Genomic DNA, 72,089 nt, shown 5'->3' with positions numbered 1-72,089 from the left:
TGGCCATGTGGTGCCACAATGCAGCCCCTCAGCAGACTCTTGTACTGATTTTTAATGTCTAGATAAGGCATTAAAGACCATATAGATAATTCTTATCCTGTATTAATATGTTCCACCTCTATCCTCCAAGAAATTTTGAGCATGATTGAACACTTTTCCCTGAAACCATTTGTCATTCTATTCTGARGCATCTAACTCTCTTTCTATCAGGGTTAACAGTTCTATTGAACAGAGTTACTGAAAGTTCAGAAGATAAGCTAGCCTGGAAACATTTCATTTCTGTTCTTAAGAAAATTCCACCTTAATTTTGCAAGTCCAAGGAATGTTGGGAGTTTATCTATGTTAAGAATTATTGAAGGTTGTTAGGATTTTACTTAGAAAAGATCTGAATTGCTGGGAAAAAATATTTCTCTAGTTTTGGGAAGTGTTGCCAAAAAAAAAAAGAATATTCAGTAAATTTTAAGTTTTAGGTGAATCATCTTATACCATTCTCCTGCCAGTTCCAGAAGGAGTTTCAGAAGGAGCCTTGGTTCTGGTTGCAATACTCCAAATATATATATATATATATGTTAAATACACACAGGCTGCCTGCTGCCATCACACATCATGTGGTTTATCCAAATCTAAAACTGACAAGCAGCAGAACGCACCTTCGTATTGCATTCCATCTGATGGGCGCCAGTGAACTGGACACTGTTGTGTCTGTGTCTGCTGTGGCTTTAGCTCCCACAGATAGAAGTAAACAATACCCAAGGCAAAGTCTGCAGAGACTGAGCTTCCACCCAGCCTTCTTTAATCTTCAGCCAGTTGGACGGCTTGGGAGCACTTCAAGAACTCATACTGTATGTGAAAGGGAATCCCATATCCTCGGGATGTTTTTTTTTTTCTTTTCGCAACCGTCCCGCTCCAGTCTTTGGGACATCATCCCCTTTTACTTTTGGTGTTTGTGTATCTCTAGGTTTCATCAATCATTGGCACTTACACGTTTCCACATTGGAAGAATATGTGCTGAGAATTTGACATTCAGTACAAACGCATTTYGAGTAATTTGTGAATAGTACAGAAGGCAAAGTTTCAGCCCCCTCTGATTACTACAGGGCTGCKTAGTGAGCTGTCATCCCGTCTTTATTTCCACCTCAGCTGCATCCCACTGGTTGAGCGCAGGATCTGCTCACACACTCCAAGCTTGCCAGAGGCAAAACCTCTCTCAGTACAGGGAGTCTTTTGTACTCTGTGCTTAAGTTCTTGCAATGTCTTGTCTCTCAACAATGACCAAAACTCAGCATCAATACTCATTCAGTCAAAAGTTTTTAGGTCTTTTTTTTTTTTGTTAAGGTTTCATAAAATAAAAGATTCTATGTAATTGATGTTACATACCTACAAAATATGGACAGCACATATGTGAGTAAAATGTCTTCTCAGACCAAAATATAGGTTAATATTTAGGCTTGCCAAAGTGTGTGAGTGTATCTTTGATCTGTGGGTGGCATTCTGTATCCAAATGTGCAGTACAAATATTATTTATCCTTTCAGTCAAGTCATTTATGACTATCTGGCTTTAAAGAAAAGCCAACAAGATTCCAGTTTAAAAACATAATATTCATAACTTCCCTCTCCCCGCCTCCAATCCTATTTCATGTTGCCAGACTCTCATTCAAATAGATTGTTTTGCAAGTTCTAAACACCTAACAGTTAATTTGTAATACAAAACAATACATATACAAGGAATTTTGTCTGGTCTCTGCCAAGCAACTGAAGAATTGGAACTTTTGATGAAGTTGAAGAGAAAAAAATTTGCAAATGCCTTGTTCTATTAACCCTTTATACATTGGTTGTTTAAACTGTGTAGGCTAATGGCTCATATAGGTTCCTCTATAAGGTAAGGTAAGCATCTTTTGTCCTAAAGTTTGGTGTCCTCAAATTATTCTGCATGTTATATCATGTTTAGGGTATTAGAGAGGCTATTTAAAGTTGTGAAGTGACTGACAGTCATCTACCTACTGAAGAACAAACCTGCATTTTGTAGGGAAGGCAGTGGCCGGCAGCCAGAGCAGCTGGGGAACGGGGTGGAGCAGCCGGGTCAGAGCATGGCTGGAGGCTGCAGGGAAGGTACTGGAGGAAGCCCTGTCTGGTGACTCAGCCTTTGGCATTCACCTCCCAGAGAACCAGTGCCAGAGTGGCATTAGGGAACCCAGGGCTGGGGACTCATGCTCACAGTGTGGAAAAGTGGATCCTGATCAGCGACCATTCATACCTACCCCTTGCTTGTTTTCAGGAAAATAAGTGGCCTGGCTGCGCTGCATTTCATGTGTTTACATTTGTCTATCTAAAATTAGCCTGTCCAAACCCGCTTCTTTGGGCTGAGAAGCAACATTCAGTGTTTCAGGGATAGAGGTGTCTAAGAAGCCAGTGGATTTTCACATTTTTGCTTGACCTCTTTGTCTAGACCTTTCCTGAGACCTGACAGACCTGAGCTCAGCACTGCAGTTGCACAGCCACAATTGCTTTTGCAAACCATTTCTTCACCATGACCGTGGCTATGGTAATGTACTCATAGATATATGTAGATTAGATATAGATACAGATGAGATAGATAGATAGATAGATAGATAGATAGATAGATAGATAGATAGATAGATAGATAGATAGAGAGATATAAAGTTGACAGAGGTAGAGTAAGAGGCAGAAGGAGACCCATGCACTGGCACAGTAGCATGGTCACAATTCAGACCTGGCTTTCCAGGGTCATTGCCCCTGGCACTGTGGCAGACACACAGACATGTCTTGTGTCTGCCTAATACCACAGCTGTTACAGCAATGACTATCATACCTTCGGGTTTATTAAAAACATTTACAAAATTGTACAAATAATATCTAAAAGTCTGCAGCCAATTAATAAAGCTGCGGCTCTGCAGGGGCTGTTAATACTGCACTGTACACAAGAGACGTTTCACAGTAATAGAAGCAACAAAATTTGAATTCTTCTGCTCAAAAATATGAAGGGGCTAACTGGGAACTTTCAGGAACCTCTGACATTATGGGCCTCACAGCACACTGTGGAGCTTTCCTGGCTGTGTCCTGCAGAGTGGAGCTGGTGCATAATATATCCCTTGCTGGAACTTCATAATTCACTCTTCGGAGGTTTTTTCTTCTAGAGTAATAAAAGTTTTCAAATTTAATTATTTTTAGCACAAATTTTTCAATAAACACATCAGGTACATTCCTTCATTTAAGAATGTCTGAAAGAGTTATGTTAAGGTGACCTCTCTTTGTTAGAATTAGACTTTGGCCCAGCGTTGGTTGCCTCCAGGGAAACCCATTCTCCTCAGCCCAGAAGAATTTCCGGTGTGAATAGGTGTGCTTTTGAAAGTTTTCCAAGTGAGGAATTTCCAGCAGTTCACAGAGTTTTCATAATTTGTGGCAGGCCTTTTTTTTTTTTTTTTTTTTTTTTTTTTTTTTTTTAAGAAAAAGAAGCTGAAGCGGGGTTAAAATGTTCTTGGGACAAACACAGGACAAATCCTGTAGATTACCATGAACAAGTTTATGTTCATCTCCTTGGTAAAGTCAGCAAACCTCAGACAGCAGGTAAGTATTGGTTAAGAAAGAAAGACTTTATGGGTATAAATTAAAGTTGTCATTGTATCTGAACAGTGAAATTGGCTGATTGATGCCAAATACACTTGTTAATGGGCATCTAACTTTAACTGATTTGTGTGTGCATGATTGACTGCCTCACACAATTATTTTTTGTTACATAAGTCATTCTGCTTTATCTGATTGTCTGGCAGCCGTAATAATTTATTTCCTGAGGTACTGGAACRGGGCATAGACTGTTCTTGTATGAACTCATGTGTAAAATACACCCCCCCATCAATCCTGGCTTGCAAGCACAGCCATGAGGGGCGACGCAGAGCCTGTGATTGGGAACTCATCACCCACAAGTGTTCTCCTCACACCATGATTACCCTGTGGCAATCAGGATCCACTTCAAGAGGCTTTTTCCTCTTCTTACAGGGGCTAATTCCCTGTTATCTCAGTGACTAATTCCTACCTGCATTTGCTAAACTTGGAAGGATTCCAGCTGACAGATCCCCGCTCTCACTGGTGACAGGGAGGGGGCCACCACGTCTACATGTTATGTCTGTACTTAGAATGCCTTTTTCTTCCCATGCTAGCCAAGCCTGAAGCAGGTAGCATGCAGTCCCTGAGTCAGAATCACTGCAGTGTGAATAGGCTTGGCAGAAGAAAACCAAGACGGAAGCAGAAGATTGAAGGGACTTGCCCCGCAGACAAGCTGCAGCTCACATCCATGCTCCTTGGCAGGTAAAGGAACGTGATCTTTGGATTGCTATTCTTTAGATTCAGGATGGTGCAATGCTCCTGAAGGACTTCCCAAAAGCAGCAAACTCACCAGGTGATGTTGTCGTGCACCTCGGAAAGGGGCCGCTGCCAAGAGTGGCACCACGGTGGAGCCTGTCCAAGAACACAGGGTTGCACTGAATCAGTGTGATTCTCTGTGTGTGTTTCCCTCAAATTCTGCTGCTTCTGCACGTGAGGAGAGGCATGGACAGGGGTGGGGGCCAGCAGGAGCTGCTGCAATAGAACAGGGAGGGTGACTTGGCTCTTTTATCCCCACTGGCTGAGCTACCATGGGGCTGCTGCTGCCTTGTTCCCTTTATCTTTTTCTCTGTACCCACACTCCTTCACCTTTCTCCCATCTAAACGGTGTTCAGTCCGTTTCCCATCTCCCTCTTTGCCCTGGGGGCTGGAAAGCAGCCCAGGCAGAAGGTAACACACAGCAAGGGACAGTGTGGCAAGGATAGTGGGAGGCCACAAGATAAGGAAGGGGCTATGCAGAGCAGAAGGCTGAGACTGAAAGGCTTGTGCTCCAGATTGAAGGGGAAAAAAGAGGAAATCTGAGAAAAAGAGACCTCTCCCACAGCCCCCATCCACATGTGCCTCCGTGAGCAACAGGTCTCTCCTCAGCGTCCTCTCTCCCTCCCATCTCTTCCCTGCACCATCACGGATACCTGAATGTCTTCAGCCACTGAGAAGCTTCCAGCTTTCCCTACTGATCTTGTAATTTGTATTTGATAGGTGTAAATTTAAAGAATGTCTTGTGAAAAGGACTTCATAATTTTTATCCTGCTCCTTCACTTCTAAGCTAATTTTCTTTGCTATGACTTGTGGCCAAGAGGTTTATATTTTCCCCATAGTCCCACTTTCCATAAAGTCTGGTACAAACTGTAAAAGCATATAGGAACTGGCATTATCCTTGAAATGGTCTTCAAGTCCTTTAGCTACCCTTGTCTTTGTCTGTAACTAAGAAATTAATTACTGTAATTAAGAAATTAATTAAGAAATTACTAATTTCCAGAACAATTCCAGGGAACCAGTGAAATATTGCACATTGCCGCTGCTGAGGGTAGTGCTGCTCCATCTTTTTGTCATTGTGTAGAGAGTAAGTAACACAAAATGCTTACAGAAATTACCACTGATGGCTTCCCGGACTTGTTAAAAACACAGACTTGCAAAGCCATTTGGTTTCAGCAGTATTTTAGAAAATTTGCTGTAGTTTTGTATGCAACATTTCTGAAACATGCAACCTCAATTTTCTTCACCCAGAGTCAGCAAGAAATGCAATCCCCTGTCCCACCTGGAAGTGATCTCTCCTTCTGGTCCAACAATTGTACTATGTCCAGCTAAGCTGGTAATTACAATTGCTAGTGTTGTCACGATTTCTTAAGATCTTATTTTAATAGAAGGCAATCACAAAACAATATTAAACATGCCAGTGTTAATTATGCTTATTCTTTAGACAACTGTGCTGTCACTGAACTGATGTGTTTGAAAAAATTTGAGGACCTTTGACAAGCACAGTGTCATACTCAAACATATGTGGGCACTCAGTACTGGAAGAAATAATGCCAGATGTGTGTTTGCACAATCGTATGATTCATGATTACTGAAATCTGTGTGATGGAAAAAATTTAGTGCTTTTAAAACCATTTTGATATTATTTTCCATTGAAACACTGCCCTTCATTCATGACTCTGACAGAGAAGACCTTTCTATTTCCCCTTTCGTAATTCTTTCTTTTCTTTCAGGTAGAAAGCATCACGTCATGAATGCCACCTCTCCAGCTGGAAGATATTGTTCAAGCGTAATGGTATCCTGGGATTCCGCTTAAATGTCAACTGCTGGCCTCTACAATTGGAAAGGCAATAATTTTATTGACTTTAATCAATAAAAGTATTTAGGTATCTAGTCAGCTCACATTTTTACAGTCAAATGTCACAAACTATTCACTCACATGACTCAGGATCTGTTCTTGTGATACTTTGTGTGTCCTCATGCAGACTTTGCTCTCAAAAGAATTGCTTCCATGAAGTTATCTGTAACATTATATCATATTTCTGCAGAAATGTGAAATCATGTACTTTTAGATTATTTATATTCTAGTAAAATATAAGAAGGATTTTCTCCCAAGAAAATGCCCTTCACAGAGAATTACTTCTAAAAGGTCTTAGCACTCAGATTATAAAAAAAAACCAGGAAGGGGTTTGTTTGAAGGATCTCCTCGGGGTACAGTGGGATTTCTGTGACTGCTGCTTGCAAAGGGCATTGCATGGATGCACATTTCCAGAGCCAGACTGCTACACAGCCAAATCCATTTCCACGCAGAAACAGATGCGGTTCGCAGGCACTTGACTGCCCTTATCCTTATAGACAACAATAGGATTCGTGTTTTTTCTGCTCGAGTTGCTTTTCCCTCTTGTGTTAGCTCACCCTATTTCCTGCCAGGTGTCTTGCTTTCCCTGGTCTAGGCTTGTTTTATTTCACGGCTGAGCCTGTTTAAATGAACAGCTCCATGGAGATGCTCCAAACGCGAGCGGACATGCGCCTGGGCCACCTGTCCCGCTGACCCTGCTGGAGCTGGGGATGAGTTAGATGACCTCGGAGGTTTCTCCCAGCCCCAGCCATTCCGTGGATCTGTGAAACAGAAGCCAACACAAATTTTCCTACCCTACATAAATGAGATTTATATTTCCCACACTTTGGAGAATACTTATAACTGACTTAGAGGAAAATAGAAAACAGCATTTAGCACTTGCCTGAAGATTTGCAATCTCCCACAAGCACTTAATGACACAGATGATGATGACGTATTTTAGATCATATATGTTGAAGAGTATTAAAGTTTTTCTTGGCGTACAGCTGTGCTTCTTCATTTTCCCCCTCACTTCTGCTCTGTGACTGACTAAAACAGAAACTGTCTCACTAACATCCTTAACACCACAGAATGGTACGAGCAACATTTCTTGAGGTTGTTAGACACTCTCCTCATCTTTTCATGCTGGCATAAAAATAAGTGACCTGGTTCAGGAATCAGCACAGTTCTTAGATAAAACAACTTTTCTCTGGGCTGAGGAGATCCAATACCCAATAAATATTGACACTCTAAGCCTTACTATGTTATCAAGGAACAAAGTATCTTTGGGCAAGGTTTGGTGCACACACCTAATAAAACAGACATCGTGCAGCCTCAGGCACCCTCTGCTTTGAGGCTGAGGATGTACATTCCCTGTTTTACAGGGAGATCTCATTAAGAGTTTCTCAACCTCCTTGGTAAATCTCCTTGTGCCCACCTCAAAATCTCCTGTCCCAAGCTACCACCTGAGTAGAAAGGAAATCTTAGGATTCCAGGGGATATGTTTTTGCCTGCTCAGAAAGGGTTTGTTTTACTGGGTAGCCGATCCAGACACCTGCTATTTCTCACCTCTGCATCGCTGGCATGAACACCTGAGTGTTAATACATTGACTTTCAGGAAAAGGGAGCCTGGGGTTGTATATGGTTCTGCCTGGCATTCAAACTGTATGTAATGCATCCTTTGGAATGTTTTGCTTAAATACACACAGCTATCTGGGGACTTGAAGCCTAGGGCCCTATTGTCCAAGCATATGAAGTGTGCAATTAAATACCTCTTTGTTTAGCTGTTAGGTTCTATTAGCTTCTTCTCAGCTGCTGCAAGAACATCTGTTACTGTATGCAAGCCACTCCTGCACACAGAAATAGCCTTCCACTTCCCCATCTTCCCAGCTGTCCTTTTCACCTACTGCTGGAAAAAACAACCAGGTATTGATTATATACCTTACAGGAGTGAAAAAAGAAATGCTGTATGTGCTTTCAAAACACAGGAGAAGACAGTGCTACAGAGAATGTGTTGTCCTAGAAATGAACAGGACTGTGAGAAGAAAGCTTGTAACAGAGGGGTAAGAATAAGCAGATGACTTGTTAATTAGGGTATTATTTGTGGTTAATTGAGGAAATCTCATTAAGTTATTTTCCTGTTATGGAACAAACTTCAAGGTTCTGATTGGCTGTGTTATGGGAAAGAGATTGAAAAGGTGGTCTTGCAATAATTTACTCAGCACTGCTGTCCCCAGAAGACCAGAGGTCAGAGTGCAGAAATCAGAGAGCCAAACAAAAGAAGTAGACAATTTCATTTATGTAATTTCCTTAAAAGCAAAACAAAACCACAAAAAACCCACCAAAAACACACAACTAAAAAAACCCCACAAACAAAAACAAAACAAAACAAAATTAAAAAAAACAAACAGGAAAAGAAACCAAACAGAAAAGAAAATATGTTTAAAGCTGAATTTTTAGTAACAGTGCCCAATTATACTTGACAATTAGGTGCTAGAAACTTTAATGCCATGGCCGAAGACAGCTTCTGCCAAAAAATAGTAATTCTGTAACAAAATAGTAATAGGAAACAAAAAGAATGGTTACACTGCAGATGTGGATCTTGCTTAGGAAAGCACAGCATGTCTGACCAGACAGGGAGGTGACACACCTGCTGTTTGGGAGCCTGCCTACAGATGGGTGATGGAGAAGCCAAATCACTCCATCAATGCACTATTCTGATCAGGATTAACTCCCTTGCCCTTTGACCCACTGCCCTTCCTGCATTCATTCTGATGACTCTCAGTGCTGTTTCTCTTCCTCGGTTTTTGTACTGCAGCAAATACACCTCAACTTTCAGACAAGTTTTTACCAGCTATACAGAAAGCTATTATCCTAGGTAAGTACCATAAAACTGCCTGCGATAATAAAAGTTCTCAGTGTGCAGAATGAAACTCCCCTTCCAGTGTGAAGAATTAATCTTTTTTCATTCATTGTTAGCACTGTATTATATTAAACTTCTAAAAAGGTGTTAAGCTTTATATTGTGCTTCATTTGGATGGTGTCTGATGTGTTCTTGTTTTTCACCATATTCTGATACTGAAAGTTTCAAGCAAGTTTAATGTGCATAGAAATCTCCAAATGTTCTCTGCAACTGAACAAGATGCCTTCCATAGACTTCAGAATAAATTTTTCTTTGCTTATAAGTGATTTTTCCATTCTGTTTTTCCATTAGTCAACATAAAATTCCCTGGAAAGTTAACATGGTAATATCTGTGAAATCAGTGTTCAGCTTCTACGCTGACAATATTTACTTTGTCCTCTTGAAGAGTTAATGCAATTTCTTGAAAATCATTTAAGAAAAATGTGATAAAACATGGGAATGTCTGACCATAGAAATGTGAGATTTGTTCAAATACAAATCAAAATGTATCAGAAAACAGCCACTGAAACATTTTTCCAATTGTCTGTAAAAGGAGAACTCTAAAGACCTACAGCAGGAATATAGATGCATGCTCTGGGGACATTTCTGGCTTTCAGATTCCTGCTTTTTTGCTGCCAAAGACCAAAGCCAAACATATTGCTAAGGCTTTAAGACACATTTTCATCAGTAAAATATCTTATAAAATAGATCCCAAAAACGTTGAATGACTGCCAAAATGTCAATTTATTTTTTTATGTACTCATTGAACAATGAAATATTTATATTATTAAAGACATGCTATAATAAATTAATGTTATGGAAACCACTATTCACAGTTTTTAATTAGCAGTAGGCACTGCAATTAAAAATGAGCACATCCTATGTTCTTCCTGCTTTAAGTTCTCTTTTAAGATCACAGTGCTCTGCACAACAAATTTTGCAAAGATACATTGCTCCAGGAATGTCTGACACTTATTCTGACTTTGTTTTTTCTAAAATTATTCCTGAATAATCTGTGTTACCCTGGTGTGTGGTCAGAGCCCAGTCTGATGCTGTTAACACTGTATTTGCAACTCATCTCAGTTTAGGAGAGATGTAGAATTTTCACTTCCAGGCTTTAAAAGTGTCTTTTGCTGCACTAACTTAAGCAGCTCCTTCACACCCAAAAGTATTGCTGGTCTGTAGAAATGGCTTAAAGTCTAAATGCTGCTGTTGCTCAACTTCCTTGTATGCAAAAGCTGCAAGTTATCTCTCTAACATTAACAAGTACTCCTTTCCAGCATCAGTAGGTTGAACAGTGCAAGTTTAACACATGGAGAAGCTTTTATTCTGTAGCCCAGAGACCTGAGTGGTGTTGTGTTACCACTCCTGAGCTGGCAGCTGGGCTTGAGGCAAGGGCTGGCACTGAAGCTTGCTTTGAGAGCAAGCCGTGCTCCAGATTACTGTTTCCTATTTTGGACTTAAATCTCATCCACTTGCAGCTGATGTTGGATGTGACAGATCAATTCCTGGATGTCTAATTTATATTTGATTATTTCAGGTGAGATTTTCCAAATGGTCTCAGTGCTGGGGTAACCCCTCTCCCACTGAAGTCACTGCCAAAACTAGAAGAGGTTGAAAAAGCTCTCATCCTTATTAGCCATTGAAATATCTGGTGAAGAAACAGGGAACCAGACGTAATTTTTATGTTGGCTCCCCAGAAAGTGTACTGACTTGTAGAATTTTCTTTATGAGCTTGAACTCCTCACCTGGCTGCCTGTGGAAATCAGAGCACAATAGGAGGTGCAAAATACATACTTTCAGCTAAAATCTCTTGGGATTGTTGGTCTTACCCTCTTCCTCCTCTAGATACAGAGCATCTGGAATGGTGTCAGGCATCCCATAAATAAGGACGTCTGCTACTACAAAAAGAAATACAGTCTGATGAAAGTTGCCAGGCAAGTAGAAGGCATTGTGACAGAAAAAAGAAGCAGGGAAAAAGTGAAGAGGAGAGTTAATTTTCTAAGCACACCTCTCTACTGATACCTTTTCCCTGGAAAAGAAGGTTATTTTAATTTAGCCTAGCCCCCCTTTCACACGTTTTTCTCTCATGTGATGTCAGAAGCAATTTTGTTTTGATCTTTAAATGCTATAATTCAAGCTATTAAAAAAATAGGGGCCTCCTTGGAAAGGGCCAAAGAGCAATGCGTGCTGTAAAGACGAGGAGAGACAGATGTCACTGGTTGAGCACATGAATTGAGAAGAGTGAAAGGCAGATCTGAAAGCTCAGAGGAGCACCAGGGTATTCACTCCTCCAGCATGACACAGTCTGTCTTGTAAATAATTGCTATGTGTCCTCACACTCACACAGCTCATGGATTCCACAGGGGTGAGAGCATAAGACAGCCCTGCAGACACACTTTTGAGGTAACTCTAATTTGAACTAGGAAGAGATCCAGTTTTGATGTCAGGAATTTTTAGTAATACCCACAGCACTTGGATAATTGTTTCCCTTGATGAGCCGGCCTCACCAAGAAAAACAAGTGCCTTACATTGAGTCAAATAAGGCCAGCATACAGCACTGGTATCAGAATTTATTATTCTTTCTTTGCCAAACTTAAAACCTCAATGCAGTCAGGGCTGTGGGGCACAGGATCTCTCCTGCCACCTTCCAGTCATGAGGGGTAGCTGAAATCAGCACTGGGCATTGGACCCATCTCCTTAGGGACATCTGTTAAAGGGGTTATTTCTCACAACATCAGAACACATTCAGCAACAGGAATTCATGGTCGAGCTCTGCCCCTTCCTTGCCCCTGGTAGGAGAGAGCAGCGCCACTGCTTCTGGTGCCAGAGAAGAGTCCTGCTTGCTGATGCCAGTGCTGGCTCTTCCCTGACTCTTCACAGGGCTGGGGAAGCAGCAGTGATGCATCTGCCAGTTTTCTGGAAAAACAGAGCCTTCCTGGCAGGGACTGTGCCCTCCAGGCCGTTTCTGAGCAGATCACATTCTCATTGTGCTGCATGAGTGATGCAAGCTGGACCTGGCCCGAGGATCTCTCCCAGGGCATTTTAGGAGCAGCACATCAGAGGTCTCACTGTTACAGTCAAAACTGTGCTACTCCTCTGTGAGTACAGCACAGTGATTTACACCAAGCTGAGAGGCTGCTCTGTGGAGTTCATGTATTTAACTGGCACATGTAAACAATCTCATATGTGGACTCAAGTTCTCATCCATTTGCAAAGTTCAGGCCCTTTGTTCTGTTGTGAGCTAAGTGCTGCTCCCTGCAACACTAAATGTATCAGATACTCAAATGTGATAATGATGGGAACAGATGTGGAAATACATAGATAGCACTGGAACCTGGTCAGAGGGCTGCATCTCACAGTGCCATGCCAGCAAGGAGAAAAAAAAAATCAAAAGAAAGAGAAAATATCCTTCTTGCTTAAAAGAAACCACAACTTGTTCTAAATTTATTGTTCGTATTCTTATTCTCCATGCAGGCTTTTAAAATGAACAAATTCTTTAGGAACACAAAGCTCTCACTGTCTGCTGAAATGGCAAAGTTAGCTGCAGCCAAAGTAAAATTTCAAGATTTCCACTTTGAAGTGGAACTTGAGTTAATGGGCTGGGCATGCCCTGATACATAGCACACAGCAACATACCTTGGTTGAATCATAGAAGCTAGAGATGGAAAAGACCTATTAGGTCATCTTTTCCATCTCCCTGCCAATGTAGGATTATTCTCTGCCAATTCAGGATTATTCTCGAATGTTTTCTAGTCTAGCTTTAAATGACTCAGGCTGTGGGGCTTCCACCACTTCCCCTGGGAGGCTATTCCACAGACTAATAGACTTTGCTGTTAGGAAAATTTTCCTGATATGCAACCTGAATTTTACTTTTTGTTCCATTGCATTCTAGTTCTCCTTGTTAGAAGCGTATTACACTAGCCTAGGTAATTTTTCTCCCTCTGTTGGTGTTTACGACCTTCAAATACTTTGAGATGACTTCAAAATCCGCCTTAGGATGGATCTTAGGCAGCATTATACACTGTGGCTGTCATACATAATATACTTGTAGCATCAATTAGATGATGATACTTAAAACATATTCATATTTTCACCGTCCTGCTGTGAGATCCTCCAGCTTGGAACACATATTGCAGTGCTTAGTAAAACCAAACTGGCCTCCTGCTGTTTGACAGCAATCGTACCCGAAATGATTGAAAAACCCCTACAGCTTGAAAAGAGCCTGAAGCTACTTGATCCACAGTGCTGACTTCCACCTGGGGACCACAATGTGTGATGGGTTAAATCAGCACAAGTACCTCCGGTGTTGCCTTTTCCATGCATTTTCCACACGGACATTTCAGAGTGAGAAGCTGACAGGGAGGCAGAGGAGCTCTCTGGGAATGGGAAAAGAGAGGGTGAGGGCAAAGCACTCTGCAGGAGTGGCTGCTGAAAGGGCAGAGATGCTCTGGTTCGGATGAGTTTGGATTAAAGAAGCAACAGGCACAATTAAAGATTTAGGGCACAGTGTGGGACAGCAGCATCCTCGGGCCAAGGTGTGAGGACTGGGAAGCTTCCTATGGGTCAGGGTCTTGCAGCCAGGACTGTCCCACCACTCCCAGTGGGGGACCAGGGCAGGACAGGGCTGGAATGGTGTCATTTACCAGTAACTAATTGGAAACTTGTCCAGATGTTTTATTATACAGATGAGGATATTTTGAAGACCTCCCTGGCTGTGCAGACACCCATAGATGGACGATCCCTTAAACCCAGAGCTTTCTTGCACCCTCTGCCATGTGCACTTGTGTCCCAGAGACTCTGCACATCTCCATGTGCTGCCCAAAGGGTGGCCGTGTTACCTACAGGTGACTTCTTTCTCTGATTTTCTTTCTATTTCAATGTGACCATACAGAGAAAATCTTCACTCAAGAAAACACATAGATTTCTTATTCTGACCAAAATTTTCATTGTTCTTTTTTGACAAAATCTTGTTTTTTTATCTTTGTTGCTGTGGGGATTACTAGCATTCACAGGACCAAGATGCTGAGACCCCAGACACCATACATTTATACTTTACCTATCCCCCCATTTTAAATTTATTGCTTGATTCAGAGTCAAATATTTTGAGCAGAAAAACTTATTTAGTCACAAATTAATGACAGCATTTTGATATACGTAAACATCAGCAGGACTGGGAGACATATCTTACAAGGAACCTTCATAATATTCACCATGAAACCACAGTCTTTCAGCTTTCCTACACATACTCACACTCATAAACATGAAGAGTTTGGAAAATTTAAAACTTTTGAGAACAAAATTTTTACTAACAAGAAGTGGAAAGCCAAAGCAAATACATTTCCTTAGACTTCAAGCAGAAAATTGTCTGTAAGATATTGCTGCAGGAACAGTAAAAAAAACCCCACAAAACAAATCAGAACATTTGAGAGGTGTCATAGTTCAGCCTATGAACTTTCACACATGGAACATCTGCTTCTGTTCTGTGATTGCTCCTAGTTGCTCTACAGAGTTCAATAATTCACTGGCATCATCTCTTTACATTTAGCTCTATGTGTGATCAGGGTCCATAAAATACATGCACAGACCCTTATCATGCTTCCAGCACTTTTGGGCCATCTACCCCAAGACCCTCTGTCTCATCAAGAGCATTTGATGTATGGTAGAGTGACTTTGTAAACCATATTGCCTTTCCCATAGGTTTATACTGCAGCTTGCTAAGGAACAAAAAATAATTCCCTTTAAAACCACAGGGGTCTTAGTAAAATAATCTTCTGTTGGTTTTTGGGTCCAGCTCCAGCTGGTTCCCTTCCTCTTATCCCCAAATTCTAGCAGAGGGCAATTGTTTCAATTCAATTTAATTGAAGGGCAGGTAAGGAGAAGAGCCAGAGCCATGTCACACCCACCACCCTTCCCTTCTTCCCTGGCTTAACTTTATTCCTGATTCTGTAACTCCTGTCCCAAATTTCTTCTAAGTGAGTTGTTCCCATGGGCTGTAGTTCTTCATTCTGCTTCAGTGTGGGCTCTTAGGGGTGTCACAAGTCCTGCCAGAAACCTGCTCCAGCATGGGCTCCACTCTCAGTTGGCTGACAGGTCCCTGCCAGGCTTCCCATGGGGACACAGCCACCTTCCCCAGAGTGGGCTCCTGCAGGGGCTGCAGGTGGATCTCTGCTCCCTCTGTGGGCTGCAGGGTCACGGTTGCCTCACTGTCATCTTCATCACAGAAGTGATGCAGTTTCTCACTGTGGCCACCCCTCTGCCATAGTCTTGCCACCCAAACCCAGTGTGATGGTGTAATCCAGCAGAAAATACCTTTGGAAAGCATTGCCAGTTTAACACTGAAGCACTGACCTAGTCAGCAGCTGCCTTCATTCCCTAACACTTTTAGAAATAGACTTAAAAGAATATACTAAGGAACGAATTTATTGGCTGGACACCAATGCTTCATGGGAATGCATCTGTTTTGTGAGAGTCAAATTAAAAATGAGAACTGTTCTTTTCAGGGCTTTTATTAGTATATAAACACATTTAATTATTTTATTCCTTAAGCCAAACAATATGTACAGCACTGTTTTGAAATACAGAACAAAGGAACTGGAATAAATTATTTCAAGATAGTACATGGGTGTGATAGGGATAACAGTTAAGTTGTAAAGTTGCTCTGTGGACATAAGCTTTTCTGGTTCTTTCCATGTCTCTCTGACAAAAGTTTAAAGCACGTTGACATTTTATAAAGAAGGCTATACAGCTATGAAGACTTTGGAGGACCCCATTTTTTATTGAGACTAAATGCTTTAAGCACACCAGCATATATTCTTAATGATTAATGCACATATGGCAATGCAGCCAAACCACACAAAGCTGTGCAGTTCTAAGGGGAACCATCTGGCCCTTCCTTTCCCTGTGCCATCTCCCCTATGCAGGGCTGACACAGCTCCTGCAGAGCTCCATCACCTCCTGCACGAGGCATGAGAGTGAAAGGGGCTGTGAAGTTGGAACAACAGGTTGTGCTGCAGCAGCAGTGGTCATTTGGGGCAAGCAAAATGAGGCTATTCTCATCTCAGCAAACCTCCTTCCAAGAACAGCAGGTGGACCACAAGTGGTGCTTCTGTCTGTAGGGATGCTCCAGAGGCAGTGGAGAAACTCACTTTCTAGGGCTGAGCTGAGCGCTGCAGGTACAGGAGGAGAGCAGAACAAGTCAGAGATGAGAAAGTGGCCCAAACAGCCCAGAGCCAGACTCTWATACCCTTACTCACAGTCAGTAGCATTCTGCTTCATAAACTGTCCCTTGTGACACTCCTAATTCGGCTCTCTGAGGAAGGTTTTATTAAGCCAGAGTATCAGAGGATGATCTTAGCGTTGAAGACTTAAATTAGGCAATCACTGAAAACCCGAGGACCATTAAGGGGGAAAGGGCCAGATCTTGTGTTTCTGTTTTCTTTCCTGAAATGTGGTTTAAGGCCTTTAGGGACAGTTCATGCATTTTTACTGATTGGTGTGCAAAGCCAGCTGAACCAAGTCCCTCCCGCCCATGCAGCAGAGCTTAAAGAGCTGGAGAAGCAGAGCTGGGAAAACTTTGCAAATGTCTGTTTATTGAAAAAGACAGACATAAATAGGCACAATTAAAATGAAAATATCCAACATCAAACCAATTAAGCTTCTGTGCATCCCTGGTGATGGTGATAAAGGCATTAAGGTATTACTATCCAGTGCAAAACCAAACGGTCCCAGATTAAGTGCTGGGCACTCACATTTCAGATGATGCTAGCGATCTGAATTTCTCATTATAGAATTTATGCCAGACTAAGACTCTTGCCAAGGATGATTTAACTATTCACAGTGTCAAACTGACCTTGTAGTTCATAGAGAGATCATTAATTGCAATTTCAGTGAATTTCATGAACAAATTAAAAACTGGGCAGAGTTTAAAACTATAACCTCAAATTATAATGAAAATGTCCTCTATTGGCAGCTGTATTTAGAAGTATTATATCCCAGTTAATATAAACTAAGTGGGTAGTTTCTTCTTCCTTTGAAACCAAAGATATTTCTCTGATGATAAGGTAGGACTTGCTCAGAGAAAGGATGCCATTATCTTCCTGCTGCTTTCTGCAGTTCTGCTTTCCCAGCATCCAATTTCAATGTAAACATTTGCTTTTCTTATCAGCTCTGTGCTGGAGCAAACAAGGTCTTAAGAAGACGTTCAAAGTGACAGAAGGACATAAGAAGAAAAGAGCAATGAGGGCATAGCTGAAAGGAGAATAGGAAGATGTAACTGTTTGATTTTCCTTAATTTTATTATACACTATGCAAAAATAAACAAAAAAAAAGTTTAATTCATTCAAAAAGAAAATCAAGTGCAATAGACATGAGTAAGAAGTGCCTTAGACACAAAGGCATTCATTCAATTAAAAAAAATCAAAAAAATCCTTCTTTACCACAGCATTCATGCATGGCAACTCTACATCTTTTAAAATCAGCCTGAAAAAAATATGACAAATATTCTGGAGATGGTAATACAGAAGCCTGATATAATCTCACAGAGTGTTAAATAAATACAGCAAATATTTACTTCTTATTTGCAGTTTTCCTGCTACAGGCTGCTAGGCTGTGTGCTGTGATTCTTTGGAAAATCTTTGCAAAATGCAATGGAAAGGATTTGATATTTATAGCTTATGATTAATTCTTTATTTGCTGGTAAAGTTTGTTTGGCACCAAGTGTCCATCACTGGATTTAGCTCACTTTGCTTACATAGAGTTTAAACAACAAGGTACACCAACAACTATATTTAAGATTAACATCAAATTGAATATGAATGTACAATCCTGTAATTAATGAAGCACATTGCATGCTCCTATCAAAGGACATGTTAAAGGATTATGACCTTTTGCTATTTAAATGCAGTTTCTGATGATGATTTGGTGCAGATACCTGTTCCAAAATAGTGATTTCATCAGAAGAGAATATTTTAGAATATCTGAGGGATAAAATTGGTGATATTTGAAAAGCATGAGAGATTTTTGATGACTTTTTATGCAGGTAACTCCACTGCAAAGGCAAAAGGATTTCAGAATGGTGAGAAAACTGTAGATGTTTTTAAGACAAAACTCTCATGTCCCCATTGTCTGTGCAGGATTATCCTTTGCAGGAATAACAGCAATGCAGAAAGAACAGCAACAATAACTCAATTATCTCTACAGTGCTCAGAACATGAAAGTGCTTTGCAAGTAAATCATGACAGAGCCATGACTGAGTGCAGTTTGTGTCCCTGACATGGTCTGTCAACATTCTGTGCCATTCAAGATGACGCAAGTTTATTCTCCAGGGTTGTCTACCCTTTGCCAAATGTCCCCACAGCAAAGTGCAGAGAAGAAGGAGTTGTGTGAGAACAGTGTAGTGTTTGAACTCCAGCTACCCTCTGCTCTCCAGAGATATATCCTGCTTTCTGTCAGAGGCTCCTACACCCAGGACAGAGGACTGAGAACAAAATAAACTACTACAAATCCATGGGATAGTGCTGGTCCTGCCAGAGAAAGGAGACACACCACAAGGAAGGTGTGGATTTGAAGAGAATTTATTCCACCATGTACCATATTTGATCAATTGCTGCCTCTCCCCTCTACTCTGAATATCATTTAGCATGCCACGAAAGCCAAAGTTTTAGTGGTCAAATGCAGACAAGCGCATTCTTGGAAAAAGTGTGACTGAAAAGATGGACAAAATGTAACTCATGAGATGTGAAACAGAGTGAGGTGTGAAGGACTAGAAGATCCCAGAATGGGGAAGTAGCACTTACTGGATGATGAATACTTCCTGATTCTGAATTCAGTTCTGGCTTAAATAGCCTCAGAGTATGCCAAGGTGTACATATTACTTTTGCTGTTAGATTTTTCTTATTCTCACAGTGGAGCATCTCATTTCATCGCAGTTTCCATCAGCATGTCTGCAGATGTGATGGTGCTCAGAACAGCACCTTCATTCTTGGCTGGTGTCAGATTCTGCCCCCTTAGAATTTCTATTATTTCCTTCTAAACACACCAAACAGGGTGTGACAGACACAAAGACAAAGATAATATCTGATGCAGGAGGACCTGCAGTAAGTGAATCCTATTCCACTGTGAGCTTAAGGCATTGCAGTGCAGTACATGGGGGGCTCAGCAAGAGACAACTCAGAAAAACTCGGTACTGACTGCAAAAACCTGCTTCCAGAAGCTTTGTTCCCATTCTTTGCTGCTCCTCAGTGGCATTCTCATCTCTGTGAAAGTGTTTCGGTCTGCCTCATCCCTGGATTCACCTCCTCCTTTGCTGATTTGTACCTCTGGTATCATTATTTCCTTGGCAGCAAGTTCCTGAAACCAGACAATGTCAGGGACAAAGTAGTGCATTATAGTAAAAAATGTATTGATACAAGGCAAGTAGAGGGACAGTAGAAATGTTAATGCTCACTTTGTGAACTCATCTGAGATTAGAGGCTGACTGTTCTTGAATCACCCATTCAAGAAGGTCTCCACACGACCCTGCTTTCTATAAGTTTGATTCTTTCTTGACCCGTTTGTTTTAATGCTGGAAGTGTAGAGGAGGCTGATTTATTTTAAGCAAATAAAGTGGTATGGTAAGAGAGGTGGACAATTGGTGCAAGAAAATTCCAGAGCCAGCACTCTTCAATCAACCCTAGCAAATGTTTGCCCAATTTGTTTCATTTACAGTCTTCCCTTTTCAGGAACAGTTTGAAATATGTTCTCTGTTGCTCTCCCTGCAAGCAAGACAGGGGTGTACAGCAGTAAGGAAGGGGAGGTCACCAAGGTGACAAGGGGTCTGAACACAGGAGGCATGAGAAGAGACTGGGAATGACATTCATTCAGTCTTATCAGGAGAAGGGTGATTGATTATCTTTCTGTTCTCTTTAGCAATGGAATGGGAGGGTACAGACAAGGCAGACATGAACTTTTTTAGGAGGAGCACACTGACAGCTTGAGTCCATGTTTAGAAGCTGCAACAAGGGGAATTCTGACCAGATAGCTGTAGATGTCATCTCTAGTTACAGTAATTATCTGTGCAATTAATGGTAAAATGGACGTGACTAGATATTAAAATGATTTCATATTCTGATCATTAAACATTGTTGAAAGACAGTTTGGCCACAATGAACTCGTGCAAGTTACACTCACTTATTTTCATGTTTGTTTTCTTGACACCACTGTAGATGTGGTCTATGAATCCAGTAGAGAGGAAGAAAAATAACAACTGTTTTTTATTAAGAGCAAGAGATTAAATCAATTAATTGGACCTGAAACTGCATGAGTAGGTGAGGCAACATTCCAGTTCATCTTAGTTCCAAAATACGCCTTCTCACACTGAAGCTCCACAGCAGGATATGAAATCACAAACATCACATCATCAGAACAAATGCTCATTGCAAGATCATGAAGGCAGGACACTATAAATCAACAGCTCCTGAGAGCTGCTGGGTTTGGACTTTTCTAAAGACAAATGAAATTTTTTACTGCCTGTCATTTTAAAATGAACCAAAAATAAAGAAAATGAAAAAAAAAAAAAAAAAAAAAAAAAAAAAAAAAAAAAAAAAAAAAAAAAAAAAAAAAAAAAAAAGCAGAAACTGTAATTTAATAAGTAGATTTGGCTAAAAAGCAAAAAGGCCCCCCACAAATGCTCCTGCAAAAGGGCTATGATTCAATAAGATACTGAATCATATGTTTAGCTTAAAGTCTAATTCCACTTTGATTCTACAAAGAATTAAAGTACTTGGTTAAACTTAACTAAGAATGTATCTACTTTGTTGTTCTGGACACATTAATTTGCATTTTTAGTTAATTCATTTGAGACTGAGTCCTATCTCTTTGTGTTTGCTTGCAATACACGTGCATAAAAGTAAAACTCTAGCCTTTTGAGCTGTTCAAACAAAGGTTTCCAAAGGTATGCAGGTGGATATTGGCCTCAGCTAGCTTTTTAATATGCTTAATAACTCTGGATATGCTTATGCAGCACACTGTGTGAATTGGAAAATGCAATGTCTCCCGGTAGCCTAAGAGCAGCAGAGCTGAAATGTTAAGTAGGATTGATTAATAGAGATAGTGTTACAAAAATACACTCAGGCAGAAGAAGTGCTGGAGAAACCTGTGAGGAGCTGTGGGTATCCCTGCCACTGGAACACACACAAAAGAGCTCAATACAAGCAGAACGTGTTCTGCTGTGAAATATTCACTCAGCTCTTGCCATCAGTTATCTTGGCCAAGATCACCGGGTCCTTGGCATCCTTGCACGTTGTATAGATTCCCGGTGGAAGGTGCCAAACCCTTCTTATTTTAGCATGATCAGTGCTATTGCTGCTGTCCTTTTGTTGTGCAGGGCTTTGTTGTTGGTTTCCAAACACTTGATGCTGGGTGTGGCATGCAGAAGCCCTCACCCTGGGAAACAGAGAGCTCCTCATCCCTGCAGTTTCCAGAAGCGCTTGTTGTTTTTTCTCCCCTGGTTGCTGGAGGACCGTTCTGCTGCCTGAGCACTCACGATTTCTATGCACTGCACCAGGAGAGTATTCTGGACAATCCAATTCCTGCCTGGCTCTGCTTCTTTGCTTGTTGTTGTTTGTGTTGCTTAGGGTACCAAGTCATTTCGGCTGCAGCTTCTCCCTTCCTGTGCTTCTCTAAATTCTGCTACTCCCCCCTGCTGTAATCCTGTACTTGTAAACGAAATGAATTGCTGCTAGACGAGCCAAATGAGCCTGCTGGCGACATGCAGGGCACTATCTCCCTAGAAACACCCTCTGTAAACTGAAACCAGCCAGCCAGCACCAAGAAAACCCTTGCACCCATTCTGACACGTAGACTCGATTTTTAAGCAGAGACAAGCAAGCAAAGAAAAAATTTCCCCGGGATAATGGATTTTGGATTAAATAGACCAGTCTTCAGGGTGTCAGTTTTTCTCAGCTGGTAATGAATCCTCAAATCCCAAAGAGTTTATTTGAAAATGTACAGATGGAAAGGCAAACAGATGAGAACATATGCAAGCTTGCGTAGTTGTTTATTTCTAATTTACACAAACATTTTCATATGGGTAGGTGCTCCTGAAACTTAACATTGAATTTCAAATGCTCCGTTTAAACTTAAACATTCTGCGTCAAAAAAATAAATCACAGGCAAGAAATTGGCACTGATTTCAACAGAATCTGTCAATTTATACCAGGTGAAGGTCAGGTTTTAAATTTCTTAGACTCCACTGTTTCTTATAACCACAACTCTGAGTAGATGGTAGAGTAGTGCAGATCCCCAGGAACTTAGGAATGATGGATGGTGTTTCTATGGGATATACTCTCTCTCTGAGCCATAAAACATAGGAAAGGAGTGTTCCACCAGTTTTTTTAGGAATCTGGAGGGCTTCTCTTCTCCCTGGTGTTGTGCATATGGAGAAGGCATCAAATCAAATGTCTGTCATTCTTAATGGAAAATTTCTCACTTCAGTATTCAGCAGGTCACCTTTAAGACATCTGTGTAGTTTCATGAGACCACTCAAAAAAATCAAGGAGAAAAATTGGTTCTCTTTTGTTTCCATTTGAAAAGTGACAATAAAACTTCATTTTTCCAATAAGTTCACATTAAGTGAGAGTTAAATAAATAAACTGTGGCTTTTCAAAGCATTCTGTACAAATTATAATCTAACTGATTCACTGGGGTTTAGGCTATTCTAGCTCAAAAGATTCCTACAGCAGCACTCTAGGAAAAGCCTTAAGAAAGACATTTTTTCCTGACCGTAATCAGAGGGAAAAGCTATCAGCTAGAATGTCTAAATTTCAAGTGCTCTCCTTTTATCCTTGCGAATTGTTTCATTATTTCTTATTTTTGCTTTTTCAAGAGCACTCTCCATAGCTGAGAAGAAAGAACTACTAGAAAATTGTTAACTTCACGTGCTTGAAGATAACATGGCTCATTCCAGTTTTACAAGATATTCATGACTGAAAACAGATCATGATTTCTGAATGCTCCTCTGTTCTCTGTAAGTGCAAAAACCCTACGGTTTTGTTTGCACATTCCTTTTTCTGGGATCACTTTCTCTCCATCAGAATATTATATTTTCCTGTAAAGCTCTGCTCTAGGAGTTCTCAGGTTGATATTTCAGATAAAGTTTAGGTGATCCTGCCTGAATGTAAAGAAAATGGCTACACAAAACCAGCACATGGCTTCCTCTTTTTTTATGCAATTCTTTTTTTATACATAAGCCTGTACAAAACATGGTCAGAACTTCTGTGCCAGTCTATGAGAGGAATATGTATGCAGGGGACCTCCCTGGTTTAGGAGAAAAATATTCTTTTGAAATGAAATGTGAGTACAACACACCAAAAGTAATATAGGTTCTTTCCTTCCAAGAATTTCAACATTTTTTGGCTTTGAGATAAATGAATGCTTGTACAAAAATGATAAACAAAGTAAAAATAGGTTAATAATTTAATTTACAAGAAAAGTTTTCAGATGCTCTCCAGGATTTGTGTTCTGAGTAGACAAGAGTAGTGTGTTTTGGTTTTGCCTGATGTGACATCCTTGAGAGGAGCTGCCAAACAGCACAAATGAAAGTAAACCTACTGTTCCTCAAAGCCAATATAACCTCACTGAGCAGAAGGGGCAGGGAAACCTCTTAGAGGGAAATAACACAGCAGAGGGCAGCCAGAAGATGAAGAAAAAGAGAGACACTTGAAGGAGATTGACTTTTTTTTCTTACAAAGTCGTTTGGCCATTTGACAACACACACTGAGGCACAATATTTAGTTGTACAATGTCTTTTAGCTGTATATTATAAACACAGTTAAAGTTGTGTCATTCCATGCCATAGTCATTGGACCTGATGAGCTGGAAGAAACACTGCAGACTTTGGGCTCATCAGGCAACAGCAATTGCAAAAAATTCAAAACTCCTTCCTCCCTTTGTGCCTAAGTGTAGTCCATTCCCAGGCAATATTATTTTGGCAGAGTTAATTTCTTCTTCCTGTGCCACCCTTTATTCAAAGAGATTCAGGTGACATTGGGTTCGTAAAAATTATTTTCTTAAAGAATGAAATGAAAAGTGCTGAGACGTAAAAGACACAGGATCATAGGATAACTCAGGTTGGAGGGAGGTCATTTAGTTCCACCACCTGTAGGCAGCAGACTTATTGATTAGGTATTGTTGGGTTATTCATGGCTTTACTCAATGGGCTCTTCAAAACTCACTGAGATGGAGGCTGCACAATCTTTCTGGGCAGCTTGTTTCACTGCTTGTCCTCGTAGTGAAAAAATGTTCTTTATAACCAGGCTGAGCTGTCCTGTTTCAACCTTCCCACCATGGGAAGATGCCAAAAGCCCCACACTCTCTTCCTGGCACCTTCCCAACAGGTAATGGGAATGGCAATCAAGTCCCTCAAAACTGGCTCTCCTTCCAGCTGAACAGCCCCAGCTCCCTAGGGATGCACTGAACTGGGGGATTGATCAAACTGGGGGATTGATCTGTGAATAGGCCAGAGGTGCCCTTGGTGCCTTGCATGTCTCAGTCATGGCAGCAGATTTAGACATGCAACACATCTACAACTGGGTAAAAACAGGCTGGATGATGTGGAAAACACTGTTCCTTCCACTTTACAAACCGGGATGCTAGTCTCCAGCGAGCCAAGGACAAAATCCAGTTCTGCTGGAAAACTTGTGTTGTCTTGTCTACCTGAGTAAATGGAAAGATGAGCTATGATCTAGATTTTGTTCCAGTTTATGAGCTGTTTAATTTTGAAAGATTCATAGCTATGAAGTTTTTGAGAGGCCATTAGAAAGGCTAACACACTTTTCACGGAAAAGCTTAAAAATATTTGTAACTCATGAAAACCTAAAAGATACGACAGAAAATTCTCAGGGAACGCATTCACTACTCAGAGCAAATGATGTAATTTTGAGGGGGATCTGCTGTATGCTGCACTTTTATACTCCTTGAGAAGATTTAGTTCCTGCCATGACTGGAAATCTCAGTTCAGCCTTAACTGTGAAGTCTCTATTCACTGCCATTATAAAGATCAACCTTGAACTGCTCCCAATCCTTGAAGAGTTGAGAATTGGTGCAGTTACTTTGTCTTTTAATTTATGGAGTGATCATACTGAAATGTTTAAGCAAATAATAACATTGCCACAAAAACAAACTCCATTCCTGCTGTTACTATGCTGATTTCTAGAGACTCTTTTCTCCTTACTATTGCTAAACAACAGAAGATTTAAAGACTGTACATTTTTTCCCCCTGTGATTTGATGTATCCCACTTAATTCCATCACACTACCTTCAAAACTCAGTTTGGCTCCAAAGAAACATATCTCTATGTATAGGCCTTCATATATTGCTTTCTCATCCAATTCAGATTTCACTGTTTCCAGATACACATTAGTATTACTGTGCAACACAAAACACAGAAACAAAGAGTGGCATTTACTTTTGCCCTTCCTCCTTCTCTTCAGATGTCATCCTGAGGACGCAGCTGTTTAATACAAAGCAAATTGTTTAAAAGTAGATGTAGAAAAGCATCTTTAAGACAAAGCTCCATTGGAAATCAGGTGGAGAGTGAATGTGAAGGGCAGCAGGTGTAAGAAATTAAAAGCTTTAGAGTCACAGCAAGCTGTTAATTAATTAAAGGTACACACTGGATCACTGTGGCACAAATTGCTACAGATGCAGTGCAGTACTAGATGTAATATATTCCATATTACTGTGATTTGTCCATTTATACTAATCCATACTTCAGTTGCTTTTTCCAAAAAGAGACATGGCCACAAGAAAATGCAACTTCAGCAGGTGACTCTGGCCTGTAATGATTAAAACCCCCAGAAAGTGCCTCTCCCCATCCTTCCACTCTGCAAACAGCCCTCACTTCCTTCCTCCCCTAATGCAAGCCCAGACTGGCAATTCTCAGACTTCAGGTCTGCAAAGGTGAGTGGGCTCTGCAGTTTGTCCTGCAGAGACATCCCTCAGGTTACTCCAAAAAGACCAAAGAGCCCCAGAACATCAGCAGCTGCTTCACTGCCAGCCATGAGAGCAGCACCAGTGCTCAGGACCAAAATCCTGTGCCTTTTCTCAGGAGAACTCCCCAGGAAATGAGTTTGAGGACAGAGCCTTCAGAACAGTTCCCTGTTTTCCCAGTCTGTTTGTGCCAAGCATCCTTTCACCAGGACAAGGAGACAGCTACAAGTACTTATCTTTCAACTAGATTTACCACAGATGGAGGTGTAGACACAGAGAGGGACAGATCAGAAGGTGCATCTGTCGATGGATATACAGATAAATAGATAAATAAATGCAGACTATATGAAGATATATATAGATACAGTAAAGGAAGGAGAAAAGGCAAACATTTGCATGAGCTACAGCTTTTTCAGCCCCTAGACAGAACCATCTGTGAATGAGACAGCACTTGGGAGGGATAAGAACACAAGTCAGCCCCAAGGTGTTATTAGACTGTTATTATTGCTGCAAATGTTAATACATAATCTAAAGAGATTTCTTCAATCAGCTAGATGTAGATAAAAGATATTTTTGTACAGAAAATTTCTAAATAACTGAGATTCAGCCTTATACCTTGCTGAGCTAACTGTATTTCTTCTCTCCTCATTACAGGACACATCTGGTTTGCTCATTACTGTGCAAAGAGGAACTGTGTTATTGTACCAGACAGCAACCTGAGGCTATCTGCAATCATCATTTCCATTTTTCTCTTGCTTTAATGAATGCTTCTCCATTACTGCCCCTACTACAACAAGAGCATTAGCTTTCTTCACCATTGAATTATATTGCTTGTGATTGCATTAGGAAAGTGGCTTAGAACCTTCAGAAAATCTGGGTGAAAATATTTCAGTAGAAATTATTTCTGATGGCAAACACAAGTTGTTGTTTTGGTTTTAAAATTTTTTTAAGGAAATATGCAATATCAATGATGAGAAATCTAAGAATGTGTCATTTTGAATATTATAAAATTGTAGAATGGCCTAGGCTGGAAGTGACCTTAAAAATCATCCAGTTCCATCCCTACTGTCATGGGCAGGGACAGCTTCCACTAGACCAGGTTGCTCAGAGTTCCATCCAACCTGGCCTTGAACACTTCCGAGGAACATCGTATGGAAAGCTTTCATTTAGATAAGGAACAGTACTTTGATATTGTCTTCACTTCAAAATTGTATCAGGATTATAATTTTAATATTAAAAATATGCAGCGTCTTTACTGAGTTATATTCTATTACTTGCAATACCTGAGTTACTAAAGTATACTATAGTGTTTCAACATGGTTAATTTAAAAGGTATTAATGAGACAATTAATTTCACATGAACCTGATGCTGTCAAAATGAAACACTTCCATGAACTTGAAGCAAACTTCATGTGAAAACACAAATATTTTCAGTTTTATTTCTGATTCAAATGAAAACTAGTTTTGAAATACTGTGTTTTCCACTGGAGATAGGAATTCTGTTTCTCTGACCAGTTCTTGTCATCAAATAAATTTGTCCTTTGAGAATTTTTGTTACAGATGTTCACACCTATGTATATCTACTGATACAGAAAATAGATATTATCAGTCAGTGTATTACTAACATAGAATATAGAAAATATATTTATATTTATATGTGTGTGTATAGAAATCGTGAATGCCACAGCTGTGATTCTGCTTTCCTGTTCATCCACCACACAGGTCTCTATAAACTTATTAATTGTTCTGCTTAATTTCTCCCAAGTACAGCTGGGACAATACATCATATTTTAACTCACTGTCTGATGTGAAATTTAAATTTTTGCTGTGCTCTTTCAAGGAGTGAAATACTAAAGTCTGGAAAAGATTGCTGTAATAATTTAATTAGATGTCTTGCAAAGCACTGGGTTAAGTTGAACTAAAATACATGGGGGTTTAAAAATCTGTGCTAAAGGCAAAGGAATTCACAGCCCTTACTAAGCTGTTGTGTTAATTATTATATTTATTGTAAACAGGAAACCACCCCTGTACTGGCACTTTCAGTTTCCATATCCTGGTCCTCTAATGCTACACATTTAGAGGAATGCTATGGAAAGAAATAGAGAACCATGCAATTGTCTCCTTTAATCCAATATCCTCTCTTGTTTAATACCAGATATGTTAATTAACATGCAAGAGAAGAGTGCTTATTAAAAGGCATATAATAGCACAACTTTTTCCCTAATGCCCTTCACTTAAAATCTGGCTTACACAATGAGGCAGAAGAGTTTACATCCCTTGCAAATATTTTAATATAACAGTATCCAGAGTGACAGTGAACATTTTTATTATCTATAAAAATGACCCATCACTTCTTAAATCCTGTTAAGCTTTTTGCCTCAATAATATCCTGTGGTCATGTGCTACAGAAGTTAGGCTTTGTGAAAAAAATGTTTTCTTTTATTTGTTTCCATTATGCTATCTTTCAACTCCATCAAATATCTCTGGGTTTTTTAAAGTACAAAAAGATTTGATTCACCCCTTTATTTCAGTAGTGCTTTCAGTTCCTCTTCTGTGCTTTCTATTCCATACAGCATTTTGGGAAAAAAAAAATCTGAAAGCTTCCGAACCCTAAATTTTTTGAGGATGAAACCCAAGCAGCAGATTTCCAAACTTTGGAGATGTCTCATATATTCTCTCCCACCCCCACCAACCCCTCCTGGTTTCCATTTAGAAGAAGAATTGTTGAAATACCAGGAGGACAGCTGTTTTCCCTGCCATGACAGGAAGCAGGAGTGTTGGAAATGTCACGAGAAATTCTGTTCTTGCATGATTTCCATCCCAACAGAGCAGTCTCAAGAAGTTACTTTGTGTAGTTTAGATGTGGTTCAGATAAACATTCAAACTTCTGAGTTCTTACACAAGCTGAATCCGAACTCTGAAACTCCTCAGGTTTGTCTGCTGCAGACACTGACATGGCGTAAAATTACAACAAAACAAACCAATGCACCAGCTGGCATGGAAACATTGCTCCTCCYGCCTTCTAATCCTGCATTTATTCTTCCTTTATATCATCCTTTATCAGAAATAAGTCCAAAGACACCACAGGTGCTATTCTTAAGAGGCAGGCTTTCAGGCTTGCACTATCAGTGGCCTRAATGGTCTCATGTGGGAAAGCAGCTTTCCTCAGGAAACTCCTCCATTTCCATCTTTCTGCCTGCTCTCCCCTTCCTGAGCCCAAATTGCTGTTCACTGGACTGTGCAGGAGCCCTTTGCCTGAATCCCTGCAGTCCTAACAAACATGAGAAGGGCAGGAGAGGAAAGGAGTGAGGAATGAGWGGCTTTGCTGGCTCAACAGCCAGCAAGAGAAGTGCAATAACTTGGTCTTTCTCAGCAGGAAGGTGCTAAAACTTTTCAGTTTTTGGCCAGGTCTTGCAGCTGTAGAGCCACAGGCTGACCCTTATCTGGGACCCAGCAGGTGAYGATGTGTTAGTTATACATAATTTCCAGAGCACTATGCACATCCCCACTTCTCCTTTTCCTGGTTCTTCAGTACCAGTGATGGGCTCTTGGCACCAGAAGGAAATGTCCACTCAGAACACACCCAACAGAAAGTGATAATGTAACTCTTAACCAACTTTTTCCCTCCTGTATATTTAGTGGACATTTTTTCCTGGTGCTGAGGGACCACCCCTGATGTGGAAGCTGCAGTTAAAGCAATAATGGGGGAGTGCAGGAATGAAATTCTTGCATTGCTATCAAAGAAAGAACTAAACTATGAGAATCTTTTCAGCTGGGAATGTTGTCAAGCCAAAAYGCAGCGTTAAAACTCCAGAACAGCTGCTGTGAAGGCAAGGGAAGGCACACTGAGTTCTCATTCTGTTTGTGAAAAAGGGAGCACAAGGAGCATTCCTCTCCCTTCTCTCCACTCTCAGAGCTGCTTTAGTTTTTCTCTCCACTCTCAGAGCTGTCCAAGTTAAGGACACTGGGGCAAAGCTTCATCACCAGGGGTCCTCAATGTACTGGCAAATTTCCAGTGCATTTCCAATTTTTCCACTGGCTTGACTGGGTCCCCAGCAAAAATGGTGTATCTGCATAGAAGAATCTGTGTTTGAAGGGCTCTGTGGTTTCTCCAGACATGTCCTGACATTTCTATTTCCCACAGATGCAGACATCTGACTGTGAGACTGTATCTCCTTGGGATTCAGACCTTCGTAATGATGGACAAGCAAGTTTATATAAAAAGAGGTATCAGCACAGGCCCCCGCATAAAACTTGAACTGAACTATGTTTGGAGTTTAAAAAAAAAAGTTCTAACTTATTTTCTCTTTTCAGTTGTTTACATGTGGGTGNAAAAAAAAAAAAAAAAAAAAAAAAAAAAAAAAAAAAAAAAAAAAAGATACAATGATTTACCATGAGAAAAATTTGTAATTTTGCCATTTCTAGCTTAGATGAATTTAGGAAGTACTGAAGATCTCACAGGGGATGATCCTCTCAGGAGCTCCTAAATTACTTATGATTTACTTAAGCATTCTGTTTTTCCTGAACTCCACTAAAGTCAGTGGAACTGCAACAAAAGGAGAATAATTTTTAAAAGCCTTTTCAGCCCATCAGGGCTTCCATGTGTTACTCACCCATAACATATTTCYGATCTCAGAAAAAGGGGGTCCTTTTGTCATCACTTTGATGATACTAGGCATGGTTAGTCAGAGCTGCACAGAGTTAAAGCCTGAATGAATGGGTTTATGTAGAAAGGTTCTACAAAGCTCAGTGAGACAATCCCACAGATTCATGTTATGGTCCACAGATAGCCATCGAGAGCTAAAATGTAGCTGGAGACATGAAAGGTAAAGATATCTTTACTGACTTTCTTTTGTCTTTCACTGTCCATCTGATAGTAGGGAGAGAAAGTAACATAAATTAATATTTCAAACCAGGGAACTTAATTGTTGTTATATGAARAAGCCATACTTTTTCAGAGGCTGTGCATTTCAATTCTTATGAAAATTKAGCATTTAAAGTAGCTTTGTTTCTTCAGACTTAAAAATAGTCTGAATGGTAATAATGCATCCTATTTGACAGCTAAGCCTGATTTTTTTTAAATTTTTTTTTGTTTTGTTTTGTTTCATTGCATTAGAAGAATCAAGATGATGCAGTCCACATGGAATGCAAACCATGCCACTGAATCACAAATTATATGAAAATATGCCTTTCATCTTAATTATAGACTGGACAGGGGAATGTACTATATTCTCTCATACATGTGAGAYGAAGAAAACTTTCCCAGGGTGTTTTGCTTTTACATTTCTGACTCTTATTTGGTTGAAAACTTATCAACCCATGTGATCCTGAGCTGTCTGACTTTCCATGATAAGGCYGAAAGTATGTAGGAAATGTTTTCCCAGCACTGCCAGAAAAGGTCTAAAGGACTGGGATATTAAAGTCACAGACTGCWGTTTCTTCATAACCCTTTAAAATACTGCCCCTTTGCTGAAATGGTAACTTGATTTTCAGATAGCCAGGTAATTTTGGAAAATCTTTCCCCACACCARCTGCATGTTTTGTATCTCCAGTCTTGGTGTTCCTTCCCTCGGAGTTTAAACATTTTGCTAATTTTATCCTGGGTTGTTTTTTTGGGTTTTCTTTCTAAGTGGAAGCAAATCAGGGAATTTTAGCTTTTGAAAAAGGGCCAAATCCCACTCAAAAGCAGTGTACATGTAGTAATGAAACCAGGTGCCCAAGGAAATAGGGATCATCAAACAGGGGTCATCACTCTTTTATCTGGGAGTACTCCTGCTTTGACCCACTGTCATCCCTTTAGAGATGCCTCCTGATAAGATCTGATTTAAACCATTACAAGAAGTGGTAGGAACTGTCAAAAACATTCCGCTGGCATGCAAAAACATCTAAATAATGCTGTAGCTTTCAGAGTACTTAAAGGGACTGTTATAATTTCAAATACATTTGCACATTAGAAGTGAAGWGTGCATCGATTGCCTTTATGTACCAACATGTCCAGAATCATTTATTCCTAATGACTCGGACAAAGCAGATTCCCAGAGACACCACTAAGCAGCATTTTCTCAGGAGTCATTCACAGTTGCTCTCACTCATCTTATCTGGGTTCCAGCCCTTCTGAAAAGTGTGCCCTCTCCATTTTTAATATTTTGAAAGGAAGAACCTGTGTTTGGCCTCCTCCATATTCACACTTCTACTTTGCCACGGTTATAAACCATTCAGAACTAATGTACAGAGGCCTTAAGTTTGTCCCTGGGGTCAAAAGCTGCTGGAAATGAGGAAATGTTAAGGGAACCAACATGTGTAAACAATTTGGCAGAGGTGTCCTAAAAATAAACCTTTGGAGTGGAATATGATACCAGCATCAGGAGTGGACAGAATGCAGGGAACAGTGGAACTGAAGTCAAGAGTCTTTGGATCATTTGAGATGATCTGAGCCAGCAGGTGGTAAATGTAGTTCAATATTAGCACACATCAAGTAATTTGTCTGCAAGCAAGAAACTGATGCAAGRACTATTGTATGTGTTGAATTAAATAGTCATCCAGCACCGTTCTCTGGAAAAAGACCTGGGAGTTATTGTGGAAAAATAGAAAAATAATTGAAGCCAGCTGCACAGCTGTGCTAAAAAGATGAAGAAAATGAAAAAAATGGTGAAAAATGCAAGCAAAATGCCAGTTTGTAGTAGCCAAAGGATAGAAGGGCAAAGACAAGCAATGTGTTTTCTGTGTTAGCTATTGGCAAGAGCCTGTACAGAGTGCCAGTGATTGCACTGTGGGAAAGATACCACAGCCAAGGAAAGCGGGGAATGATGAGAGCCGCTCAGGAGAAAGCAAGGAAGAGTTAGGACTAGACAGTCTTAGGAGCTACTGAGTGGCTTAATGAAAATTATGTGTGCAAGAAAGGGAGTGACCAAATAGACAGAAACATAAAATATCCTCCTGTAAAGAGCTCCAAAACCACAGAAATAAACTTAAAATTACAAGGGAAGTRTTAAATAATTAAACCAGGCATAGCCATAACAGAAAAGAAACTTCACATTTCAAAGATCAGGTCTGAAGTCAATGAGATGAGACACAGTTACAGCAGCTGAAGATAGGGGTTATCGAATCATCTGAAGAGGAAGAGCATTAATCAATGATGAAARGAGCTTATGTTTCATATTAATCACTGACAAAAGCTCTGAGGAAGAAAACAACTGACTCACCTCCATTAGGATGGTGGGTGGAAAGCTGCTGGCTGTCTGCCTGCCTGTTTGCCCTCRGATAATGCCTCTGGTGGCTGTTCCTGCTTGGCTCAGGAAGGGGAATCCTCCCGAGAGTTTTTGAGTTGCTCGCATACCAGCGTTACCCCCTTGGAGATGAATTTTCCTGAGATATTCCTGTTTCTATGTGTATTACCATCATCCTGTTCAACTCCTCCCTCTAAAAAATGTGCTTTCCTTGAGGAGACGGCGCTGCGGAATGCCAGTACTAATTTGGGATGCCTCTGAGGGAAGCATCTCCTGTCTGTTGCATGAAACCATCAGCTGAGTCAATATTTGACACTGTTCCCTCTAAAGCACAAACTSACTGCAGCGCTCTTGACTGCAAAATATGTGAAGGCTAGTTGCCCTCTGAGGTAGAACAGGCTGAAAATCCATGGAGCARCACTGCCTGAACAAGTGGCATTTCCAAGCTTTTCTGTATTATCTCGTTTTCATACTGTTTTGAGTCGTCACCTGAGCTGAACATGCAGGTCCTTTGTGCTCACAGTTCAAGAAAATGGAGCAGACCTATTACAGAAAATTAATGAGTCTGAAACCAAGCAATAATAATAAAAAATCCCTGTTATTAAAAGCAAAGCCATAGGAAATGGGAAGGAAGTAATTAGAAAGTGTTTTAATATTTTACCTTAACTATTAGGATTATATTAACAGGCTTGGGGTTTTGTGATTGAAAGCAAGCTCTGCTAGGAGAGTAAAAGCTCTCAGCTGTGTGATTGCAAATCATGTGAGAAGACGTTCCTCAGCTCAGCAATGAATAGTGGCCAGTGATGCAATCGGCGAGGGTGGCTGGAATTTCTGGGTGTAATAAGGCACGGTGAGCCCACAGGGTCAGCCCATCTGTGGAAAGGAAGGAAAACACATTGTTGATTCAGGGATGTGGTTAGCACTTAAGGTAAAGACTGACCAACAGTGATTTACAGCCTCAAATTCCTTTTCGCACTTGTGTGAGAACCTGAACCAAACAAAATACAGACGTTTAATATTGTACAGGATGTAGAGCTTTTCAGGTAGAGCTTGCATGTTAGGTATCAGAGTTACATCCTGTGACACTACAGCATAAATATTTAACATAAAATAACAGCCTCTGTAGAGGGGAGGTAGGATAGAAACGGGAGAACAAAACTATGGCTGCAGGTTAAAAACTGCATTCCCAGATCAACAAGCTTTCTTCACGCAACTGAGGAGTCACTTGCACRTGCACAGGAGTGATCTTAACTTTACATAGTTAAAGCCATGTAGTTAGGATCATATTAGAACAAAAGCACCAAATAATTTCACCAAAATTGGTTGAGGTACATGACCCTTGAGCTGAGATATTCAAGCAACAACTGGTCGATAGGTAAACCAGGTACGTCAGGGCTGGTTATGTTTTCTATCAAATTTCTATCAAATTTCTATCATGATTGATCGAAATTGAGTGGCTTAATTTCATTGACTTGAAAGAAACTTGCAGAACTTCTTGTAAACAGAGATTATGAAAACTTAAGGGTTGTCAAAAAATGTGTCAAACAGCAACATAGGTAAAACAAAAAAAAACAAGCAATTTTTGTTTCGTATTAATCACTGACATTTTTTAGCTGCTCAACTGATCACACATTTAAGCATGACTTTTCTAGAAGCAGTTTTAAAATCTATAAGTAATTTTGAAGATTTTTTTAACAATTATATGAACTCAGAACAAAAGGGATAGTAATGGACTTAAGACTGAAAATTATTTTTRTAGAGTACTAATGAAAACTGAAAGTATTTCAGAATCAGCAGCTCACTTCACTTGTTTGATTGTAGGTGTTTTACAATTATGTGACTTCCAAACACATAATTTTATTGCTGATGTTGATATGTCTGCATTCAAAATATTATTTTAAACACATGTCAATTATTTCTTCTGCTGTACTCTCCAGATAAAATGAATTTGTGCATGTGTCCTGTATTAGATACAGTCTCTGGGGGGTTTGTCCTTTTCTTCCCTCAAACAAACACAGAGAAGCAGGTATATTAAAAAGGGAAAGATCAACACTTTTTTTTATCTGCCACCTCCTTACAATCCTCAAACTAAATTTCTGCCCAAACTACATTACTGTGAATATCTTTTCCCTCAAAGAGACAGTTAAAGTAGAAATCAATGACAGGGCAAACATTCATCACATTATAGATGTGCTGCTGAAAGCCAAGAAGATACTTCAGTGGCAACTAACAAAGCAAAATGAATGCAGGCAAGAACAGAACATTCTCTATTTAACTCAGGCTTGGTTCCACCCAGTGCCATTATGATGAATAACCAGCCTGAGTTTCTTTCACCTCTGTTATCATGGGTTTGAGACTTCGCTCAAGGAGCACCTWGAGGGAATGACAAGAATTTGATTCTGCTTTCACTTTCAGAAAACTTGTCCAACTCAGAGCAACCTTGAACAGTGCCTAGCATTTATTTCCCCAGAGTAGACATAAAAGAGGATTCCCTTTTCAAGTATAATCCACTCTGTAAATCCCTCAAGAGCCATCTGACTCAGCCAACATTATCCTCTGGCCTTCCATGGCTCAGAGTGCTGGCAGAGGCTCTACAGCCAGGCTGYGGCTGAGCTTTCAAGAGTGATCACTGCTGTCATTTATAAATTGTGTGGCGGCTGTGCCTTTGAGACCCAGGCACAGAGGAAAACCCCTCTGTACAGAAATTTTTAAAAAAACAAAAATCTGCTTGCCACAAAGCCCTTGCAAAGCGGCAGCTGCCTCCTCAGTAAAGCATCCTTGCTGGAGACAGCTTGGATTAGCCCATATATTCCCACACCTCTGTGTCTGGGTCAGTAGCACCATTCACTCTCCATGGAAAGTTTTGCTTTGCTCTGAGCCAAGAGTTAGTCCTGCCAAAAGAGGTATGATAAACGTCTGTTGCCTCCAAGCAAAATATGGAAAACAGCTTCTTTTCTCCGACTGCTTGTTTGTTTGTTTGTTTTCTCATGGTGAAAGTCTCTCTCTCTGCTGCYGGGGCCATTGCAGGCTGCTCTGACACTACAGCTCAGGCTGTTCCTAAGATCCTCTCCCAGTCCAGCTTGGAGTAACGCTTTTTATGTCAGCTTGTCTAACCTTTCAGAATAAAGCCCTGCAAATCACCAGAGCCTTTCCAGCAGTTCTCTCCTGGCTCTAGCTGAGCTGGTTGTTCACATCACCGGGAGGAAGAAACAGAATCAAAATGGGATGGGGGAGCCCTGTTGCCAGCAGCCCTGTCCCCAAAGCCCTGCTGCCCCAGTCCCCAGGGCACAGCACCCCTGGGCAGCTGCCACCAGCTCCTGGATTCCCTCCTGGAAGCAAGGGACCCTGACATGAGTGCTCTTCTCCATATTCCTCCATTTCGGATCCTGCACCTCCCCACAGCCCTTGTCTTTTGTTGTGCTCCACAGTCTGCTGTTTATCTCCACATGTTTGTTTTTACTCCGTCTCCTTCTCTTCCTGGGAGGGCCAAAAGGTCTTGCTAGGGTTGAACTGGTGCCTGCTCCTAAATGGATTACAAAAGGAGTAACTGKTTTTTTCAGTTTCTGCCTTTTCTCTCAGAGCTAGTCACTATCAGTCAAGAAAATGGGGGAAAAGGAGAAATTACTTCCTCATTCCTTCCCTCACTTGTGTGGAAGCGGAAAGAGTTTATGCTTTAACACAGATGATGGATGAGTGACTGGTGAGATGAGGAGACCTTTCTACAGCTTTACCTAAGTTCCTGTTTTTGTGATGCTAAAGATTTCAGAAATATTTTAAACTAATAATCTCGTACCCTGAAACTYGTCTGAGGAAAAGCCCTGAATTATTAATGCTACCCTTTCCTGCTCCCCTTCAGGAAAAGGCACACGCTCACCCCGAAGAAAACAATAACTGCTGCAACGGGAAGAGTGATATAAAATATGATTTAAAGAGGACTTTGGTAATTCCAATATATATATATATGATCTGGGTAAAGAGGCATTGCCTTAGAGGTGGAAATTCACAGGTCACCAGCTAGGAAAGAGTAAACAACAGATGGGGCTTTTTCAGTGCAGTTACAAATGGACATTTGGTATTCTTCAAACAAGTGCATATTTGTGCCAGAGAGCTGCCATTGAAAGATGCACCAGTGCTACTCACATCTGTTGTTTCGGTAATTGTCCCATCCTAGAGAAATGAGATTTCCTCTGCTTAGTCTGAATCAGTCCTACTGTTCTCTTATAAAACGAGTGCTTATGTGGGCTTATCTGAGACTTGGTGTGGGAATATCCCCAGCACTGCAAGGGCAGAATAAAGCAGGACCATAGGGTGRTATATGCAGAATTGTGCTGCTGCTTGCCACAATATCGTGACAGTACTTGCCATATGCCACAACAGATGTTCATCATAAATTTAGCACTGAAGCGATGGATTTCATCACTCAAAAAAATTATCATTCTGCTGTTTTGTGAAAAGTTTGCAAGAAAATGTCTGTCTTTTTAAATCCACCTCTTTTCCTGCCTATTCTTAAGTCACTRTTCCTCTGGCATCTTCTCCCATATGTTTTATAGAGACTCCATTGTATTGTCATTATGTTATTGTGTCTCCCCTTTTGNAAAAAAAAAAAAAAAAAAAAAAAAAAAAAAAAAAAAAAAGCATAGTCCATTTAAACCTGAAGAATTTGGCCAGTTTAAGAAAAGAATAACCTGAACAATGTTCCCAGCAGAAGTTTCCTAGGAGATGGTATTACAAGTACTTTTGGTTCTAAAATGGAATGTTTTGTAGAGACTGAACCTATGATATTTCTGTTTTTCGTTGTTGTTTATTTGCAGAATCWTTAAAGATCATTTATAAAGAGATTTCAGCCAGGATCAGACCACCACTGTGCTACAGAATGGCTAAGAGCTGTTGTCAAAAATTAAGACCAACTTTTATATGGAAAACTTGAAGGATTATTATTCGCTCTTTAAGTATGGAAAAAATCTAACAGTGGGACAGCTGGCCCACCTGAAAGAAGAGGGACTTATTCCATCATCAGGAAGGCAATTTGAGGCACAGACAGAATTGAATCCACTTTTCCTGAGCTCCAAGGTCTTTCAGAAACTTCCAAAGGATTTTCTACGCACGGGTACTAGTCAATTGGAAAATGAATTGTCAGCATTTAAGGTTAATTACTGAGAGATTAAATGCAGATGTAATAAGGAAATTAGACAGTTCTCTACCGCTGGAAAATAAAATTAAATTTTTTTAGGTTTAAGATTACTGGGCTAGAAGTGAGAGRATAATGGTGTACAGGACTTTGAAAATGAAGATGGACAACACTCTGCAGGCAGAGMTGTCCAGAGTAAAGTTGTATCTTTYGTTGCTGTAGAAAATTGACAATGGTTTTGTTACAGGTAGATGAAAAGGGTGATGACTATCAGTGAATATTTAGGTAACAAACAAAATGCTAAGGAGCCTTTCTATGTGTATGAAGATGTCAGTGTCACAAAGCAAGTCATCTGTTTGACAAACCTTCAGGATCTGAAAAAATCAACACTTCGTGAGACCCTAAATCACAATTTAACAATCATATAAATCATTCTTCTTTCAAGTATGTGGCCGTGGGTGCTTYTTCCTCACCGATGCTCATTTCATCAATGGGCATCTGAAAAACCCTGCAGGACTCTTGTCTGATGGACACCCTGGGAAAATACACCTCTTCTCTGTACTTCCACTGATGCCAGAGATAACAAAGGAATTGCGCTTTGCTTCCTTCAACATGTCTAATGTGCTTTTTTTAGACTGATCACCAGAATCTCCTTAAATGCAGTTGAGCTCATTCAAGGGAGCCCTTGAATTCCTAGGCTTTGATGTCAGCACTGAGGACTCTGCTGGCCCATGAGTCATTTTCGTGCTGCACTCTCTCACATACTCATGCTTGCCACTGGGCTGGAGGAATGGTCTCCACTGTTATCAGACTTCTCCAAGAATGTGGATGCAGTAATTGCTCCACTCTTTAAGCCTCTTGTGGCTTCTGCAAATGGCATTCTTTCAAACTGCAGCCAGAACAAATTAACCCAGAGACACACAATTAAAATAAATACATTAAAAAAACCAAAAAACAAACAAACAAAACAAAAAAAAACCCCACCAACTTAATTTTCTCCAGTAGCAGAAGATGCTTCTCAATGTCGAAGTCAACTCAATCTCAAAGTCAAATGTACATTTCAGGAAGAAAATTGTCGAGGATATCCAAGTGCTGTGGGTGCTCAGATGGGAAGGTGGAGGCCCAGTCAGGGCTGGTCCTGGATAACAGGGTATCMAAGGGAGAGGAGCAAGGCAGGGCCAGTGGAACTGCTTTTTCCTCTGTGCTCAGTGCACAGCTGTGTTCTCCACTCACCCTGTAAGTCACAGACTGGGACTGRGCACAGTCCCTGCAGAGAAAGCAAATGCTGAGCTCAGTGCTTTCGTGGACAGCTGAGGAAAAACCTATAGCTCTCTGGCTGTGAAAGGCAGAGTGTGAGCCTTTCACCCACAGATGTGTTTTCTCTGGCCCTCCCGTGCCACCCTCTGCAGCACAGGTCTGCAAAGTTCTTTTTCTTCAGTAAATTCCAGCATCTCTTACATGTTTACATTGGGGAATGCAGGAAAAGTGAGCGTATGTTTTAAATGAAATGTAACTACTGTCAGAAGCTACTGGGAAAAATTGAGCTACCACCCAGCTAGATCTGTGGGTAGGCTTTTTTATAATTCAATAGAAAAATGAGACAGCAACTCACACATGCTACATCCATCACACTTCAAAGRAGTGTGCGTATAAAAACATACTTGTGGTGTTGTTCAGCGTGCTGAACMAACTTCATGCAACAACCTGTATCTTCCATCTGTCTGCAATTTCCAGTGGCTCCACTAAAAACTTGCTGCATGAAAAGGCATCAGCATTAATATGAGTTTATATCAGCAGCACTTGTCAGAAAATATTTCCCTACCTTCCCGTGCCATGCACCATCTCACGGCGACACACGAGGCATTTTATTGCAAATGCTTTGGCTTTTCAGCCAGAAGCTGGAATTTACCATGGAAAGCAGACAACAATCCAAAAAAAAAAAAAAAAAAAAAAAAAGGTTTAGCTGAAAAGCTAATTTTCCTTCCAAAACAGATTATATAGCAGTGCTTCAGCCAGCTGTGCCTGGAATACTGGTAACAGAGAGGCACACAGAGATAAGCACAGAGGCACCAAACCAGCAGGTGGAACTGAGGGGTCTGCAAGCTCTGAGCTCACRGGRCAGCATCATTTCCAAAAAGGACAAYATGAGCGCTTTTACAGGCATGAAGGGGTGGGTCATAGTGCCACAGATGAGGGAGACATCATGGCACGTCCCAAGTGTAACTCAACCACTGAAAATCTCCCAGCTAGAGAAAGCTTTGATAAGAAAAAGGTTCAAATGGTTGTGCAGAGCTCTGGGCTTGCGTAGCTATTCTGTTGRTGCCCAAGCAAGCCTATTACACAAAAAACAAAAAACAAAAAACCCAAAAAACCCCCGCCCATTACACAGGTCTTTCTATACTACACCACCATCATTTCACACACCCAAAGGTCTCAGTCCTTCCATGGATAACTCTTGTACGCTGCAGAAACAGATGCTCCTGTGAAGTGTCATCCACATCTTCACAGAAGCTCCTGCTTCCCAGAATCAGGAATGAAAAAGGTGCAAAGACAAAGATCTCMTCTGCTCTATAGGCCCATTGGAAATGAATTTTGAGTTTTATTTCTGATATTATTCCTCGTTGTTGAGTGAAGCAATAAAACACAGGTCTGTGTGTTGTTTCATGACTGGCCACTCTGGCATGGTCTATACTTCAGAGGATAAACTGAGACCCTTGAAACTGAAAAGCCCTGAACTTTTGGGTAAAATCCTTTCTCTGGTGAGTTAGCGATGACARTGTTAGCTGGCATAATTAGAGCTAGAAGGTCACTGGTTTACACCTTGTAGCCATGCACAAGAGGTGATTTGCCTCTTAAGAAATATTTCCGTATTAAGGGCTTGATCCAGAGCATGCTCGTGTGGATCTTTCCACAAAATCCAGAACGCCTCATGCCTCCAGTGCTGACACAAATGTCCTGCAGGATTCTGGAATAGTTTCCATACAGACACTTGCAGTTCCTGTTTTCATCCCACATGCGCTCGCGGCACAACAATTAAACCAGCAAATCTTTGGGGCATTTTCATCAGATTGGCTTTTTTTTCTCCCACTTTCTCCTTCTCCAGACCAAAGGCTCAACAGAATTCCTGCACTGAGGTTTGGTGTCTGCGAGGTGGGAATGTTTTATTTCCAGTAGTGACATCTGTAGTCAGATGTGCACCCAGGGAGGAGATGGAACCCCTGTTGTGCCAAGCAGAAGAGATAAAAGAAGGGTCTTGTAAATATATCTTGCACCTCATGCATGTCCAAGAAGGCTCCATATAAATAGGACCACAAYTTCTGCACTTGAGCACATTATAAGCAGCAACAGGTGGGAGGCATGTTTGAACAATTGAGAGGGCTGTAATAACCATGCTTAGGAGGTCTATTATGTTCCTAATGCAAATTCCACACGCATATTTGGTTATTTCAAACAGTTTGGGCTTTCTGGCTGGATTAGGGGGCTGTTAGGCAGGCTAGACAATGTGAGTCTATGGTTTGAGAGAGAGCAAGATGGGTTTTGTTTAAGCAGTTCTGGGGAGAAGAAGCGAGGTGGAAGAAGTGCCAGCCACAGAGCCATTTTGTTCAGCTGAGTGATGATGGGCAGCTAAAATGTTCACACTTTGTATTTCACACAGGGTTAATGCTGCCCTGAATAGCTGTTTCCCCCCAGGATTGCACAGTGCTGCAGAATGTAAAAGGAAAACTAAGATTAGAATTAGGATATACAAGGGAAAAAATGCAGATAGGTTTTTGGCACTGGACTATGAATGAAATCCAAGCCAAAGCGCTTTGCATTTTCTAAAGATATTTGGAAGTGAATCGAAATTGCAGAAATGCCTACCTCTGGGAACTAGAGAACAGGGCATAGGAGTCTGGAGAACTAGSAAAAAAATGAAAGAGCACAGCCAAAAACTTCATATGGCTCAGCACTTGATGGTATAATGTTGCTCAGCAGGACAAGAATCACGGTCCCTGCAACACAAACGTCAATCAGGGAGGAAGGTTATTGTCTGTAGTCCTTTTCCATGAAAATCAGGAAGACAATGAAGGGAAGTGCTATTGCTTTTCAAGATTAACAGCAATTTGTTAATTGTAATTTTTTATTTCTGAATTGGAAACGTATKTTAAAGAAAGACCTCATGAACTAGTGTCTGTAACTTTCTCAGTGCTTCAATCCCAATCAGCACCACATCCTGCATAAAATGAAATTCTGTATTCTGGAAGATCAGCATGGAGGAAAATAAATGGCAAATTTGAAAAAACAACACTGAAATCATAGGAAAATATCAATGATGTTTTTAGTTTTCAAGATTTAAAGCAGATGTATCTGATTGATCAAGTGTATCTTCAAGTGATATTTTATTACCTTTCCTTTAAAATAATGAGATTATGTTTATTTTTCTGTTATCCAAAGCAAGGTTTTTGTAAATTAGCCATTTTTAAAATTTAATAYGTTTTTATTTTACTCATAAAATAAGGCTGAATTTTCCAGTTTGTTTAAAACCTGAAATAAAATAGACCATTCTTACTTCAATAGCTGCATCCATTTAGAAAAAAAAAAAAAAATTGAAAAAAAAGAAAGAATCCCCTCAAAGATGACAGACAATCAATCACTTTTGTGWTGGACTTCAATAGAGGCAATTCTTGCAATGTAAATGTTTATATTTGATTATTTTCTGCCTGGCTTTTTTTCCTGGTTAAGTAGTAGCTCATTCTGTAGGCACTGAACACTCAGGCTTCTGARCTGCACAGTAGAAGCCAGTGGGAGTCTTGGTGCTGACTTAGTGGGAGAAGGATTAAGCTCTCAGACATTAYATTGATGACTGTCTTGGAAATAAACTGTCAGTATAAACTCACCAGATGCAAGACAGGGGTTTGATCTCATATGCATGAGTATGTGAGCCACTTCTCCTCTTCGCTTATCCCCRGTTCCTGTAGTGCACCTTTCATCAAGACCCCATTCACGGGTCATTTTTCTAAAGAGCACTGAAAATAAAAAATCCAGTGAACTCTTTTCTTCTTTGCACTCGTGCTCAGGAAAGAGCATCTGTGGGTTGTTTTGTCTAGATCTTTTTTTTTTACATATCCATGAAAAATTTTGATGTGAATTGGCCTGTAGCCAACAGCATTTCCTTGTATGAATTCATTTTAACGTAGTTGTTAGATTTGATTAACACTGCTTTGCAAGTGAAGTGATTTTAATGTGCACAACACCTATAAAGGTGGCATAAATTTCCACAACTTAYCCCACTTTCTTTCCTTTTTGTCTCCTTTTTTGTGGAGACATTGCTTCTCAGGATGAGGTCTAAATTCCAGTGTCTTTTCCACTTGAGTTTCAAATCTCACAAATCTTGGCTTTTTAAGCAATTCTGAAAAAGGCTCTTACTTTTCTAAATCACTTAAGTCTTGCAAGTCAGCAGAAGAGTGCCTAAATGTCTTTAAGAATATGGAAACTGTCAAGAAATGTGTGACCAGTGAGTGTGATGGTGGGCTTTGACATGAAAACCAGTTCGCTGAGAACTGTGCTGAGATCACTAAACAATGTCAGAAACATAAATGATAGAAAAGTGACTGATCTCATGCCACCAATTGTTATACCCAAACCACTTATGTGACAGTGTCAATTAAGCATCAGATCCAGCTAAATCCAAAGTGGAACTTTTTTTGTGCCATTATTGACCATCTGTACCCKGCAGTTCTACCTCCACTACAATTTACAATAAAATTGCTCAGTTCAAATAAATTCAATGGGATAAGTGAAGCTATGGCCCAATCTTGGTTTCACTAAGGATGTGAGACAATGGACTCAAGTTACCATGCAAGAAATTSTGGCTCAATATCAGGAAAAATTGAAGTCACAGTCAAGCCCTGGAACAGACTGTCCAGAGTGGTGGTGGCATCTCCATCCTTGGAGAAGCACAGAACTGGCTGGGCAAGGCTCTGGGCAGCCTGCTCACACTGCAYCTGGTCCAAGGAGGAGCTTGGGCTAGAAACCCAGAAGATTCCTGTCCTCCCCAGGGATTCTACATCTTTAAGTCCTTCTTCTTAACACTGCTGGAAGGTAGGAAATGGGATGTGTATGTGTTTGTCATGTATAACACTTCAAACCCCCCCCCCCCCCCCCCCCCCCCCCCCCCCCCCCCAATGCTTCCACATCAGACAACATTTCATGCTGACAAAGCCATCCTTCACATTTTCACTGTCAATAAATTTTGATAATTCTGTAATTCTCCAGTTTCCAGCTGGCTAAGGGTTAAGTTTGGGTGGTTCTCAGGATGCCAGCGCTGGTTTTGTAAGGGGTTCTGTCTGGTTTTCATCTCTGAGAGCTGCCTTTGAGCTAGCCTATGCTCCTCTCTCTTTCCCTTGKCGAGACTGTTCGCCTCCTCTGCATCTGAGTACATTAGATACGGAGTGTGGGGGATTTACAGCGCTGCTGGCAGTACCAGACAGAGAMTAGCTTTGTAACTGTATCCCTGTCTTCCAGCAGAGAGAATCTTTGATGGAGATCTCTCCTCAGTAATGTACATTAGGAGCACAGCCCCTTGATGCCCGCCYTTCGTTACCATTACAGCGATAGTTACGCACACGCTGCGAGGAGAACCGTGAAGCCTGGGCATGACACATCTGTGCTTCCTTGCTAAAAATCTGGGTTGTTTAAATCTTGCTTCATCATGCTGTGGTCATTCACATCAGGCAAGGAGAACTGACCCATGGCATCCTCAAAAGTTTATGCTTGTGAAGTGATGATATCCGTAGATTGTCAAAATTTCTGTGTAACTCACCRCTATCTCAAAACTAACCCCAGTGGTTGCAGGAAAACCTTTAAGGGCATTTGTCCTTGGAGAATTATTTCTGAATGACAAAGCTGAGATCTAAACTTGTGACACTCATCTCTGCCTYGTCTCAGTACCTAGAAATGTGCTGAGCTCTCTGGATATTTGGCTAAACACGCCAGCCAGATGGTTCCCCGGTGGGCAGAGCAGTGAGACGCATTCTGGGAGATTTGCACGACATCATGTTACATGACATCATGCTACCTCGTCCAGGAGASCCATAAAGAGGCTCTGAACCTCACAGAAGATATCTGCTCCTGGAGCTTGGAGATTGCTGAGGAAATGAGCACACAGGCTGTGTCTGCAGCACTGCAGCAGAAAGGGGCTGGACACGAGTGGACGGCAAACAGAAGGAAATTTAAATAGGATTTTCTGATGGCAGGTCTCCATAAATACTCTCTGTTATTTTTTGAATGACTTCCAAAATTCATCCACAAAGAAAAGTGGCAAAACATTAGTTCCTACTGCACAACCCAGCAGTGAAAAGATAAAATATCAGGCTTTTCAGGGACACATTACTTCCTTATAGCATATTAAAGAATAGTCATAATGCTTTGAGCTGAAACATGTTCCTAAACATTCCTGCAGGATCCCAGCCTACAGTAGTCCTCTCAGAATTATATACAGCAGTTGACTACTAAAGAAATGTTCTATTATTAACTAACATGTAATTAGTTCATTAAAAAATACCTCAGCTGAATACTGTGTAACATAATCCAGCCTACTACCAGAGCGAGGAGATTTCAGGCCCAGCACAAATGGAAGTGAAATTACAGCGCAAAGAGGGGGAAAGGAGACAGTGCCAGCTGGCAGGATACTAAGTGTTTCAAATTACTGTATGTTTATGACCTCTGTGTTCTTAAACAAAATTAATTAGATTATGCTATTTGAGAATCTTGGAATGCAGTGGCCTCATGCCAACCTTATCTGAACCACACATCTGAAGTTTAATTAAGATGTTCTTAATTTCTCCAGGTATTCCTTTTATACATACATACACTCACATGTGCGTGTTTAAAGCATTGCCTGTGGGAAGTGATAAACAACAGACTGTGATTCCTGAGGCGTGTTTAAGGGTGGCTGCTCACTTAATAGGACTTGGTGGCTAAAACCATGAAAGAGCTTGGATACGACTTCAATTCTCACCTGCTGCTTTAGGTCCCAGTCAAACATTCTGACCCTCAGGACCCTTRTTCAGCTGCCACCTGAGTGTGGGGTGTTTGCACTTGTTGCAGGTAACTAAGCTTTTGATGATACAATTTTCTCTGTGCTTGAAATTCTGCTGCTGATGTTAACAAGCTGCTTTGCCTTTTCAGCTCTGATCATTCAGCAGCTCTCCCATGCTGGGTTGGGATAACCTTCACCAATAACCCTGCAGACTGGGAGGTGCTCTGGGGTGCTCACCAGCAGATTGAGTGCCACTGGGAAAAAGAATTCAGATGGTGCTGTTCCAAGGTCAGAGCATCATGGGATGGGTCCATCTCCATCTCCAGCCAAGGAGATTTGAAGTTTTACCTACCACATATTAGAGAACCTCTTCACCTTTAGAGGGTGATATTTGGTGGGGGTGGAAGAGGGACTTTGGAGAAGGTGAGTCTGGTGAGTGGGTCAGGAGGGAAAGAAAGTAGATGAGGGAATGCTCATTGCTCCATCAATGGTGATGTGCTGTTTGGAGCAAGGAGAAAAGCTCTTAATCATCCTAATGAATGTCATTCCCACTACTTTTCTCTGACATAGTGAACATTCCCCAGTTYTGAGAAATGTAGAAAAAGCTTCAAAGAAAGGTGGAAAAGTCCTGTGTTTGCWGAACCCCAGAGATTGAGTGGTAATGCATATTCCAGCAGGGTGAAATGTGTRCTCGAATTTCATCAGGCTTACAACATCCTTGATGCTTATGCTGAATGCTGAGCAACGATGGAGACAGACTATCACCATGCCCTCCTCTGGTCATGCTTCAAAAGAAAGAACCATCTTTCTTTCTTCTGTCAGTTTTGAAAGAATTTAGATGCATATCTTTTATAAGGCACTTCAGAACTTTGAATTGTCAGAAGAAACACTCAAGGAAAAAAAAACTGAAAAAAACCAACCCCTTGAACGTCAGTGAAATTTAAGATACCCTTAAGATACCCTTGTTGGTGTTTACTAGTGGGCAGCACTGTGGTTTCCCAATAAACATGATGGTCCTTTTGGAACCCACACTCTTGGACGCGTAAAACTCACCAAGTGCATGAGTCCCTGTGCCAGGGCTGGTGATTCTCCTGCGGGGGCTGAGTGCCAGTGGCCACCAGTGTGGATGGATGGATAGACAGACAGACAGACAGACAGACAGACAGACAGACAGACAGACAGACAGACAGACAGACAGATAGATAGATAGATAGATAGATAGATAGATAGATAGATAGATAGATAGATAGATAGATCAAGTGGCAAAGCAGAGCTTGGCGTGTGTCCATAGCTCACAGGCTTGTTGCTCAGACCCATTTGCTCAGCAGAGGTACATCATTTCACATGCTCTGTGCACCAAGCATGTATGCAAACTCAGAGATCTACTTTCATGAACAGCCCCTTTCAGAGCTTGCTTGCTTGTGCTTGCTGGACAGGCACTTTAATACAACTCTCTCTCCTGCTATTCCTAATTAACAAGTGGTAAAACTAAAGTATTCRTCATTGTCCTACAAGAAATGAGTTGCAAAGCCTGTGGTAAGAGTCAAGACTTCCCTTGGCCTCCAGTTTCCTTATTCCTCTGTGTGCCTTTGAATTGCAAAGGAAGTGTAAAAAGAAATCTTTGCGACTGTTCGGTAGCTGCCATTTTGGCTGAGAAAAATAGATCTGGTTGGTCAGCACTACCTGTTCAGACTGAAGGGACTTCTCCTCAATAAACACAGACCAAAAGCAGCTATCTGTAGCAAATACACATTAGTTGTCAGATGTGATGGGAAAGTTTTGAAGGGCCACTGCTGTGAAAAATTAATCATGTTAAAACTTGATCATATGTTCTCTGAAACAGCTGGCTCCTTCTCCCCAAGATTTGGTTTCAATAGCCTTTTTGCTGAAAAGGTATCCTTAAATACATGCTACTGAATTAGATTAAAACAGTTTAATACTCTGACCTCCAGAATTTCTCTCATATTTGTTGTGCAGAATGCAGCACAGGCAGCGGATTCAGCCTGTTTTGTTGTTTCTCTTAAATGTATGTTCATATTCTTTAATTCCTCTTGACATGTGTCTTCCTCTCAAAATGTTATGATCCTCAGATCACAGCCTGCTATAAAAATTATATTAATAATGCTAAAGCACCATCAGATTTTACAAAAGGAAGCTTCAAAGCACCCTTCTTCTATGTTTACTATGGCATTTGTTATATTTTTTAAAACGGAATGGAATTTAATGGAATTTCTTCTTTGTGGAGCTTAAATGAAACTGTACATAAGGTAGATTCTTTGGAACAATCTGAAAACTATGAGAGAGAATGGCATGGAGATACAGATATATACCTATAGATATATAGATAATGTCCTTACTTGAAAAGAGAAAAAAACTGCTCACCAGTTCTATTTCTTGAGGCTTTTTTGGTTTGTGTTTTGAGAGTTTGTTTGGAGGTTTTCTGACTCTTACTTGTAACAGAGTAAAAGCTAGCTAAGAAAGGTAAAGACAGCCTTTTGCACATAAAGTTGCTTTTCTAGCTCCCATAATCTTCTTAGACCTCCTGGACCACAGCTGGCTGCTTCACAGTCTGCATGTGTGAGCTGGAATTATGTGAAGAATGTATTGTGTTGGGCTGGTACAAACCTTTTACCTCTGTATAAGTGTGTTGCTTCACTAAAACATTATTGTTTCCTTCTCTTTGACAGGGACTTTTCAACTGATAAATCAGCAAATAAAATTTCCCTGGAACAGAAAGAAAATAAAAATTTCTCTGGCAGAATGCTGTGCTGTTGACAGGTGATTTTTCTGAGAAAAGTACTCGCCTAGGGGTAATGGGCATAATTGGGTACTGTTTGACTCCAGCTTAATGCCAGGCTTTGCAGACTAAAACAAGGCCCTTTGAATTCAGCAAGCCATTATTTAAAATAGAAAACAATTATCTTGTGTTCTGGCTAACGTCTGGCAAAAAGTAATTTGATTAACCAAATATGAGAATGATAGGAAGTGTTGGTGTTGGCTTGGCCCAGTATTTTCCAAACAGTAGAGTACAGTAGTTAGGCAATACATTTCCATGCAATGAAAGACTTTTTTTTCCTGTGTTGTAAAATGGACGATACTTATATCATTGTGGTAAATGTATAGGAAGGGGGTCCTGGTTTTCATTACCTTCATTTTTTATGCTGACATCTGGACAGTTTCAGTGTGGCCAGAATTAGTCCCATAAGCACAACTTTTGTTCTATCCCTCATGGCTCCCTTACTYCTGGAGTAATTCAGGTCCTTCTTGTGATGGCTAGCAGAAGTCAGATTTGCAAATTTTGTATGAAATATGTTCAAAGCTAATGCTTTAACAAAAGCTGTGGGAAATGGAAAGTGCTTAGGATCCAAAAGGCACAAAAACAAAGGTGGGTCATGGGCTGATTGCGCAGAAACAGAGTTTCTGCCACAGATTTCGCAGCCATGCACCCTTTCACTCACACAGAAAAAAATGAAAATTGCTTCCAAATCACCCCAACATTTACCTGGAATAAAGAACCTCCAAATTCAAAAGACCAAGGAGTGAAAACCACCACACTGAGGCTAAAAAATTCTAATTACTCTTTTATCTTCTTCTGTTTCAGATCCAAATACAATACTTCTTTGTCTGCTGGCCTTTTTTTTTTTTTTTTTTTTTTTTTTTTGTCTACCCTGAAACTCCAATTTATTTACCCATGTTCATTCTTAGACAATCTCTTTTGTTCTTTCCCTTCCTCAAGATGCAGAAGGTTATTTCTATTTACTATTAAAAAGAAATTTTACAAAAATGTGTGATTCTCCCTAATTTTCTCCAAGAAAGAAGCAAGCAGTTACAATGCACTCTCCTAGGTCTGGGCCAAAGAGATGTACACCTCTTTTAAAAGTCTGTCTCAGGAGCAGTGSCTGCCAGCTCTCTGCCCATCACAGCCAAGGCAGTGAGTCCAGGACAGAGTGCTCTTGGAAGGGGCTTCTTTGCACTTGGGAACTCTGGCAAGCTTTGTGCAGATCTTTGAGCTGCAACTGTTTAAGATTATTTAGTGGCTTTTAAACACTGTTCATGCCCATTCCGAACAAGCCCACAGAACATCTGCACAGTGTCTGCTAGCTGTGCTCAGGGAATGTACCAACAATCCTATATTGTTCCAAGCAAACAGATAGCAGGCCAGATTTTTTTYCCTTGTCCTACTCTCCTCTTCGAGCCTTGAGGAGGCTGTAACCTTTCATTGATTCAGGCATGGAAATGATAATAACAATATTGAGTAGTTCTATTTGCTTTGGACAAGTAATTCTATTGTTCTCCTCTTTGAAAGCCTAAACTAACAGTCAGCATGAATGTCATCTTTATAAAATGATAGGAAACCTACAGTGTCTGGTATTAATAAATGCCTCTGTGCTCAGTGTCTGAGTGGGGTTGGGACTGCAGGGAGAGAATGAAGTCCTCATGACAGAATTCAGGRGTAGTCTCTCTTGGGAGTATTTTGATGAGACGAAACTGCCACAGAAGTGCATCCTATGCATCCCAAGGCAATCAGTTTGCTCGCYAAGGGAGCACAGTGATAATTCATTCCTGACAGGAGAGGAGAGTCCATAACGGTGATCTGAGCTGCCACTGCTGTTTGCTGATTCAATTGGAGTTTCCTCTGAACTGCTGATGATATGATCAGAGGAAGAATTCCTGCTGGGAATGGATGGGGAGCGGTGGCAGCCTCACTGAATCAGTGAGCCCCGRACTGCATCACAGTCAGTCCCACACTCTCAGTTTTACTGTTCACAGAWCCATCCAATAGTCCTGAAAGCAAGAAACAAAGACTTTATAAGGATAAAGGTGACAGCAGAGAATTGTACACTGACTACAACTGTAGCTGTAGACTGCAATCACTTTGAAAATTCATCTGATTTCCCACAGTATTTTTCACCTATTTGTTGTTGTAATGAGTGGTAACTGAGGACAGTGGTGGAAGATTTGTCTTAAGGTTATTATAAAGGGCAGGGTCTCCAGAGAACTGGATTTGGTTCATGGTTCCTCTTTAGTCTTTCTTGATGGATTTGAGAGTCACTCAATCTTTCCCAGCTTCTTTTCCCTGTCTACAAAAGAATAATGTTTTTTGTCTGTTAAAGTTGTAAGTACCAAAGTGTAACTGACTTATATATTTATACTAATGAAAATGTGGCTTTGATCTCAACAGTGGCCAAMAGGCAGTCATTAATAAAAATAGCATTAATTAAAAGTAAAAACCTCATTACATTTTAATAGGGCTGTGTTAGATAACAATGGCTGTACATACTGAATTCATGTAATTTCCACAGTTGTGCTCAGAGTAGAGAATGATTTTGGCTGGAAACAACTCAAACAAGCTGTGCCAGCAGCTGTGATGAGGTCAGGAAAACTGTCAGGTTTTATTTTTCGCTCCTGGTATTCTTACAGTTCATTCAGTAAAAAGGAGGAGGTGAAAGCATACAGAAAGCTCTGATGGTGTCCAGCGCTGCTTTTCTGAAGTTGGTCTTTGTTGGTAAGCAGGCAGACCTCAGACTCACTGCTTTTGTATAATCCTAGGAATAAATCCAAGCAGATTATATTCCAGTAAAGTCAAAAGATATGCAGCTATTATGCTTTAAATCTTTTCTTTTGCAAATCACTCCCAGAGCTAATTTTCACAACCTACCCATCATATATGTAAGCCCCAGAGTTTGTAATAGTGGAGCCTAGTGTGTACCTTGTTCCTGTGTGAAAATGGGTTTTTCTGGATTGCTTTTTCACAACCCCAGAATAAGTGGCCATGCTTTGCTCTGCTGTCCAAAACTTCTAAATCACTCCAAGACTTTCAAATCTGTCATCTTCTTTCTGATATTTGGCTAATCCCAGGTAAGAAGGAAATCAACACCTTACACAGATTATTTATGTTTGCAGAATAATATACAATGCAGACACAAATTGTCTAGAGCACAAAATATGAGAAGACTGTCTTAAAACAAAACAAAAAGTTGTTTTTTAAATTTAAAAAAATGCATGTATGAATTTATCAGTTTTCCTTCTGGCTTCTGAGTCTTCTGGGATGTTTTTGCAAACTTCTGCCTGCAACCAGATATGTAAGGCAAAAATATTTCAAATCCCCACATCTAACTGCATTAGRGCTTGTTAATGCCTTAAACTCATGAACTAACCAGATGACTACACAGAGAGATTATGTGTCTGATGTARTCCATGTTTTGGACACAAATATTCTTAAATTTAAAGAAATTCTGTAACTATTCTGCTCTCATCAAATGGAATTTCTGCTTATGATTGGTGATACATCCACTCTGTAAACAGTGGATTACAAACATATGGAAATAAACAGTCAGTTTGCAACAACTTTTGCCTTCATTTTGAGGCTCAGTAGTCTTGGTTTTCAKTTCACAGCTTACACTGTGCCCTCTRTCTCTTCCTCTTGGTTCTGTGATCTCTCTTTTAGGGTGATGTGAACAGATTTAATCATTGTATCACTGATGTTGGGCAAATGAAAATGACAAAACCAGTGCATTCCAAGCTTTCTAGGAAGAGGAAAAGAATATAAACCATGAACTACCAAGGCCAAGGAAAGYAATAGAAAAAGAAATCCAGGCACATTTCTACCTACACAAGCTAATAAACAGTGCTGCAACTGAGGCTGGTGCAGTGACAAGAACCCTCACTACTTCCAGGAAAAGAAAAGAAATGCATGACCAGAGACAGGCATGTAGTAAATTCCAGCTTTGAATAAGGAAGAAGGAGACAGCAGGTGCCATGAAGAAACATCATCATCATCATCATCATCATCATCATCATCATCATCATCATCATCATCATCATCACTGAGATAAGCTCACATGACTCATGAATAGAAGTCTGAAAATAAGTTGGATTTTGGTTTTGGTTTGTCTTTGTTACTGCCAGAGGATTACTGACCTCTTCCTTGATGACTGAGATTCCTTTCTTTGTATCCTACMTTGGAATGTTGTGTACAACCCTGAGTACAGACAGGCTTGTGCCTGCACCATCAGGTCAGCAGAACCAGGAACGATCTGTAACTCATATAAAGACTTATCTTGGCTGCTTCTTGCTCTCTGAGCTGCTCTGTGTCTCTGTTTCATCTGTACCCCAGACCAGCACAGGAGGTCAGGAGGAGAGTCCTGGTGTTCCTGTATCTCCCAGAACTCCCACAAGTGCTGTTCATGGCTCAGAAATGCCACACATCTCCTTTCAGTGCCCCAAGGCACCCAGATGTGGCAAAGGGGGTGATTGTCTAGATCCCCATTCCCTTGTGAACCAGCGCAGAATGGGAGCCAGCCTTGCTGCAGCTGTGCTCTCATACAACATTTCCTGTCATGCAAACAACACAGGCATTTCTCRTGGCTTCATTTTAGACTTTCTGCAGGGGAGAAAAAATCACCAGCTCCTTGAAAGGAGAAGGAAAAGCACAGAGCCAAGCCTTTAGTGAAAATTAACAGTGCTGCATAAAGTCACTATTTAATACTCTGTTATTCTGTATCCATGAGTCTGAGAAAAGCTGCCAAAATGTGGAGTGTGAAATAGGATTTTTCTCCTATTTCAGAGGAGACATGTYGAAATGCACAGAAAGAAGGGCTGAGCACATGACATCTGGGTGGTCAAAGAGAAGCTCTCTGTATCCTGGACCTCCTTCAGGAGCTGATACCCGAGGACATGGCTAAGCCTTAGCACCCTTGTTTCAAATAATAAGGCACACCACAATAGGATTTTGGASTTGCCTATCCCAATGAGTACCAACAAATTCATGTGGTCACTATTACACCCAAAGTAAATTTTATTATTTTTAAGCATGAGGCCAATGAACCCCTTAATTATTATTACATCTGTTTACACAGGAATCATGTCAGTCCAGCTAAACGTGTGAACATTTGGCCACTGTCTCTGCTTCCTTTTTGATGCAGAAGTTTCTGGCTTTGTTCCCAAAACTCCAGCAGAGCCATCAAAACAGCAGTAGGGGACAATTTGGCAGAGTGAGACCATGTGGCTGGGAGTCTGGAGACCTGGGTTCTGGTCTGGGCTTTATCACAGATTTCCTGTGGACATGAGATGAATCCATTTAATCTCACACTCCCTTCGTTTCCTCTTTGGTAGAAGAAGGATGATAATAATCACCCACTTAGCAGGGGAGCTGTGAGGCTAAGGCAATTAATGTTTCTAAAGCCTGTCCATGTCCATAAGTGTAACCACTAAATAAGCAAAATATATTACAAGTATTATTTATTTTACTATGTGAATATTGCCAAAGCCTGTAAATTTCCCTCAGAGTCTGCAGATGAATTAGCTGTTCTCCTAAATACTCAAGTGAGAAAAAAACTATGGCCAAGGAAACTATTGCATCCTGCTTGGAGGAAGCAGCTAATGAATGAACAGTTCACTCTGRAAAGGTAGAATTTGGAGTTGAAATCCAGCYCTTAGGAGCTCACAGGTCAYTGCCTGGTCAGGCCAGATGACCARYCTCACCCATTTTGTGATTCTCTGTTTGTGTGGTGAAGGAACCAACCATTATTTGAAAAGAGTCCATGATCTGTGCAGTTTGCTAACTTGAAAAATAAATACTAGACTTTACTAACTAATCCTAGGTGTTAATGGATTTCCTAAGTTATGGTAGCAACATGCAGTTGAAGTGCTTATCTCTAAATATCTTTCCACGATGTAATTCTTGTTTTCACAAAACCATSCTTTTAAAATGATGTACAGTCATGATCTGGTACATACTAAAAACTCCAGATTTTTTTTTGCCTCCATAAAAATAAATAGCTTTCAGTTCTCATTATTCCATTWTCATKAATTCTCCAGGATTTTATGGATTARTTCTGCTGAGAAGRTTTTTAATTKAATATATTTCTAAAGTGTTTTCTGATAGAAATTTTTAACATCATGGGAATTTACGTATGTCCTGCCACAAATATTTTTGTGAGGTGCTATTTTCTGATGTGACCAGTGGYATGAACCAGTGTCTCTGTATTACTCACATGTGCAAAACACTCAGAACCTCTTAGATCAACCAATGTACCTGAACATCATRAACCAGAAAACATCAACATCTGCTAAACTCTCATATGAATATTAGAAGTTCCCAGTATTTCCCAGATATTAGAGTTTGCTCTATGTACCTTTTATGCAGGTACATCAATCTACTTATTAGAAGACCATTAASCAAGGGATTTGGGATGTAAACATTCTAAAATATATCAAGACAACCTGTTCCAAATTCAGGAATGTGCTGGAGTCTCACTGGGCTGGGACGAGATACAGAAAAGCAGTACTCTCTCACTTTTTCAAGCCTGTGTTTAGTATGTTACGATCCCTATTTAACATCCCTTTTGATGCTTTACCTATTCTGGTTTTCTATCTTAAAATTTCTCTGAAATGTTTTTCTGTGTGACTGCTCTTAAGGAGGATAAGAACCACAGAGCAAAACTGAAGGCACCCCCCCATCTCATCCTGGATCAAAATTGTGTTCCAACATTTTAAAATAGTCACTCAAAGGGCTATATAATGAATAGTAGACCAGATTTAATCATAAGTATCAAAGAGGCTATGACACATTGATATTAATACTATGTACACAAGTATAGAGAATTTCTAATTGAGAAGAAATTTTGCAAGAAAGAAATAAAAAGGCTTTAAAACAGCACAGAAAACTAAGCCAATAAGAGAATGGGTCATAAATATGGAAGTCCTTATTTAATTTAGTCTATGTTAAATTTTAATAACCTTGCAGAKACAATACTCTGAAGTACATGCTTCCAATATTCACATATTCTTTACAGTATTGACTGTCATGGGTCCAATTTCATGCCTGACTGAAAATGTAAAATACATTCTGACAATCCTTACTTCCATCTAATGAAATAAATGGGTTCTTTTCTTTCTCTTCCCTGTCCAATTCCCACTACCTCACCTTAGTGTGGAATTCTATGCTTGAAATGAGAGAATAGTGGAAAATGTCTTCTTTTCTTCCAAGGTACCAATCCAGCAAATGCTGAAAACTTTCAGCAGGTGATACTCRGTATCCCTTGCCCCAAATAAATGGATTAATAAATGCAATTCTATCTGTGCAGAATCAAGGAATACTTGACAAGGAAAAAAGGGGTTTTGCTTCCAACCTTGGCGCAAAAGTGACATATATTCTTATATGTAGGCAATGAAACAAACTGCATTCCATAAGAAAATTGCTTTCAGTTAGCCCCACTTCAGGAAATAGTAGTGAGGAATTTCACTGTAAATTACCTAAAGCTAATTTAAAATAAGGTTCCTCCTTYATCCGGACTCCTGTACATGGCACTGCACTGCTGTCTCAGCAGGACTTCAGATCTACAAAGGTTCTGCAGAAATTAATTACAGAAAAGTATCTTTGCTCTGATAGATAATCATCCAGCAGATATACATGCGCTTCAATCAATAAATTGGGCAAGAAGACTGAGTAAAGCTTACGTGATCAGATTCTGATCTAACAGGTGTTACAGATAATAGAAAGTCTGTACTTGATAATTTGAGTATTTCATAGTAGTAATATTTCAGTAATAAGATCTTATTTTCTCACAGAAGGGGTTGGAGTTGTTTTTTACTTTTTCAAGATTCCAAACTATTTGGAATATTTTCAATATTTTTAGTTTCTGGACAAGTGACAAATATTAGAACTATGAGATGGATTGAGTAGCTGTTGCAAAACAGATTAAATCTCCTGAGAATTTTTTTTTTTTTTGCTCCATTCATGTACAAGCAACCAACCATTATTTGCTGGAGCCTGTAAGAGCACAGTTAAGTTTTGGGTTTTGACAAATATTCWTGTTTGTGACTTGGACATTTTCCTCCTACAGAGAATTTTTTCAGTAAAATTCTGTTGCTCCAGAAAGCAAAATGGAAAGTTCAAAAACATTCTGGAAGCCAACAAAATTAGCATTTTTATTGCAAATTATGTCCACTGTACTAGAAAAATAAAACCTTTCCCAACAAGAAGAGTTTCTTTGTTCTTGTTTTGAACATCTTCAAAAGCAGATATATTACACATACAAGCACATGCCATAATCAACAGTAGTGTTTTTTTTTTCATTTTTTTTTTTTTTTATCCCAGGTGCTTCATGCTAAAAGTGGGTGTTCCTTTATGTGCAGTTTTTTTCAATGAATTCCCGGTTTTCAGTGGGTGATATTTGTTTAGGTGTGGTGTTGTTCAATGTTCAGTAACCCTATGAGATGAGTTTGGTGCTTTCACTAAACTTTACCGAGGATAAGAAGAGTAAAACAGCATGTTGTATTAGTGAGCATATTAATTGCTGTGTTACTTGCTTCTGCAACAGAGAGACCAAGCTTTAAATAYTGATGAAGGTTTAGACAGATGTGCTCAAGACTGGCCAACAAAATAACTTGGGGATTCTCTGCTGCTTGTGGTTTACCTTTCCGGAGGTGAAAAGGGAAATCACAGTAACACTGTCACTAATATAATCAAATGGACACTTGTGGTGTTTCACTTTTTTTTTTGCCAACTGTTTGGGATAAGAACCCCAGTGATAAGAAGCCAAGWGAGTGGTTTTCTCCTGGTCCTGTGTTCTCTGGTTTGTCATGTGAAAAGCGACCCAATAGACTAAGGAATAACAACCAGGAGTGTGCCCTTTCCAGATCATTGCTCTGTGCTGAAAAAAMACTGTGGCTGGTGGATGTGTCCTCATGGTGAGAGCAATCAGAGACATAAATCTGATTGAAGACTTGCAATACATTGAGCGTTTGCAAGGAGAACAAGATTAGGACCCTCTGAACATCCCATCCTAAATTTTCACTGTGACACACTGAAGTAAATTATGGAAACCAGAACACATATATTTCAGATGRTTCAGATGTTTTCACTGATTCAGAGAGAATTGAAGTAAGTCTTTAGGAGCCTATAAAAGGACAAAGTATCAGAAGTTACTTGTTTATTAGGACCTGATCCCTCCCAGCCAAGCATAATGTCTAAAATTTGTGTATCTGCAGATGGAAGGGGTCACAGCTTGCTGAAGGCTCAGGAAAAACACTGCATCAATAGTCCTGAGTAGAAAAAGCAAATGAGGTGCCCAAGGCTGAAAATCAGTAAGTAAAAATAAGTTAAGAAAATAAATTTTAATTTCAAGGAGCTCCAGTCTGGGCTATGGCAAAGAGACTGAGATCTGATTATTGATCTAATGGTAAATTTTTTTGGGGGGGGTGGAAGATGAAAGCAGATAATGTTTACATGGCATATCTGACCCTCTAAATGCCAGTCTCGTTTTATTCACGGGTACATTCTGTTCTTTTAGCATTTGCCTTATCTGTTTATTATTTAAACATATATTTATATCTTATTATATTGTATATTATATCTTATTTTAAGATAGCAAACTTTTCAAAGTCATGGCTGCTTCTTGGGAAGTCTGTATTTATGCATTAGGGACTTTAGAATTAATATATGATACAACGGAACACAACAACAGAAGGTCTCATGAGGTACAGAGGCCTTGAAGAGTATGGAGACATTTTTAAAGTCTTTTCTTTTTTTTACTTTTAGTCCATAACCTTCTATATCTCACTGGCAATGTAATAGACAACCTAAGAAGCTGGTCATAGTGGAAAAGAGCAGAMAGAAAAGAAATTTATTTAAGCACCTTTTCAGGCAGCTCTTGGAAAGTATTCTTTCCACCCTTTACTTTGGGCACGTTCTACACATTTTTTACATAATCATTTTTTAATTTGCACCATGCAGTGAAGAATAAGAAGGAAAAGGGAAGTCCATTTATGAGGCAGCAGTCTCCAAAATGAAGGAACTTCTCTGTTTTCAGAGAAGTTCAGAGACATGGTAGGTGCCAGTTTTGTAAGTGCTCATTGACTTTCCTAGATATTCTATCTCATTAATAGGTCAAGACAATAGTTCTAAATTTAACTGATTGGGAAACAGGAAGAAAGGGGACTGAATGCATTGTATGGAAGGGCCATAAYCTGCAAAGGCTACAAAAGGGCATTTTCTAGCTGAACATTTGTAGCGCTGTTTTTAACAACTCTGGCCCTTTAGAATGCACAAAGAAGCAGATAACAAAGCCTGGAGGCTAAAAAATTCCCTTTTCCATTACTATATCACTGGCCAACACATGATGAAATTCAATTTGTACTCYAGACAGAGGAAAACAAATCCATTAAGATGATGATAAACCAACTGCCAAAGTACAACGTTCTGTGATATCGAGGCTTGTTGTTACACCCAATGGAGGACATCACAGCCTTTTCAGTTCCCATTTCTGCCCATTAATTTAAATGATAAAGTCAATGGTAAWTGAATGCACTATTTTTAGTGAAACAATTACCAAAGAAAACCCAAGAAACAACTTTSTTTTTATGGGATTAAACTGTTGACTGAAATATAGAAAGGGGAAAGTAAAAGTAGTGGTAAACCTGGCTGAAAGACTTGTTTACATCTCTGTAATTTCCTGTGTTTCATCTGGTTKTGAACCCCAGAGACCAAACTATTCCTTTGGGTTTCAATATGTTTCTAACTTTTCTTTCTGTTCCCAAATATYTTAATTTAATGGCTAGTGTAAGTTTTCCTTATGTTTTTAGAGTTAAAAGCACAAGTTTAACCATTTTTTCTGTTCATTTTAGCAACTTTAAGAAGAAAAAATTAAGACACCAAAGATTCCTGATTCCATCCTGAGTGCCTGTATCCCATTCATGTGGTTATGTCACACTCAGTGCTGCTGCAAATTTAATCCACAGCCAAGCAAAAGGCTTTTCTTCACGTGCAATTTATATTATATAATTTGTATGTCCCCAAACCCTTTCAGTGATCTGTCTGTCTCCAGTTTGTGGGGAGGCTTGTCTTTTATACAATCCTTTCTCTGGGGCTGGTGAACTATTCCTGTACTTTTTCACTGAATATTAGGAAAAGTGTCTGGACTCAGTCCTGAGAGCATTTAGGTGTAAACTAAACACCTAAGCACCCAGCCAGAGGTGAGCTYTCAAAGAGTGAAGGATTGAATTGTATACTCTGTGTCACAAAAAGAATCATCAATAGGGCCTGTCTACTCAGTCTGCTAGTCTTTCCTTCCTGCCTGCCTTCCTGTCTTCCTGCCTTCCTGCCTCCTTTCTCTGTCTTGTTCTCACTCTCTTTTTCTTTCTGAATAGTGAGTTCAAACATTAATTTTATCTAATATTCTCTTGTCAACTTCTTTAGTACATTGGGCTGCTTTGGGTATGGATTATTGACTATTATATGGCTCCATAGTGAAGATACAAATAATCTGATATTAATGAAAAGCATTCAGCACACAGGAAGTCTGTCCAGTGGCTCTTTTCTGTGTGCCATGCTGGTTTCACMCTTATTGAATACAGCTAACTGTATTTGCCTACTTCTGCTACAAAGCAGTGACAAAAGTAGAAAGTTCTTCATAAGAACCGACAACACTCTCCCTTGATTTTGTGCATCCTCAAGCAATCTGTTGTTTTGGTGCAAGTAATTTTTGGGATTGTTACCCTTAAACATCTTGTTTAGTATGCCAGGTGTGAAAGTGCATATTGTAACCATATTCACATGTGGGACAATGTGTATTAGTGGACCAAAGATTGCTTCCAAATCTTTCTCACAATTGAGTTCTCCCTGAGGCCCTCCTACTCAAATTTAACAATTTTTTTTTTTTTAAATTTTCACAGCTGTTGAACGCTGGGAGATTCCTTTGACTCTGTGGGTGCTGTGCAATTCAGGTCACTTATTTTTAAATTTGCAAAATGAATTCGTGAAACTAAATATTAAATATTGAGTTACCTTTGTATGTGGGAAGTCACAAACTATTTGTTGGTGTTAATAAAACCCAGGCAACATTTGCATAAGGCCAAGCACTTATTTAATCCCTGGGCAGGCAGGGTGAAGTACGGTGTGTGCTGACTGCCTTGCCTGGAATGCCACCCCCTTCCCAAGCCCAACCTGGAATTGAGGTCAGCCTGCGAACTTGGTATTAAACAAAGAATGCAGATGCTCTAAATGGAAAGTTTACAGTTTTAGCAGACTGCACTCGAGATCCTGGAGATTTTTACTTCACCTATTGACTTAAGCATTACAAATCTCCACAGTCCCCCACATCCTTTTTCAAAGAAGCATCTGTTTCTCATGGTTCATTGAGGTATTAACCATTTCAGGCACCAGGTGGTTTTTATGATCAGATTTAATGCCTGACCCTACAGCCCTTACTTGAAGASTGTTATATTGTGCAAAGTAGCTTTAATAACAATGAGAGGGAGAGGAGGGAAATGGCTTGTTTATGGTCCATCCATGTCTTTGATATCATATGGAGCTGATTAGACAAAGCCCATAGCTTGTTTGCTTCCACCCCAATCAGCTTTGCACACTCAGCATAGGATTTTGCATCCTAGATCTCAGAATCCCGAACTTGGTGGGCYACCACAAGACTTTCAGATGTATGGTGTCAAGGCAACACCCAAAGAGTGTTGTGGAGTGTATGAATTCTGGCTTATGCATTTTAAGTCATTCTCTTTGTCTTCTAGAAGTTCCTTAAATTTGAATTGAAATTCTGGAGTCAGATTTTCCATGGGTATCCTTTGAGATTTGTGGGGTTTTTTTTGTTTTTCTTTAGGACTCAAATATCCACTCCTAATTCAATTCTGTMGGCTCAGCAGGGACTGCAGTTTTTTATCAACATAGATTATCTTCCTAAAAAGAGGCAGGGCCACGGTGAGACAAGCAGGGGAAGCCTGTCCCTGTAATGATTGTGCTCTGGGTAATAAAGAGGAATTATTTCCCAAATGATAGCTATCAGTCTGGCAATATTCAAACCCACTGGAAATGAATGGACAAATTAGAACAAAACTATTTTCTTTTGCAGTTATTTATCTAAAGGTTTTTCATTGTACATGATACAACAGTTCAGTGAAAGTTCAGTTTTCAACCCACAGCATTTTCTGTATCTCTAAAACTGAAGAGATTAAATAATATTTTTCTCATGCCTAGTACAACATTTTCTCCTGCTTGAGCAGGGCCCAAATACTGGCAGGGAATAGATGAATCCTTAACTGGTCTGTGCTCAAAGCAGGTGAAACACAGTGGGGTAGAGAGATGAGAAACTTGTGGAAAATTGTGTTTAAATCAATGAGATGGGAGAAGGCAATACAGGGCAGCTGGGAAGAGGGCTGGATCTAGGCAAGAAAGAAATACTGCTCTCCCATCAACAATTTAGGCCTTATCTCCATCTTCACTACCGTATTTCTTTTTTAACTTGAAGTGTCCCTTTAATCTGAAGGACAGAAAATGGAAGGTGATTTACAGAAGTTATTCTTGTTGCTCAGGAAGAATGTCAAGAGCTCTTTTGCTCTTTGTACATGAGAACTACTTGAAGAGGCCGACTGCTTTGTCRTGTGGAAGCGTGTTCCGCTCAGAGGGGAAATAGTTGTATTTTCTAGGAAAGAGATTGTATCCTAATGATGTTTAGAGAAAGAAAGGAAACTGGCAAAAAGCAAAATATAGCCTAAGAGTAAATGGCAGGCCTTGTGGTTTTGTTACAGTAGTTCCTTGTTAAACTAAGTTCTTCCAGAAAATTGTGTTTTGTTGGGGATTGTGAAATGTCTGACTTAATGAGAAACAAGCATGCTGCCAGGGGCCCTCCAAGACACTAGCCAGCGAACAATGTCTTCTACCAACACCACCAACAGCAACCCAAATACAGGCAAGGRAGAGCCTGTTGAAAACCAGAAAATATGATGGAGCAGTGGGGGAATACTACAGGCAGTATAATTGGGTTTGGTTTTGCTTAGTTTTTTTGGGTCTGGTTTGGGTTTTTTTTAAGTTCTGCTTTCTTATACTTGGTTCAGGGGATTGAAACATCTGTTAGTTCGGAGAAAAACTAAGAAACAAGATTTCTTACATAGTTACAGAATTTTCACAAATCCTGCAGTCAATGTCTGACAAAGAAACCAAACTRCATTAGAGTAGATATAATTATTTGTTTCTATGAAACTCACCAAGCACATAATAATTAAAGAGGAAGGAAAATAACAGATAGGAAGGAACACAGAATATCAGAATGTTTGGGTTGCTAAGCCATGCTAAGATTAGGATCAAGACCAGAATAAATTTCAACTGTAGAGACAAAAGCATAAAGCAATGAGAGAAAATGGTAGACCAGATACAGAAAGTAAMAATGGGCATCTGAAAGACCTTGAATGTCAGAGCCAGGAAAAACCCCTGCTCTAAACACTGGAAAGAAACAAAAAGTATGAAGAGGAAGGCAGCATGACATCTGTATGTATGCAGTAGGTAGCATAAAAAATAGCTTGGATTCCAAAGACGTTCATGCTAAAAGTAGCTGATAATTTTTCATGCATCTAAAAAATAGTTAAAAACAAAGAACATAGAATATAGATGTAGGTATAATAAAACTGAGCTGTGACTTAAGATTTCAGCAAATTTTTCTTGTCTCCAAACTTGTTCATGAGATGTTATCTGGTCTTTTTCAGCATAAGTGTGAACATCTGCATTTACATCTAAAAGCTGCATTGTCATGAATTTGCCTCTGTGATGGGAATGGAAGCTTCAGTGAATTCTTCATCCACAAAAGTTCAATAGAGAGGAGTGAACTGCAGATTTTTTTTTTAATGTGACAATAATGTAATAAACAACAGGACATAAACCCACAATATAAGTAGAAAATCTATTTTATGTTAACAGATAGTAAATCTATATATTAGTACCTAAGGAATGTAACATTTAATACAGATAATCATATTTTTAACAGAGTAGGAGATTGGCACACAGAATCACATGCAAACCCCTTGATTTTGTCAATTATTAGATGCTAAGTTATTTATGTGCCAACAGTGACAGAAACTGCAAATCAAACTTTCACTTTCTAAGGTGTGACAGGCCTTGATTTGGGCTGCAAGTAGAAACATGTTTCCTGCAGGTTAGGAAAATGCCACCGGGTGTGAGCAGTCTCGGTCACCAGCTACCTGATCCCAGGCATGAATTGTGAATTTACAGCCAACTGAGGCATTGAGGCTAAACCTGCAGAGGGGTCACTAGTCAGCTGCACAGCTCCAGCCAGGATTTGTGGGATTGCTGGGGAAGTGCTCAGCCTCTAACCCTGCACCGTGATACAATGCAGAGGGCTCACGGTGCATTGCAGGTTTTTATGGCTRCATGAAAACCCTGTGTGGGAAAAGTGTGGTTCCCGATGACCTTTCTGGTGTTATTGACCACTGGGATTTACCAGCTGCTCTTTCCTCTCAGATTCGAGGGCTATAATTACAAGTGGCTGTAAAAGATGCACCAGGAGAGCAGCGCAATTTCAAATGGGGGCCTCAAGAGATCTGTCCCTGGAGAAGACGGCTGCTTAGGGCAATAGAGCACAGAATTTTAACTCAGAATTAACTAGAATTAGTATAAATGCAATGAGAAGGATGACAAACCTGATATGATTTTGCAGGTTTGGGAGGTGGGTGTGGAGRCTTCAGCAAAGCATGCAAATATTCCTTGTGTTTATCAAACTTTTTCTATCTCTTTGATGTTTATTAAATACACATGCTCATAATTCAGAGCATCAAATAAATACATCTTTCTCGGGTCCTTAGTAAAAATGGTTTGGAGAGTTCCTTCATTACGTCTATTGTATATTTGTAAGGAAAAAAATAAAGAACATGTTTTGATTTTACTGCTGTTTATGCTCACGGTGGCTTTCTGGGACTATAGAATTGCAATGTAGAGGCATCACTAGGAAAGGATAAAGSACCCTTGTGCAGAATCTGCCTTTATTTTGCTCAGTTTAACTTTCCCAGCCAATACCTTGCTTTCCTTAGCAAAAAAAATTCACTGATTTACTGAAACTGCAATCCTTTTCAATGCTTTCTTAGATCTGCAATCATGACTAGGAGTTCATGAGGCAATCAGTTGTGGGTGCTTGTTTCAGACAACCTTTCTGACCACCATTATAGGTCCAGGTTATTTAACCTTCTTAAATAGCTGGTGTTCAACCTCTACAAAATGTAGAAAACTTTTCAACTCTTGTTGAATAAGATGTGTGTTTGTTAAGTGCTTGATGATTTTTTATATTTCTTAAGAACCCTGACCATTTTAATGAGCTACGAAGTGGTGAAGATTTGTGTGTTGCCCAAAGCCAAGCTGTTTAATTTAAGGTTTTCCTATAGCTTATGCACAGATTTGAAATATGTTCTGGGTTATTTGTTGTTGTTGGGCTTGGGTTTTTTTTTCCACTTCTGGCTCCACTCCTTTGAAAGCTTAGTGCTAAAGTTTCCCCAGGCAGCATTTTCCAAAACAGCTCAATTTGTTGGTGTCATAGGCTTGCTCAGCACACACARGACACATTATTCCTTATTTATTTTGAGTTCCAGTATAAACACATTTRCAGCATTAGGACCAGCTCCCTTCTGCATGCCTGTGATTTCTGCTTGGTGGGTGCCAAGCTGCTTCTGTAAACCTAAGGGTGTAGCCAGAATCCACTTTGGGTGGCTTTAGAAATCCAGTCTGTCATTCACCTTATGTCTAACAATATTAGGTAATACAGTTCCTGCCTGTAGCAGAAGATTCGGTGTATTCTCATATACTTTCACTTCATCTGAAACAGGGAAAAGAAAAATGGCCCTAGACTGATTTGCAAAGAGATGTTTGAGATGCAAATGGCACGGGGGGGTCATTAATTCTGTATTAACACTGGGATGTGAATCCAGGCAGAGGAAAGGTCAGAAGAAGCTGCTGCAGACACCACAAGCACAGACACTCTCTCTGCTGCCTTCTTGTGTGCACCCACCTCTTCTTCCTGCCTGGCTGTACCCCCAACAGAGCAGGCAAATTCATCTCTGTGCTGACCATGTGTAGCTCATTGATATAGCACACCAGTTTACAAGCAAAGCTGGCATTTGGGGGCTTTTTTTTCTTTTTTTTTTTTTTTTTTTTTTTTTTTTTTTTTTTTGTTATTTTGTTTTTATTTTTTTTTTTTTTTTTTTTTTTTTTTTATTGGAGGGGAAATAGGTAGAGAAGATTGCTTGTGTGATACAATGTCCATTGATTTAGAGATTGAGTGTTTGCTCATTCAAAATGTTTGCCATCACCACTGTATAATGTAGCCCACAGTTTGTGCCAGGACTATAAAGCCACTCAGTACAAAAAGCCAAAGAGGTTTTCTAAGGTGAGGAAATTGCTCTTTGACTTTGCAGGACACTTCTGGATGCTTAAAGCTTTCATTCTTTGTATCTTTTCTGAGACAAAGGTCCAAGGAAGCAAACAGGCTTTGGAATATTTCAGCAGGTGTTTTCTATGCTTAGGTAGTAGAGTAACAGTGGCTTAGAAAGACACTCAATATGTGTTAGGGCCAGAGTTTCAGCTGGCACAAAGAGGTGTATTTCCACTGAAGTCAAGAGCCTGGCCTCATGCTATCTAAGCACTTGAAATCTTCGGCACTTGGCTGAAGACCTTGAGAACAAGCTCTGCTGCAAGACTTTCAGCATTGAATGCTTGCACTTGGACCACAAAAATATCCTTTCATACAATATTTTGGCACCTCACCTTCTGGTTTGGGCCAGAATCGGGAYGTACATGAACACGGAAAATAAATTTTGAAGCAATGGAAATGTTCAGATGGAAAGTTCAGATGGGTCTGTGCTAATGTTTAGTTTGAGGGAAAATTTCTGATCATAGTTATTTTTATGTGTACCATTTCATTCATCTGTCTTTCAGTAGTGGTCATTTTGAAATGCACTGAGTTYGAAACTCCCGGGAGGGAAAAGATAATCTTGTGGTTAGTGCACAGAGCTAGGAGTCAGGAGTTCTGGCTTTTTAGACATCTAGACTGATTTTAGGCAGCTCACTTAAGCCCTGATTCAGCAAAGTATGTAAGCACGGGAGTAGCTGTAAGTGCGTGAGTGGCCTTGTTAAATCCAGGAGTGCATTTAGCAGCAGCACACAGCCACAGAGAGCTGTAAACAGTTTTTGTTAATGATGAATAAACAACTGCTGCTCCTCACGCTGTGTGCTGGAGCTCTGATAAACAACAACAGAATGCACGGGGCCGTGGAGCTGTTSCCAGCACAAAAATGAATATTGATAAGCGCGCAACACTGGGCAAACTTTGAAAAGATCCCTAACACTCTCCTTGTTCTTGCCTGGACAAAACCCYCCTGTGTAAGGTCTTCAGGCATCCATCTGAGTTTCTGAGAGGGCTTTTTTTTTTTTTTATTTTCTAATGGAGTAACTAAATAGCTGCCTAAAAGCACAAAACCTAAATAAAGTGTGTTCAGATGGAAAATGCCTACAAAAGGGTTGTAGGGAATGGCTCTAAAGTGGTGAAAGAGCTAAGGAAACAGTTCCTTCTGCAAGGAAGAACATTTGTGTCAGGGGACTCTTGGATAGGGTCTGGAGTTTCATAAACACCAGTGCTGATTGTCAGAACTTCCTTCTCAAAATACTGAAAATAGTTTTATGTAGAAATGCATAATAAAGCACAGGGAGTGAGGGGGTGCATGATCCATCACTCTGCTTTATTACTCTGCTCWGGAACTGCAATGGCTGGTGTGAAATATGTTGTTCCTCCCAGCAGAATCTCTATAAATGGGAAAATCAAAACTTATTGTACCGCCAAATAAACACACTAAAGGTTAAATAATGTTGTGCTAGCCGGTGCCATTTGCACACAGCCCACACCAGGAACTGCTGAATGGAGCACAGCCCCTGAGACTCTCCCGTTATGCTCGGGTGGGGGTTCATTTGAAATCCCTCTTTAAAAWGGTGTTCCATCCTTGCTTCCTGCTGTGAAACACTGCAAGATATGAGTGAGTCAAATTCACATCCCTCAGAGTCTCTCACTGCTGCTTCTGCCCCTGGGAGAAAGGGTCTTTGGCTCCTGTGCATGGGTAGGGGGCACATAACACAGGTCTGCATTAGAAAGAGATCCTTCCTCCTCACATTCATCACACAAAAAGAGTAAAAATACTTCCTCTTTTGCAAGTCCTCAGGGATCCTGGCTGCAGTCCTATGCAGGAAAAAAAGGCTATAGAGACAAATTGTTTTCATACCAGGCTATGCATATTGCAGAGGAATCTGCAAAATGGGGACCTCTGCTCCCCCTGTACTCTTTGCCTTGGTCCCACTGCCTCGTGTCCTAGCTGGGCTTGTCTAGTTAGGCTTTTAATGGGGTGTTGGTTTCCTGCCACTGGGAACCTGACAGCAGTCCTGGATATCACTGTGTCATTGCTGGTTCCCTGGCAGAAAGTGTAACCAGAGAGTGGTCCTTCCCTTTGGAATCAGACAAGCGTGCAGTTCTCCATTTCCCCACAGATTTCCTACAGAAGATGATACAACTTCTTATAAGGAGCTGAAAATTAGGGCAGGCAGCTCAAAAGCATCATCACCAAGATACATCCATAAATTACTCTCCTTAAGCACCTGAAGTTTTACYTCTGCAAAGCCTTCCTGGTTAAAGTGGACAGCTCAGGACCTCTCTCTTCGAAGCATTGTTGGGATTCACCAGGTAGGTGTTTTGGCACTGAGCTGGTAGGATTCACTTGTGGAAATTTTCCATCACCCAGGAGAATGACTCCCACCATGTCTTATGCTAAGCTTGACTGAAAGGAATGCAAGGTCCAGATACAGATCCCACCACTGTTTGCGGATTTAAAGCCACAAAAAAAAAGACCARAGCCTGGGATCCTTCAAAAACTTAGATTTCTCATTTTTGATCAATGAAGACCTTTTAGCAGGCTGCAGGCTTTCAATTTTGCAAATAGAGATGACAGTGTTTCTCTACCTTTCCAATACTGGAGGGATTTTACAAAGAAAAGTCACTGAAATAGAGTGGGACATTGAGWTTGCATTAACTGAGGCTTCATAAGTATCTCAAGAGCCTCTTCTGAACTTTCAAGGAAGTTATAGGTGAATCCTCTCTAATCTACTTTCCTTTTTAATGAATGCCAGTTAGGAGTGGTTGGTATGGTATATTGGCGAGTATGATTTTGAAAAGCTCTGGAAATCCATAGGCATTTTAAATCAGCAAAATAATCCTAGAAACTGAATTAATTTGATCTTTACTTGTATTCAGTTGCAGAAACATATTTCTTTCTCCATGGCTGAAGCACAAAATCAGCACACAAAAATGTTTCCATGGGGGACTCAGTAGCTTTGTTGGTCCCCAGGATCATCATTCTCAGCATGACCAGTCTGAGGAGGTTCAAGGCTCTAATTCTGATGTTATTTTTGGAAATGGCTTGGGTTTCTGCAGTTTTGGCTTTAAATGAGATCGGAGTCATGCTTCTCAGCCTCAGCTGCCAAGCTAAACTTTTCCCTTGGTGTGAAAGCATGTGTTTACCCATGTGCAATCTAAGCTACAATGYCTTGCTGTAATTGCATTTGTAAAACGTCTTCCTAAAAATACTACCTCTCCAGAGCATGATCATTTTTCATTTGTCTGCACCCAAAAGGGGAAAAGAGTTAAAAAACGCAAGTGTCATGCATTGTACATGAGCTAGTTTGTTTTAGAATGAAAATAACCCTCGGCATCGGATGCTGTTGTTATTGTTAATTCATCGCCTCACAGTATCTGCCTCTGTATGACTTGATGAATTTCCACGACCCATTCATTATTGCAAACGCATTTCCAAACACTTCATATAAAGCAGGCTTCAGATAGCTCACCACATTCTTATGAAAAGCAACATTGTGAAACAACTACGGGAAACAGTCGTATAAAACAGATGCTCAGCACCCATGACCCAGCAGCACAAAGGGAATCATCGACGGGCAAGAATAAGTTGTTTTATGTGCAGAAACTCGGATTCTGGTGGAACTGTGTTTTCTGGACTGGGATRTTAAATCCTGTTGGGTAGTTTGCAAAGGCTGCTCTGACTCTGCACGCTCGAATTTGGCACCAAGTCGCCGCATATCTCCTGATAGACCATAAAATCAAATTGAACCAGGCAGCCTCGGGAGAGGGCTACCAGCACGCCGCTCTGACCTACTTGAAATCCAAAGCTTCATTAAACTCTTGCTGCCAAATAAAAACTAACCTGAGCCCTCCCAAAAGTCAAACCGCATTTCCATTGTGGTCCAAGAGCAATACACTCTAATGCCCCTTTATGCTCCTGGTGCTGCCTGTCCTTGAGGATTGACTCCAAGGCAGCTCCAGCTTCTATTTGCAGCTCCATAGAAATTCCTTTAATGAAGARTAAAGGAAAGACTTGCTGAAACACTGTCATGCAGTCACTCCTGGATACTCTCTGGCCACTGCTCGGCACACTGCTTTGGCTGCCAAGAGATTTTCCAGTAAATGTTGAATTTGTTGTCCTATTCAGCACAACCTTTACCTCTTAGATTGCCCTTCAGTCAGGGACCTACAGCTTTGTTACTGACTGTAGAATTTCTGGGAGTCAGAATTTAATCAAAACTGTTGGTATTCTTTTTTTCTTCAGCCATTTCACACTTGTGTTCAGGCTAGCAGATGACAGTGCTCAAATAACACATAAAAACCATGTTAAYCTTCTACTTCTGGCATAACCAGGAAGAAACTGTCTGGCAAGTCTCCCCAGGGAGGTTATTCASTGAAGATTTCTACCTCCATTTTGTAGAGGCAAGAGGTCTAAATAAACAATGAAGTTTCAAAATGTTCCTCTGGCCAAAGCTCTCTATCAGCTTTGATTTTCCTCTGCTTCTAAGAAGCTCAGTCAAACTTCTGTGACTTCATTACCGTGTAGTGTAAGTCCCTCTGTCATTGTGGCCCACTGATTTCTCTTGTGGAGTGACTTTTGCAAGGTGTGTCTACCAGAATTTCTAGCAATGASTTCCCTATCACTCAAAGAATCTATTTAAAATTTTGGCCTTCACAGTGTTAGGTGGTAATTAGTTCTAAAATTTAATTATGTACTATGCAGAGACATTGCCTCCTTTGTCTATGAACTGAATGTCTCCTCTTGATGATGATACTTCTCTAAATACTTTGCTGATGCTCTTTTTCASATTGTTAATTCTATTGGGCATCAGGAGATCAACAAAGCATGTTGCATCTTTGGAAGAACTGCTATAAAAATAATGCAACTTTCTCCCCTCATTTTAAGGGCATGTTTATATTTGCTTTTCTGATCAGGTCTATTAGTGCTTGTGCTTTTCATACATCAGAAAATGTTCATAAGAGAAAAAAACATTTGGAACTTAGTTATTCATGAGAAATAATGATACAGAAAAGGTTAAAAAACAACCRGTGAAAAATCCTTTAGCAGAAGTAACCAAAAAGGTTGGTTTGCTGTAGAAAGAAAAGGAAAAAAAAATAAAATAAAAAAAAAAATCTCTGCTGTGCTTGATACTGATTCATCTGTTTATTCCCAGTGCATGATGAAGATAAGTGCAATTTGCAAAGTTTCAGTTTGGCTTATGTTTTGAAACACTCTGCATACCAGAAGGATTCAATCTGGAGGTGAAGAGAAGGTGCCTCATCTGATCAGTGTGCACAAAACTTTTACAGTAAAATGGCAATAATGGGAAATTCACCTGTTCTCATTTTTCATTATAAAGTAAAACCTTAGGCTGTATATTTCAAGTGCTTGGCTTAAGTTCATGAATCTGTTGAATGAAAAGGGGAAGATTTATGATTTCTTGCTGTTTGATA

Source organism: Malurus melanocephalus, unplaced genomic scaffold (assembly GCF_030028575.1).
Source record: "Malurus melanocephalus ecotype Western Australia unplaced genomic scaffold, MMel_1.1 scaffold_565, whole genome shotgun sequence".
NCBI lineage: Eukaryota > Metazoa > Chordata > Aves > Passeriformes > Maluridae > Malurus > Malurus melanocephalus.
The sequence above is the reverse complement of the archived record's forward strand: the minus strand, read 5'-3'. Positions refer to the sequence as shown.